The sequence below is a fragment of the Malaclemys terrapin genome, chromosome 8, assembly GCF_027887155.1.
Source record: "Malaclemys terrapin pileata isolate rMalTer1 chromosome 8, rMalTer1.hap1, whole genome shotgun sequence".
Lineage (NCBI taxonomy): Eukaryota > Metazoa > Chordata > Testudines > Emydidae > Malaclemys > Malaclemys terrapin.
The window spans coordinates 104,425,034-104,478,921 of NC_071512.1; the positions used below are offsets into that span (position 1 = coordinate 104,425,034).

General features: G+C 46.5%; 1 protein-coding gene and 1 pseudogene across 1 annotated transcript; both read right to left on the reverse strand.

Annotated features, from left to right (window-relative positions):
• Positions 1 to 3,379: 3,379 nt before the first annotated feature.
• LOC128841675 (cytochrome P450 4B1-like) lies at positions 3,380 to 22,284 on the reverse strand (annotated as a pseudogene).
• Positions 22,285 to 22,382: 98 nt separating this feature from the next.
• LOC128841672 (cytochrome P450 4B1-like) lies at positions 22,383 to 50,808 on the reverse strand. The gene is made up of 12 exons (XM_054036933.1): positions 50,425 to 50,808; positions 47,761 to 47,899; positions 45,102 to 45,146; positions 42,015 to 42,142; positions 39,858 to 39,979; positions 38,099 to 38,250; positions 36,282 to 36,388; positions 35,212 to 35,402; positions 32,554 to 32,687; positions 28,039 to 28,103; positions 24,047 to 24,129; positions 22,383 to 23,367 (listed from the first exon to the last, which is right to left on the reverse strand). The coding sequence occupies exons 1-12, from the start codon at positions 50,629 to 50,631 to the stop codon at positions 23,199 to 23,201; spliced, it is 1,542 nt and encodes a 513-aa protein (XP_053892908.1). The 5' UTR covers positions 50,632 to 50,808; the 3' UTR covers positions 22,383 to 23,198.
• Between the last annotated feature and the right edge of the window lie 3,080 nt (positions 50,809 to 53,888).

Consider the following 53,888-nt stretch of genomic DNA (forward strand, 5'->3'; position numbering starts at 1 on the left):
TTAAGAGAAAAAAAACTTTTGAAGTGATAATCAAGCTAGCCCAGTACAGACAGTTTGATAAGAAGTGTGAGAGTACTTACAAGGGGAGATAGAGTCAATGTTTGTAACAGATTGACAGAGCCAGACGAGTACCCAGAAGTCACCTCCTACAAGACAGGCCCAACAAAGAAAATAACAGAACACCACTAGCTGTCACCTTCAGCCCCCAACTAAAACCTCTCCAGCGCATCAGAGATCTACAACCTATCCTGAAAGATGATCCTTTACTCTCACAGATCTTGGGAGACAGACCTGTCCTCGCTTACAGACAACCCCCCAACCTAAAGCAAATACTCACCAGCAACCACACATCACTGAACAAAACCACTAACCCAGGAACCTATCCTTGTAACAAACCCCGATGCCAACTCTGTCCACATATCTATTCAAGTGACATCATCATAGGACCTAATCACATCAGCCATACCATCAGGGGCTCGTTCACCTGCACATCTACCAATGTGATATATGCCATCATGTGCCAGCAATGCCCCTCTGCCATGTACATTGGCCAAACCGGACAGTCTCTACGCAAAAGAATTAATGGACACAAATCTGACATCAGGAATCAAAATACTCAAAAAACAGTGGGAGAACACTTTAACCTGTCTGGTCATTCAGTGACAGACCTGCGGGTGGCTATATTACAACAGAAAAACTTCAAAAACAGACTCCAAAGAGAGACTGCAGAGCTAGAATTGATATGCAAACTAGACACAATCAACTCCGGTTTGAATAAGGACTGGGAATGGCTGAGCCATTACAAACATTGACTCTATCTCCCCTTGTAAGTACTCTCACACTTCTTATCACACTGTCTGTACTGGGCTAGCTTGATTATCACTTCAAAAGTTTTTTTTCTCTTAATTAATTGGCCTCTCAGAGTTGGTAAGACAACTCCCACCTGTTTATGCTCTCTGTATGTGTGTATATATATCTCCTCAATATATGTTCCATTCTATATGCATCCGAAGAAGTGGGCTGTAGTCCACGAAAGCTTATGCTCTAATAAATTTGTTAGTCTCTAAGGTGCCACAAGTACTCCTGTTCTTCTTTTTGCGGATACAGACTAACACGGCTGTTACTCTGAAACCTTAACAAATGATAAGACCTCTACTAGGTAACTTCATTGCCAGACACCCTCTGTTCTGACAAACCAGTTTTCATGGTTGAGATCTAGACTATTGTTTAATATGTTTGTATTTGACTAGAGGACCATCCCAAGTTAATGACCCTCTATTGTCAGCCCTGTCAGAATTTCAGTTCAACCTGGAGCTAAAGAGGGAACAGAGAAGACAGCACTCAAAGCCCCCACATTCAAAATGGAGTTTGCTGCTTGCTAAAGATATGCACAGAGAGTCCATAATCTCATAGTGAATCCACAAATCGTACAGATTTCCCAAACAGTCATACCCTGATAATCAGCAGAGTCCCTTGTTGGGGTTGGCAGTGTTGTCTAGTGGCTAGGACACTACATTGTGAGACTTGGGTTCTACTCCCAGTTCTGCTACTGACTGACACTGCATGACCTTTGGCAAGTCATTTCCCCTCTGTTTCTCGCCCCATCCTTTGTCCGTCTTGTCTATTTAGAGTCATCGGGACAGGGACTCTCTCACCATGTGTTTCTATGGTTCCTGGCACAATGGGGCTCCAATCTCTGTTTGGTTCTCCAGGCATTAGTGGGATGAGGACATTGCATAAGGCCACAGCAAGAGACACAATCGGCCACGGGATGAGAGGCGTGGATCTGAGAGCGTGAATCCAGTTACATTTATATTTAGAAGCCTAATCTGCTAATAAGATGGAATGAAGATATTTTTTAATGCTCACTATTTAATTTATTCATCATTGATACAGCTGTGAAATCTCAAGATAATTTAGATACAAACCAGTTGATAAAAGGGGTTACACTTGAATTTAATCCTTACAAACATTGATTACATTGCTTGCTGGGTCGATGGGATGCCTGATCTGGCACACACAATTTTACTGTACGGTGAAGAGTCAAAAGTTGTGCCGCTTTGACTATGCCACTACAGGTAAAGTGGGACAACTCCCCTCCCTTGTGTGGATGCAGCTCTATGGGTATAAATGTGCTCTGTACCAGTATAGCTATTTCTGTATGGGACGGGAAGAACTATATGGGTATAAGGCACCTTAATAATGTCAATGCAGCCATCTTCAGGCTTTTACTGGTATAACACCAGCAGTGAAAAGCACACCCCTCCCCGACATGGATATACCTGTAGAACTGTTCAGTGTAGACCAGGATTTGCACTCTCCTTCATTGAGTTAGCTGAAGGGCTGGATCAGGCTGTCCCATGGCAACAGATCAGCCTTTGCAGTGTTCTGAATGGAAGGCAGGGGAAGATTAAAGAGAGGCAACTTTTGTGCAACGAAGCTGCCATTGATTTACATCCTATCTAGAATCATGTGAAGTGTCCAGTGCCCAAGCAGCCCACCTGGGTCCCGATCCCTGATTGGGGCTTCTAGGCACTCATGTAAATAAACAATAATGATCATTACCGCTATGTAGGGCTTCTTCCTATTAAACGTAGCATCGCCCTGGGGCGCAGTGTGGAGGCACACTACTCCAGCAGGAATTGCAGAGCACTCCCGTCCCTTGGTGGACTTACTGCAGTACCCTTTCTGGGGTACACCAGTACAACTCCCTACCTACTCATCTCGCTCCCTCAGAGGAAGTGGTCCCTGCACAGGGGCTGGAAATCTGGCAGGCCCGTGTGCAGAGCGTAAAAGAGGAAAGAAAATCTCCTTATGCTCCATCCCTCCTTCACCCCTTGTGTCAAAATCTAGCCTCACTGCAAATCTCTGAGAGCTGGGATGCTGTCCTCTCTCTCTTCTGTACAACGCTGAGCCCTTGCTAAACTATTATGATCAGTAAAAATACACAGCTGCATCTCTATGGCCCTTCCACCCCCAATAATTTTTTAGTTAATCACAAAGAGGAGTTAGCAGGGATACATCTGTAGAGATAAAACACAGCCTTTCTTTTGACTAGAACCGACTGGGAAAATTTCAACAGAAATTGTTGCTTTGGACAGAATTTTGGTTTGAAAAAAAAATCTATCAATGTTTTTTGATACGGAACAGTTTTAGATTTGTTTATTTCAGAATGACTTTTCGTTTAGCCTTTTATTTAAAAGTCAAAATCAGAGCAAAAATTTTGATAATCTCGGAAGAATTTTTAAAATTTTACCAAAATTATTTTTTTATATTCATTTAGTGGGAAATTCTGTTTCCATTGCAATTCTGAATGAAAACATTTTGAAATCACAGAATTTCCCGTGAAAGGGGAATTTCAATTCCCACCCAGCTCTAGTTATTCAATCAAATTTAGATTAAACTCTGTCATGTATCACATCCTAGTCCCAGTGATTTAAGTGTCACTGGAGTTTCTTCAAGTGCAGGTGAATCCCGTTCTTGGAGCGCAGGATGGCCTGAGGTATTTTGATGGGGGGCTTGGCTGGATCGGGGAGAGTTCAAAGCGCAGCAGAGTCAGCGCGAGAGCCACCTTCATCTCGTTCATGGCAAACTGCTGCCCGATGCAGTTCCTGAGCAGAGAGAAGCGACAAATATTAACGGGATTCACTTCTATTGAGTGGTTAGTAGAAAGGGCTGGAAAATGGAAATTCCTTCCCACAACAAAATTTTGCATTTTTGTAATTTTTTTCATTTCAAATAAGCCTCGAGATGTGAAAGCCTGGGGAGCTGACGAGCCCCCAGTTCCCTGAGTAGACTGTGGCGCAGAGAAGCGGCTAGCACCTGCTCTTTTTTCACCAAGTAGAAAAGCGATGGCAGCAGAGCTGTAAACGTAATTGTCATCTGATGTTAAACATCTTCCCCCGCTAATGCCTGCAGCCAGAGAACATACCTGTTTTACTTAATTATGTCGGGCACGAAAAATACCAAGTGCTGCACTTTGCTCTCTTCAGTCACAGTATAAATTTGTTAGTCTCTAAGGTGCCACAAGGACTCCTCATTGTTTTTCTTAGTATAAAGACCAGGTCCGAAGCTAGTTTAAAGTGGCAAAGAGCCATCAACTTTTCTATGTGGATTGAGATTGGCTAAGCATCAGCTTTCTACCTGTATTTGTTTCGGATAAACTGAGCAGTGAAGCTGGTTGGGATTTTCCCACTGGACTGATTTTCCAACAGAAAACGCAGTCTTAGCAAAAATGAAATTTTCCTCAAGAACATTTCCAATTTTTGTTGGAAAATGTTGAGGAAAATCTCAATGAAAACTCCTGTAAGCCAGGCAGGCAGCGTGGGGAGACTGGGGAGCATTCATTGAGATGTTCCAAAGGAAAATTTCAGGTTGGAAGAAATTGCCTCTTCTGTTAGAATTATTCCAACGGAAAATTCCTCACCAGCTCTACTGGATAGTTCATCAGAAACAAACATAGGCAGAGGGCAGGTGTGAATCAGCATAGATTCAGTGTAGTTGAGGAAACTATGCCATCTACACTGGCTGGGAATCTGGACCCTGTGGTGGAACAGGAGAGAGCAATGAGCAGCACCTAACGGTGTATCTCTTGGCTGATTTCTAATAAAACAAAAGGTTTGTTCTTTTGTTGCAGGCTCTAGTCAGGGAAGAAGGATTCTAGACACAGGTGACAATTACATGTACAGTTCTGCTGTGAATACAGCAGGAAAGCTGCCACCTCCTCTCTCCATAGTGAAGAATATGTACAGGGTAGTTCTTCACAAGTCACGAGTTTGGCCAGGACTAGAGTCAGGTAACACCACAATCTTAAGCCCTCTAGTCGATTTCAGCTCCTGCGGGGGGGGGGGGGGGGGAGGGAAAGCCTCTGATTGGCTGCTTTCCCCACTGTCTCACTTCTTGGGGGAAGAGCAGCCAATCCGAGCAGCTGCAGGAAGAACTTTTAGAAAAACATTTAATCTTGATTGTAACATTGTTAATGATGGAGAATCCACCAGGATCCTTGGTAAATTGTTCCAATGGCCACTTACTCTCACCATTAAAAATGTACGCCTTATTTCCAGTCTGGATATGTCTAGCTTCAACTTCCAGCCATTGGAGCATGTGATAATTTTCTTTGCTAGATTAAAGAGCCCATTATTAAATTTTGTTACCCATGGTAGGTATTTAAAAACTGTGATCAAATCACCCTTTAATTTTCTCTTTATTAAGCTAAATACATTGAGTTCCTTGAGTCTATCACTATAAGGCAGGTTTTCTAATCCTTTAAACATTCTTGTAGCTCTTCTCTGAACTCTCTCCAGTTTTCAAAAAACCTTCCTTCTTGAATGGTGGGCACTAGAACCGGACACAGTATTCCAATGGTGATTGCACCAGTGCCATAGAGAGAGGTCCAATAACTTCACTACACCTGCTCGAGATTCCCTGGTTTATGCATCCCTTTTATGGCCCCAGCATCACACTGGGAGCTCATGTTCAGCTGATTATCCACCCGGCCCCCTAAATCTTTTTCAGTCACAGCTTCCCAGCATGGAGTCCACCACTCTGTAAGTATGGCCTACATTCTCTGTTCCCAGATGCAGATATTTACATTTAGCCCTATTAAAACTATATTATTTCCTTGCACTCAGATTAATAAGTGAACTAGATCAATCTGAATCAAGTAGGAGCATTGTATTGCAATATTTTCTTACCTGTTTGGTCCCTAGTAGTAATATCTGAGCAACCTGCAATCATTTATGGAATTTATCCTCACAATATGTGTATTTGACAGACTGGGACCAGAGGAGACTGGCTTGCCCACGGTCCTACAGCACATCAGTGGGTAAGCCAGGCATAGATCCAAGTCTCCAGACTTACAGCCCAGTGCCCCTGTCCATTAGACCACCCCATGTCCTAATAACTAATATTATTGTGCAATAGAGCCTACAAAGTGCTAGACACTTGGCAAGATAGACAACAAAGGACAGTCCCTTCCCCCAAAGAGCTGACAAACAAAGAAGCAGACAGAGGCCAGGGCAGGAAAATAACAAAATAATTTTCTATACCAATCAACAAGGTTCCCTACAGGCAGCACAGCAAAAAGTGGGACGTAACAGTGGAGAGAAGCAGGGGCCTTGCCCATGAGTTCATGGTCAAACCACGTATAGGGGACCACACTGAAGATGCTATGGAGGTATTGTTCTGACATGCTGTGGATTTAAACAGACATAAGCCTGCGCTTGCTCCAGGTCCAAGAGTTTCCAGAGTTAGGGGATGTTTGGATTTGGAGTTTTGCTTCAGTCCCAATGTTCCTTTTTAAGCACACACTGTTGAATACCTTGAGAGCACGTGTAAAACAAGAGCACTCTGATATGGCACATGGCAAAGACAAAAGGTGAAATTCTATTTCCTTTGAAGTCAATGGCAAAACTCCCACTGACTTCACGGGAACCGGAATGTCACCCCAAGGTGGGAGTGATTCATCAGTGTCCAGGGAAGAGGATTTTATTTAACTAAAGCGACGTATAGAATTAAATATACTCCACCTGGGTCCAGCTGCAAAAGGCAGAAAAGCATAGGAATGGCATCCCGCTGAGTTCTCTGGTGAGAATCTCAAAGGGTCGAAGACCTGCAAAGAATAGGAAAGACACGTAGTTCTGAAACTATTGCTTAGTTTGGCAACCGAGCTTAGCTAGTAAGGGCCAGATTCCCCTCTCAGTTACCCTTGCACAAGCCCACTAAAGACAAGTAAACGGCCTTATCTTAATGCCATAGGGCAATGTGTACCAATGGTTTGGGAGGGGAAAAGGGACATAATTTGCATCACAGTCTCTCTCCATAGCTAACACCTTGTATTAGTATCTGGCTCCCAGCTTACAGCAGAGAAATGGGCCCCTACAGAAGATTCTTGAGAGATCTACAAACTTCCCAAAATGAAGATGGGTGCGTGTGGCCCAAACAAATATGGGAGGAGTCAGGGCAATGAAAGGTATTGCGTCAGCTTTAGGATTTGGCCCAATTCATGGGTGAACTTGGTTCTCTCTCCACCCTTAATGAAAAATTCACATAGAAACAAAATTTAGTTTTGTCTGGACCTCCCATTATCCAAAGGTCTTCACATATCCCCTACAATCTACAGTTAAGTGGAGTCCTCATACAGCATGAACACTGTATTATCTACATACATCTAGTGAAAAATGCTCATCTACCCAAGAAAAGGGGCTGCTTCCTGTGCACATAGGAACTTCTCGTTGATCCGACAAGTGCACAAGGAATAGCTATCCCATCTCCAAAAATATCTTATCAGTCTCAAGTAAAAGAAGTACCTCTGGATCATGCCAGACTGTGGGGTTTCTGTGAAGACCATAAATATTCAGTGAAACCAGGGAGCCTGTTAAGAATGTGAGAAATAAAGCATCATAAGAGAGGGAAAACATGCCCTAGACTATGGTGTTCTGTCCATCTATACTTGTGGAATCCTGTAAAACTAGATTAGTAACAAATCTCCTTTTGAAGTCCTGTTTTTATCAGCCACCCATGTGTTTATTGAGTATCAGAGTTCCAACAGGGAACCACTTCATACTTACTAACTAATAAAACAAAAATTGGCCAAAAGTGTCAAAGAATTTCTACAGAAGGTGAAAAAAGTCACTTTAGCTAAGCATCAGGAGAAGGGGACATGTTGAGGCTGGATGGGGGGGAAGTCCCAAAAGATGTGAGAGATGAAAGAGTTCTGGTGGATGTGCTCCATGTCCTTATCAATGCAAGGTTTTTCCTTGTGTTTTTTTCCTCCTGCTCTTTGTCTTATCTGCTTTTAAATGAGTCCAGTGTTGGGGCCTCCACCTTTTACCTCTGAAGATTGTGGAACAACTTATACACCACACCACTAGGAATTTACTCTTGGTATTTATTTGTATAGCTCCTGTGTTGAGGAACCCCAACCATGGCCCAGGACCCCATTGTGCTAGGTGCTGTACAAACACAGAACAAAGAGACAGTTCCTGCCCCAATGAACTTACAATCTAAGCATATGACAAGAGACAACATATGGAATCAGACAGATTGATGGGAGGGGGTCACAGAAGCGTGACAGGCAGCTGTCTCAGACCATCAGCAGCCTAGGTGTGATTTTTTTCTAGGGTTTATGGCAAAGGGAGAGTTTTAATGATGGTTCCTCCCAAGTGTGAGGGGCAGCATGGGAGAAAGCATGAAGATGCTTGTTGGAAAATTTAACAAGTGGGCAATGGAGGCTGATATCATGGGCCGGCTGGAGATGGGAGTTGACCTTTTGATACTGAACGAGGGATGATAGGTAGGGGTGAGGAATGCGATAGGTCATGAAGGGCCTACCAAGTGAAGACAAGTAGCTTATGTTTGATCCAATAGAGGAGAGGGAGCCAGTGGAGGGACAGAAAGAGGGATGACAAGGTCAAAGTGACCTTGGTCAAAGGTTGGGAAAATAACCTTTGCAGCAGCATTTTGAATGCATACCAGTGAGGCAAGATTGCATTGTTCATGGCCAGAGAAAAGGATGTTGTCATGACATGCGAGATAATGAGAGCATGGGCTACAGTTTTAGCTGTGTGGCTGGGTAGGAAAGTCCAGATTTTAGAGCCATTATGCAGAAACTGTCTGCAAGACTTAGATATAGACCTGTCTCTAGGTTCTCACATCCAGGCTGAGTCAAAGATGAAGCCCAAGTTACAGGCCTCAGTGATGGGTAACAGGGTGGTCAAGAAAGGAGGTAGCAAAGATGGTTTTGGAGGGAAGAGTAAGAGCTTTGTTTTGTCTATGTTGAGCTTGAGCTGATGGCTAGACATCCACAAGGAGATGTCAGAGACAGGCTGAGAATTTTGTTTGGACAGAAGGAGACGGATCTGGAGTGGAGAGGCAGATCTGGGAATCGTCCACACGGAGATGGTAGTTGAATTTGCATTTGTGGATGTTCTTGAAATTTAGCCTAAATCAAATATCACACTATTACTCCTAATAATAGTCCCTGTGTCTCCCTAAATAATTCCCCTTCCTCCTTTCATTCTCTGTCTATAACATGCTTTTGGAATCAGAGGCAATATACAAGTGAGAGACATGAGCATCACTGCCATTGATGTACAGGCACACACCAGCCTAATTAGCATTTAAAGAGGAGATAGACTAAGCAGACCTTTTGGTAAGGTATGTCCATCAGCAAATGTTACCGGTGCACCGAGTTCTCGTGCTACGGCAGGTACCGGAGGGTAAAGACGAAGAGTTTCTTTGATACACATGGTGGTGTAGGTCATCTTCCCCAAGTCATCCCTGAAAGGAACCAGAGGCAGAGATTGGGGACAACTGATAATGGCCAAAAAGATATTGTTCATATTTTCTACAGAGATTCACCCACAGGCAGAGCTGTGACCTGGAAAATAGAAAACTGAAAGGTGAACGTTATAACCAGTAAATCAAGCAGATTGCAAGCAGATGGGAGTTCTCACTGGGACAGCCAAGGAGGAGGGAGAGCAGTGGGGAGGCACTGCTTATGCAAGCCAAGTAGAGGAGGGAGAGTTCTCGCTCTGGTTTTATAAGAGAAGGGGGAGCTGCCCAGCTCCCTTTGTTTAAAAGGAGCTGAAAAGGGAAGAGTGATTAGAATGGACCCACTTAGGCAAGCTTCTCTACCTCTCCACCTATAATATATAGAGTTATTAGGGCTTAAGGCAAGAAGGACCATTAGATCATCTAGTCTGACCTCCTATATATCACAGACCATTACATTTCACCCAGATCCCTCTGAAATGAGCCCAGTTGTGCCCAATAGTTTTTTTGACTAAAGCATATCTTCCAAAAACGCATCCAACCTTGATACGAAGACATCAAGAGATAGAGACTCCACCACTTCCTCTCATTCTTTGTTCCAATGGTCAATCACCCTCACTTTTAAAAATGTGTCCATTTTCTAATTGCAGTATGTCTGGCTTCAGCTTCTAGCCACTGGCTCTTGTTATGTCTTTCCCCACTAGATTAAAGAGCTCTTTAGTATTTTCTCCCCACGAGAGACACTGTAATCAAGTCACCTTTCAATCTTCTTTTTGATAAACTAAACAGATTGGGGGGGAGGGGATCCATTTAAGTTATGCAACTTCCACTACGTGAATAACGTAGCTGAAGTCGTATTTAGATCGAGTCACCACGGTGAGTCGACTGCTGCCACTCCCCCGTCGACTACTCACATCCAACCCAGGGGCTAAAAATGGGAATTCATCAAGAATCATCAACCTTGATGGTCCTCCATTCAAGTGGGTTCACCCCAGAAGAAAAGGCTTCCTGAAGTCCAGGAGAACTAGCTTTCCCAGTTGGGAACTGGGGGGTAGGGAGAGAGACAACTGGGGTTAATAAACTGATTTCTTGATAGAGGTTTAAAAGTTATTTGGAAGGTCACTTGAAAGGAAAATAAGTTCTCACCATTGAACAGTATCTCTGTCTCCCAGAATCTCCTTGATCTCTTCCCTGCATCGCTGCTGGTGCTCTGGGTGCAGGGCCAGGCAGTACAAGAGTCAGGAGATCCCACTGGCCGTGGTATCGTGACCCGCAAACATAAACGTGCTCACCTCGGCACGTAGGTCTTCATCGGATAATCCAGCTCCGTTTTCATCCTAACAACACATGGCTTCTATCAGGTTTCATGGGCTTTCCCAGGGAAGAGACATGAGGTTTCCTGCTGCTCAGAGCGTAAGCGACAAATGTGTTAGAAAGAAAACCCTGGAGCATTACATCTGGCCTGCGGGACCGTCCTTCCTAGCCCGGCCCCCAAGCTCCTGACTTGGGAGGCACACCCCCAGCCCCTCCCCTGCTGTCGCCCCTCCTCCACAGCCTCAGCTCGCTCGCTCCGCCACCAGCGCAATGCTCTGGGCGGTGGGGCTGTGAGCTCCTGGGGCAGCGCAGCTGCAGAGCTGGCCTGACCTGGTCTCTGAGCTATGTGGTGGTGGTGGCAGCGTGGCCCAGATCCAGCACCACCAGCCACCGGTGCTCCAGGCCGCACGGTAAGGGGGCAGGGAGCAGGGGGGTTGGACAGAGGAGAGGGGAGTTCAGGCTGGGAGTCAGGGGATGGAGGGGTGGATGATGGTCGGAGGGAAAACAGGGGGTTGAATGGGGGCAGGAGTCCTGGGGGGCAATCAGGAAGAAGGGGAGATTGGATTGGGTGGTGGGGGCAGTTAGGGGCTGGGGTCCGGGAGCAGTCAGGGGACAGGGAGAAGGGGTGGTTGGATGGGGCAGGGCTCCTGGGGGGGGCCATCAGGAATGAGAGGAGGGGTTGGATGGGGCGGCGGGGATCCGGGGGCAGTCAGGGGACAGGGAACGGGGTATGTGGATGAGGCAGGGGTCTCAGAGGGGCCGTCAGGGAACTGGGGGGGTTGGATGGGCCAGGAGTCCTGAGGGGGGCAGATAGGAGGTGGGGGCCGGGTCACGACCCCCTCCCATAACCGGCCCTCCATACTATTTACGAAACCCAATGCGGCCCACAGGCCAAAAAGTTTGCCCACCCCTGGCTTAAATGGTATGCACAGTCCTACATAATTACATTGCCACCCAATCATTGCTGAGTTAAAGTGATCATTTCTATAAAACGATCACTCTTTCGATCTACAGGAGTCTGCTTATGTCTTGCCAGTAACTTTATTTTAGGTAACTGGGACTAAGTGTGGTTTATAACCCAAACTGCACATGAACAAGGCTTTAACTATGCACACAGGGCTCTGTATACTGCAAAGTTCTGCAGCCACAGAGTTGGGGCAGAATCCATCCTTTGTGTCAAAACTATGCTTCTGAACATTGATGAATCTGGCCAAACAATTTTAACCTTTTCTCTGAACGAAAAATATATTTTTCGGAAGCTGCTGTCCACAATGCCCAGGCCTCTCTCAGCGCTGCTACTTGAAATGCTCGTGTACTTGGCTCTGATCAGTTCTTGCAACACTCACTTTAGCACTCAGAAGGATGTCCAGAAAGTCCAGGTGGCACCTCCTCTGGATCTTTTCAAGCTGTCTCTCATCTTTAAGGAACTCCTTTCTTCCTCTGATTACTTTATCTGCATCAGGGAAACATTAAAGTAATTATATCCTATTTGGAGCGATATGTGCACTGTGATTCTCCAGAACCCCAATGGATCCCAAAATACCCGGGAACCAGAATTCTTTGATTCTTATAATTTCTGAAATGAGATGGATCACTCTGCGTGGCTTCTGGGGGACGTAAAGAATCTGGGCCACAGCAGAGCTGCCTGAACTACCTACACCGACGGGCGCTTCTCCCGTTGGTGTAGGTACTCCACCTCCCTGAAAGGCGGTAGCTATATTGATGGGAGAAGACCTCCTATTGACTTAGGGCTGTCTACACCACAAGTTATTTCAATATAACTATCTAGCTCAGGGGTGTGGATTTTCCACATCACTGAGTGCCGTACTTATACTGATAAGTCTGTAGTGTAGACTAGGGCTTATCTTGGAGCCTGGCACAAATCCTTAATGAGAGGTGAGAAGAGGATAGTGGGAAATACCCGTATGGTGATGTGCTAATCTGCAGGCCTTGCGGAATCGACGCCCTTGAGAACTGAGCCAGTAAACGAGATGGTTGTGATGCAGGGGCGTCTGGATTCTCAGATGCACCATCAAGCTGAGGTCCACGACCGTTTGGATATATAAGTTGTCACTGCAGAAAGAGAATCAAGGGAGAGATGGATAACGACTGGGCAGCGAGTTTGAGGGTATTGGGGGAGAGATTGCAAAGATTTCAGAACGGTTGATTTTAATGGTAAGTGTGTGGTTAGGGGAAGACCAAGCTCAGCCAGCACGAGAGCAATGTGAACAGGCGGTAATGCAGTAGACTGCCTCAGAGAATGGACTTTTCCTTCCAAAGCATCAGGCCGGCCTGCACAAGGCTAAGCAGTGTTCCCGGGGAATAACTTGAGTGTTTGTAGTTGAGTGCTTTGAGCTTGCAGCACTTCTGCCTGGCCCTGCACCCCCAGTGTAAGTGTCTGATAAGCCATGTGCCCTGTTCTATAAGGTGCCAAGTGCCCTCAGATCTCCTTTATTGCAATAGGAGTGGCAGGTGCTCGATGCCTTCCCAGTCACTGGTCACATGAAAACCTAGGGCTGATCTTTATCACATTGAATTCCATAGCAACCCCTCCCCCCACTAACTTCAGAGCAAAATCAGACCAGGGTGCTGGAACAATTTGTATAGTGGGGGTGCTGAGAGCCATTGAACCAAACTGTAAACCCTGCATATAATGGAAAGCACTTCAAGCCAGCAGGTACAGGAGCACCTCCAGCACCCCCAGGTTCCAGCACCTCTGGATTAGACTCACTATGATTTTACCTACTCTTAGATCTGAATAGCTCTATAATACGATTGACTGTAAAGGAAACAGCTTTCTTGGTTTGCCTTGAAACAATGCCCTTGGTCTCAGTTAAACAACAACAATCTCACTTTTGTTACCATCCCCACCAAACAACACCTCATTCTCATAAAGATCAGCTGGTGGCATCAATACCTGAGTAGCTTCTGCATTTAAAAGACACCAGCACGTCTAGATCCTGAGGCAGGCTGTAAGAGGTGGTGAAGTGGGTCCCAGCACCTCTGATCCCAATATTCCCCTGTGTTAGTGACATGAAGATCAAGAGGCTAATGTATCCACTACTTCTATCACATCTGTGTAGTTCCCAGATCGGACACAATTGCACTTCACTGAATTTAAAGTCACTTAAGGCCAACAAGAACTTTTCTTCAGGATTTGACATCACCCGGTACTGACCTGTCCGTCTGGCAGTTGCTCTGGTAACTGAAGGTGGATTTCATGATGCTGTCGAGAGTCATCAAGCTGACATGTTCAAAGAGCTCCACTGAGTCATCCTGTGTGATCAGCTGTTCCCATTTATCCTACTGGAAAAGAGTAATGAGAAGGGAGAACTTTTCTTGGGAGTACAGAATCCTGGTTACAGCCATTCACTTGGGTCTGGGCCACCTCCTGCATCTGGGGATGTTGGGCCTGTGGGCAGGTGGCTGTGATCTTTAACGGTCCAGCCAGTTTCACTGACAGTCTTGAGATTAAACCCTGGGTTGCATGGGAGGATGAGAGATGGCAGGAGCACCTTTAACAGGGCTCAATGTCTGCCAAGTCATCACAGGTCACTCTGTGGAGCTTTGCAGTGGGTTAGCATGGGCTCGCTTCTGCTCACGGTCCTACACTGCTGCAGCGCTGGGAGCCGACCCAGCATGCACCGGGAAGAACACTCTAAATGTTTTTAAATCATTCTAATCTACTAGGTAAAGGCTCTTAAATCAGGAAGGAGCACTTGGAGGTTTGAACTCATTACAGTGCCAACAGCCGTTCCTACCAGCATCACGCGGACAGAATCTGCCATCATGGTCACGTAAGATTTCAAAATATCATAGTGAAACCCTGGCGTCAGCAGCCTCCGACGCTGGAACCACTTTGGCCCATGTAACATCAACAATCCTTGCCCTATGGAGGAGCACAATGCAAAAGAGCTGGTTAGATCACTTCCTACTAAGCAATGGATCATTTCAGGTGGCATGATTACAATCCAGCTATAACATGGATGAATATCTGCTCAGTTCTATCCAGTGTATTCATCAGAAGGATGAGAGTTTTTCTTTAGAACATAAGAACATCCATACCTGGTCAGACCACTGGTCCATCTAGCCCAGTGGTTCTGAACAGGGCTACGCAGAGGTCTCATCAACTCATTTAGATATTTGCCTAGTTTTACAACAGGCTACATAAAAAGCACTAGTGAAGTTCATACAAACTAAAATTTCAGACAATGACTTGTTTATACTGCTTTATATATAATACACTGAAATGTAAGTACAATATTTATATTCCAATTGATTTATTTTATAATTATATGGTAAAAATGTGAAAGTCAGCAATTTTTCAGTAAGTGCTGTGACACTTGTATTTTTATGTCTGATTTTGTAAGCAAGTAGTTTTGAAGTAAGGTGAAACTTGGGGATACGGAAGACAAATCACACTCCTGAATGGGTTACAGTAGTCTGGTAAGGCTGAGAGCCACTAATCTAGCCCAGTATCCTACCTTCCAACAGTGGTCAATGCCAGGTGCTTCAGAGGCTATGAACAGAACAGGGCAATTATCCAATGACAATGATGTCTACTTCCGCCTTCTGGCAGTCAGAGGTGAGGGACACCCAGAGTATGGAGTTGCATCCCTAACCATCTTTGTTATTAGCCATTGATGGACCTATCCTCCATCAATTTATCTATTTCTTTTTTGAACCCAGTTAGACTTTTAGCCTTCACAACTTATCCTGGCAATGAGTTCCACAGGTTAACACTGTGTTGTGCGAAGAAGTACTTCTTTTGCTGAGTGACATCAGTAAAAACCTTGATTTCACTTAGAGTTTTTTGGAAAACCAATTTTTTCCCCCTGTGAGAAATTTCGAATGAAAAATCTTTGTTTGAAAATTTTTAATCAACAATTTTCAGTTTTCCCGTGGGAGCCAAACCAAAATTCATTTTGAATCAACCTTTCTGAAATTAAATGTAAGCTTTCAGTTTATTTAGACTTAAAATGTCATTTTGTTTCAACTAAAACAACCAAAACAAAATGATATTTCAAGGCTAAACAGAACATGTTTCACTGAGAAATTTCCTGCTGAAAGCTGAAAACTTGTGCCAGAACTGATATTTTTCCCCACAAATTTCAGTTTCAACAAGGCCATATTTTTTTGAGGAGAAAACTTTATTTACAAAAAAGTTTAACCTGTTCTAATTTCAATCCAGACAAGGAAATTCAAGGTTAAGGCTCAAAAATAATCTGATACTTGTTTACATTTGTCACGTATTACCACATAATATCATGTTTAAAATACTGTAACTAATGTGCTCTGAATTAAACCTCTGAAATATCTAGTTACAATAATGACATGAGTAAAGGGAGGGATCTTAAGGCCCATTTCTCCATCTGAACTCTGATTTCTCCACTTTCCTGCATTTCATTCACACCTTTCCAGTTACTGTCACAGTCGTTTTTGTGAGTTAGCTATTAAATACTATCGCTCTGTATCTACGTGGCAAAACAAATGGTGCGGATTCCCTCATGACTATCACCAGCAATACTGTTACATGAGGTAAATGAGAATGAAATATGATAGTACAAACCAATCCAGGGAACCAGGAAACTGTATGTCACAAGAGACTTAGGGTCTGTAGAATTCAATAGAGAAGAGAAATATATTATTAGGGTAAAATGATACAGAAGGTGAATAAGGTGCTACTCACGGTGACTAAGGCATCAAAATCTGGTCCTATATTAGTCAAATAATTATTAGAATTTCTTCTAAGCTTTAATCATGCTCTCGTTAGTAGTAAAATCTGTATTGGGAAGGACAATCTCCATAAAGGAAAACTCTTACATTTTATATCAAGGTTCCAGTCAAAGATTCTAAAGGGTTAATAAATGTCTGACAGACATTGTAAGCATGTAACAGAGAGGAGTAATATGTGTTGTTATAGGGGGTTATAGCCGCATCAGAAAAAGGCACAATAGATGGCTATAAGCAACCTACTGACCTCTTGGACTCCTCTATAGCAATTAACATGCCATTTTCCAATACATCAATTCTTTCTAATCATTGACTATTTATAAATGGAGCTGTAGTAAAAAGAGGTGACCACAATTCTCTCTATTTAGAGCATGCTCTTCTCCCTCATTCATCCATCTATCCAGATTCATTCCCATCACCATAGTATCAGAGCACTGGGGAAAGACCAAATTGGGTTGGTTATGCTTAAAGCCCCTTCCAATCAATCCATCCCCTCCCAGTCTGCATTTTCCACCTTGTGCCTGCTCAGACATGCTCTTTCCTTTAGGAATATTGACTCATTAGCCCCCGATTCTCAAAACTTGAGTGTTGCCCCTGAGTCAGGTTCCGTCTGCACTGATAAAAACATAACTCGAGTGTGGTGGTGCTTTTAGCTGAATAAGCTTGGCCCATTGAGGAAGAGGCTACAGCTCTAGTGACCACAACCTGTCATTTTCCAGGCATGTGCAATGAGCCAACCTCTCTGGAGTGTGGGCAATGCAGATTGAAATGGACATGAAGGGCTGCATTTTCACACTGGTCTAAATAGATCTACCTTTTTCCACCCACAAAGTTGCAGGCGTAAATAATTGCAGGCCCTGTATATGAGGAGCCAGAACCTGCTTAGCTGGTGTAAATCGCGTTCAGTGCTTGGGCTTCAGCACTTGTTAATTGCTCTTCGATGGAGAGTGATCATTTTCTGTGTGAGGATTGAAAACAGTTGATCAAAATGCTCACAAAGTACTCTGATTTCATTCTGTGCCAGTTTCCATCTTAAAACAATGGCATTTTCTTTGAATAGGTGCTTTTCACTTCACCCTTAAGTAAATATCCATTTCTGAGAGCTCTGCTTTACAGATAATAGCATTGAGTGGCATTTGCAGTATGGAATGATATTATGATCACTCAGATATAAGAGGTGTTATATTTTTGGACCCAGCAGAGAAGGAGATAGACACAGAGGGGGCTGCTAGAAACACAGCTTTGTGCTGTGCTTTCTTTATTGTTCTAGCTGAAAAACTGAAACTAACAAGAAAGTGAGGCGTAGCACTGGGAAGGAGAGAGTGCTCAAACATTTAGAGGCGCAGGACATCACAAGATGCAGTGTCTTTACCTCCTCCGCTGTAGACCGCCTTAGCATATTCAGGGTGGTTGATCCACAAGAATACTAAGAAACCGCCAAGCCAGACGGGGTGACAGTGTGGGTATTGTTCTGCCCAGGATACTGTATTGTCTAGTTCATCCTCCTGTTGAAGCTGTGTTGTAAATTAAAGGTAGATGTAGTTCAAGACAATAGTTAATAGGCCAAGTATGCGTATGTGTCTGCATTTTAGTAATGCTATTGATTAGGCTTGTTACAGTCAGGGGACTGGATTTGTCAGATGAGACAATAGCTAGCAGGCCTAGGCAGGAATGCATGTTAAGTGTTGCTTAAAGAATCCTTCCTTCGACCGGTCCCCTCGCTTCCAAAAGGAGAACTCTGAATGCTACTCTTAAATCGGTTCCTAGGGAACAATGAGCGGGGGGGGGGGGAGGGGGTTGGATGGGGTGGGAGTTCTGAGGGGGGCAGTCGGGGGCTAGAAGTGGGAGGGGTCGGATAGAGGGTGGGGGCCAAGGCTGTTTGGGGAGGCATAGCTTTCCCTATCCGGCCCTCCATTCAGTTTTGCAACCCCGATGTGGCCCTCAGGCCAAAAAGTTTGCTCACCACTGGTCTAGTAGTTGAGGTTGGTCTATGATCAGTTTACACAGACACACACATAGTACAGTCCCAATTGCTACCTTACTGGTTTTACTAGGGTTACCATATTTTGTGCCTCCAAATGGAGGACACTCCACGGGGCCCCGCCCCCCGCCCCGCCCATGCCCCCGCCCCAACTCCGCCCCCTCCCCAAAGTCTCCGCCCCCTCCCCTGCTTCCCGCGAACATTTGATTCGCGGGAAGCCTGAAGCAGGTAACGGGGAGTGTGGGGGGAGGAGGCGCGGCCCAGGCTGGCCCCCGGCGGCTCCAGCCTGGGTCGGCTCGGGCCCTAGGGTGCCAGCCCCGGCCCGCCCAGCACTGCCGGCCCCCGGCGGCCCAGCGCAGCCCCCAGCTATCCCGGACCGGCCCGCGGCCCGGCGCACCCCCCCGCTACCCCGGCCCGGCCCGCGGCCCCGCGGCCCGGCGCACCCTCCCGCTACCCCGGACCGGCCCGCGGCCCGGCGGTCCGGCGCCCCCCCCCCCACCTACCCCGGACCGGCCCGCGGCCCGGCGCACCCCCCCCGCTACCCCGGACCGGCCCGGCGGTCCGGCGCCCCCCCCCCACCTACCCCGGACCGGCCCGCCCCCCCCCCGCTACCCCGGACCGGCCCGCGGCCCGGCGCACCCCCCCCCGCTACCCCGGACCGGCCCGCAGCCCGGCGCACCCCCCCCTCCACTACCCCGGACCGGCCCGCGGCCCGGCGCACCCTCCCGCTACCCCGGACCGGCCCGCGGCCCCAGCCCGGCGCACCCCCCCGCTACCCCGGACCGGCTCCCGGCCCGGCACCGTGCCCCCGGCTCCCCGCACGGCACCATGCCCCCGGCCCCGCGACCCCGGCCCGGCCCCGCACCGGCCCCGGCCAAAGAGGCCCCGCCGAGCCCTCCCTCCCTCCTGATTTTCCCGGACATGCCCGGCTTTTGGGGATTTCCCCCCGGACGGGGATTTGAACCCCCAAAAGCCGGACATGTCCGGGAAAATCCGGACATATGGTAACCCTAGTTTTACACCCACACTCACCCACCCACCCACACAAAAGTACAGTCCCAAGACACACACACACACGCACGCGCTACAGTCCCAGTTGTTACTTTACCATTTGAAGGTGGCCATACAGCCAGTGGGTGGGAGGTCCTGGGAAACTTTTGAAGATTTTGAGCAGTTTCTGCTTCCTCCAGTACAGCTGGATTGCTTTCAGAACCACACAGGCGAGACACACCACGGCCATCAGCTGAAACATCTGGGAGACAGCTCCATTCAGCCATACCCCAGAAGGGTTCATTACTGTCTCCAGTACAGATTTCATGCGGCTGCCCTCATTCGCAGGCACTGTATAAAAACCCCCAACCCTGTCAGCTTCTGCTGCACTCTGTACTTCCTGTATGCACAGAGTCAAGCTTAAGCTTGTCTCTGTCACCAACAGAAGCTGGTCCAATAAAAGAGATTACCTCACCTGCCTTGTCTCTATAGTAAATCCTATGAACTGCATCCTCCACTGCAGCTACGCTGATTCACAAATGCAGCAGATTTACCAAATGGTAGAACCCAGGGAAGTGGCCCAGGGAATTGAAGCAGTTTTGTCAGAGAAGTTAAGGAGAGGCAGCCGGAGGCTGCTATCTGTAGGGTCCCTGGGCTGGGACCCAGAGTAGTGGGTGCGTCCGTTTCCCCCCCACTCGCCACTAGGGAAGTGGCTGGACTATAGAGCTGGGAGATTCTTCCCCCTTCCCCCAGAAGGGGGAAAACGTGGATGGTGGTATGGACAGAGGGCCGAGTCATGAAGAGGACTCTGTGGTTCCTGGAATCAGGCATTTCTGCAGACAGAGAAGGCGGCGGGAGAGGCCTCACCAGAAGAGAGCTGAGAGAGCTAATCCCCGAGACAGCCAGCAGGAAGTGCTGCTCTGGTGAGTGAATCCCGTCATGGTGCCCCAGAGCTGCTGAGAGCTCCAAATGAAAGAAGCTTTATAGGGGAGGGAGCTGTCTGCTGGCATTTCTTGGTGAGCCAAGGGAAATGACAGGATGGGCCAGGCCTCATTTGTGTTTCCCATATGTGGCAGTTTGGGAAACTGTGGTCAAAATTCAGTTACATTTTAAATCTGGGGGTAATAAAACACTGTTATCCCTGTGGGTAAGAAAAGAGGAGGAGAACTGCACCAACTATGCCTGCAAATATGTGCCACCCTAACCATCACTGCAGTCTGGCAAGGTTGGGTACTGGAGCCCCGACAATATGAGAGAAGGAGGAGGGGCTGCTACATTAGGTGGCAATGCTATCTCTGGTAGCAAGAACTGTGCCCAGTGCTATGTCACTGACCTGTCTCTGAAGAGTGGAGGAGAGGGAGCTTTCATGAAGAAGACATGGCTTTGCAGACAGTGGCAGACACAGAGGTGTTATTGAGGCAGGTCAGCTGAGGAACTCTAATGAGGGTCCCTGCTACCCAACAATGAGAGGAGTAATCATTGCAGCTGGGCGAAGTGGTATAGCTCCCGGAGCTGATCGGGCAGCGCTTTCCACTGGGGCTGGAGATAGACCTGCCTGAATTCCGCTTAGCCGTGACAACAAACGGTGAGTAACGTTTTCTTTGTTTTGTACAATGGACTCAGTGCTTGTGAGGAGAAGTGTTGTCTGTTGGGGCACCTCAGGGAGTATGTAGGTGTCCTAGGTTTCTGGGCAGGGGCATGAGTCAGTGTTGTTTGCTACATTTTCAGAAGGAACCTTAGACATTTGAACCAGCCCTTTGTACTGCCTGTAACCTCTGGTACAAGGGTCACACTGATTTTTGTTGCTGGTTTTCAGGAGTTATTGCAAGATGGGTTAGGTCCTTCTTAATTTACATTCCTGAGTCCTTTCCCTGTTCTCATCCCCTTGTTTTAGCTTACCTTGTTCCTATCCAGGGATTAAACTGTATTTTTTATGTGGACTGAGATTCAATGTGTGACGGATTAGATCACAGAAACCCGCTTGGGAGCTGCCACCTGAAGTGCAAAGACTACTTCTACCCCTGCCTTTCCCTGCCAACTCAGGACTCCAGCACCCTGTCTTGCTGAGCCAGACACTCCCATCTGCTCCAACACAGACCCAGGGTCTGAATTACTTGCCCCAATGCTGCAGGTTTACCTGAAAGCAGCTAACAGAAGTGTTCCTGTCTTTAGCACTCAGATGCCCAACTCCCAATGGGGTCTAAACCCAAATAAATCTGTTTTACCCTGTACAAAGCTTATGCAGGATAAACTCAAAAATTCTTCATCCTCTATAACACTGATAGAGAGATATGCACAGCTGTCTGCTCCCCCAGGTATTAATACATACTCTAAGTTAATTAATAAGTAAAAAGTGATTTCATTAAATACAGAAAGCAAGTCACCAAGCAAAATAAAATAAAATGCGCAAATCTATGTCTAATCAAACTAAATACAGATAATCTCACCCTCAGAGATGCTTCAGTAAGTTTTTTCCTCAGACTGGACACCTTCCAGGCCTTCTTTCCCCTGGAACAGCTCTTGTTCTAGCTCAGGGGGTAGCTAGAGAATTCTTCATGATGACTCCTCTCCTGCTTTCTTCTCCTCCACCCCTTTATATATCTTTTGCATAAGGCGGAAATCCTTTGTCCCTCTGGGTTTTGACCCCCCCTCACTGAAAAAGCACCAGATTAAAAGATAAATTCCAGTTGAGGTGACATGATCACATGTCACTGCAAGACTTCATTGTCCACTTGCCAGCAGACACCTATACAGGAAAACTTACAGGTAAAACAGAGCCATCTGCAGTCAGTTGTCCTGGTTGATGGGAGCCATCAAGATTCCAAACCACCATTAATGGCCCCCACTTTGCATAATTACACTAGGTCCTCAGAGTTACATTTCATATTTCTCGTTTCAGGTACAAGGGTGATACATTTATACAAATAGGTTGACCACACTAAGTAGATTATAAGCTTTGTAATGATACCTTACAAGAGACCTTTTGCATGAAGCCAGCTATGCCCATTTTACACTCCAGAATATGTCACCGAGTAGTTGAAGATTATGAATGTGTTTATTGAAATGCTCTCAACAAAACCTGGACAAGTAATTGAGTATTCAAAAAACATCACAACTCTTTATTAAGGGATTCAACTACAGAAGGGATTGCCAGATCCATTCCTGAGAAAACTGCACCCGATTTAGTAAATATGGATCTCCACGAGCAACTTTTATAACGCACAAACCCTGTTCTCTCTTGCAAATCCAGGGCAACGCCGCTGAGATCAATGGAATTATGCAGTGATTTACATCTGGGTAAGTGAGATCAAAATCGGGCTTTGACCATTGATTAAATCAGATTGCATTTAACAAGACAATTTTGCTCCCAACACTTTTTCCATCTTGGCCCAAAGATAAATGGGAAGCTCACTTCCTAGTGTGGAGAGGAAAATGCTTCCCCCTCCTACTCTGGCAGATATAATATTAAGATCCTTGTTGCTTTGTAAGGTGGGTCGGAAGGCATAGATAAAGGGGATTGGAAAGCCAAAAGAGAGAGGAGTTTCTCTATACAGAATATAATGATGCCCTCACTCTACTGGATTTTAAAACCAGTGATTTCCTGTTGTAGTTTCCTTTGTGTTCCTGTATATGGCCTATCTGTAAACATCATTGACCAAATTCTCAGCTGGTTTATATTGGCATAGCTCCAAGTCAATGAAGCTATGTCACTTTATAGTGGCTGAGGATCAGGCCCCATAAGAATGTCTCCGCCCAGCCTCACCCTTCATTCTCCCCCACACACTAGTACGGTAACTTACTGTTCCTCAGATTTAAGATGAGCAAATCTGCTAAGAAAGTCTTGTGACTTGCAAGCTTTGCTGAAAAAAAATAGCAATGATCGTTTCAGCATGAAATATCAAAGGTATTAGGAAAGTTTCTTTAAATGCAAGTGTATTCCAGTCCTGGAGCGCAGGATAAGCTCAGTTACTTCATTGGGAGGTGTAGTCAGGTCAGGAGAGAGTTCGAAGTGGAGGAGGGTTAGGGCAAGAGCCATTTTCAACTCAACCATGGAAAACTGCTGCCCGATGCAGTTCCTGAGAAGGGAAGGAAAAACACTCAGTCTGTACGGGAGATTTATGGGCTAAGTCATTAATGGTCTGACTCAAACCCACCGGAGTGTAAAGAGAGGTACCTGCTCTAGTGGACAGGGAGTGAAAGGGACTCTGGGTTCCATTACTGACTCTGCCACTGAGTCACGTCCCTGTCCTGTACCTCAGTTTCCCCTCCAAGTCTTTGACTATTTTGATTGTAAGCTCTTCCAGGCAGGGTCTACTGCGGGGGCCCCCACCTTGACTGACACATCGAGGACTGACTCGGGGACCTCCAGCGCTAAAAGCATGAGCTGATACATCTTGAGATAAATACCTGGGCTCTCTAAGTGGGATTGTAACAGATGAGTAGCCTCTACGGATTGGGCACAGAGGGGAACGTCTATCACACTCTCATCAGTGGTTACCCTGTCTCTTCCTATGTGTATATACAGGTCCTAGCACAGTGGGGCCCCATAATATTGGTTAGTGCCTCTAGGTACTACTGTAATAAAAATACTGTATTTATAGTCAATGGACTTGGGATCAAGCCCTAAAGGACAATCTATGATAATCATCACTTCTGAGAACAATTAGAGGTACACGAGGTAATTTTTTCTCCTCTCATTGTAGTTTCTGATTTTCTGGTTCTAGGTTTCACACAATTAATTAATTAATACGTCACCGTGGTCCAGCAGCAAAGGGCATAAAGGCGAAGGGATGCTGATCAGACAAGTTGTCTTGTGAAAATCTCAGGGGGTCAAACACCTGGAAGAAAAGATCACTTGTACTCTAAAGACATTTAGTGACAAAGCTACTGCTGGGTTTGGCAACTGTGTTCACACAGCAAGGTCCATTTCTTCCCTCAGCTAGTTAGATGATCCCCCATCTCCTCTGTGACTGAGGGTACAATTGGGCCCCATTCTGCACTGACTGGCATCCAGGGGTAGGCACCACCATGTTGCATGACGGACACTTGACAAAATTACCGGACTGAGTGACAGACATTGATGGGGGGTGGGGGTTATGTCATTCAGTCATCATTCAACCTGCAAAATAATGCACAACTGTCCACACTGAAAAAAAAGCCCAGTAACCTAGCTAGCTAGTTAATAATAATAATAAATTCAACTCACTTTTAATGTTTTTGAATGTACCTCACCACGGCAGTCAATATTTTTTTTTGTGGGATGGGGCACTGAAATAAATATTTATCCTAAAACCATATATCCAGTGCATTGTTGTTACTACTTATTTATTGTTCTTGTTTAAATAATATGTCTGTTGGGAGGATGAGTGTGTGTGCGCCCAGGGGTACACCATTTACACCACGTCTGGGACCTCTCCCCTGTTTGTGTCCCTTACATGGTATATCCCCCATCGTGTCACTGGATGTGGGAAGCGGAGACGGGGGGGGTCTCTCAGTAGAGCAGGGTTTCCCTTCCCCTCATGGTGACTAGGGCACCCCCCTTCTGGGCAGGGGTTATCCCAGGGTGGGTGGGCATCTCCTCCGCCTCCTGACCAGGGCATCCCCTCCCAGGGGCAGGCTTTGGCTATGGGCAGGGGTCTGTTAAGAGCAGGGGCCAGGGTGGAACAAATTCTTGGAGGGGAGGCTTGCCTCCGGCAGCTCCCCGTCATCCCATATCCCTGCTGTTGCTGGGGAGCTAGGCTGAGGGGGCTGAGTAGGGGCATTGCCAGCAGATCGAGGGACGTGATTGTTCCCCTCTATTCGACATTGGTGAGGCCTCATCTGGAGGACTGTGTCCAATTTTGGGCCCCACACTACAAGAAGGATGTGGAAAAATTGGAAAGAGTCCAGCGGACGGCAACAAAAATGATTAGGGGACGGGAGCACATGACTTATGAGTAGAGGCTTTGGGAATTAGGATTATTTAGTCTGCAGAAGAGAAGAATGAGGTGGGCTTTGATAGCTGCTTTCAACTACCTGAAAGGGGGTTCCAAAGAGGATGGATCGAGACTGTTCTCAGTGGTACCAGATGACAGAACAAGGAGTAATGGTCTCAAGTTGCAGTGGGGGAGGTTTAAGTTGGATATTAGGAAAAACTTTTTCACTAGGAGGGTGGTTACCTAGGGAGGTGGTAGAATCTCCTTCCTTAGAGGTTTTTAAGGTCAGGCTTGACAAAGCCCTGGCTGGGATGATTTAGTTGGGGATTGGTCCTGCTTTGAGCAGGGGTTAGACTAGATGACCTCAGCTAGGCTGAGGGGCGCCGTGCAGTGGGGGGGTGGCACTGAAGGGCTGGAGTGAGGCTGAGGGAGGCTGTGCAGTGGGGGGCGGCACTGAGGGGCTGGAGCTAGGCTGAGGGAGGCTGTGCAGTGGGGGGGTGGCACTGAAGGGCTGGAGCTAGGCTGAGGGCGGCTGTGCAGTGGGGGGGGCGGCACTGAGGGGCTGGAGTGAGGCTGAGGGAGGCTGTGCAGTGGGGGGGGCGGCACTGAGGGGCTGGAGCTAGGCTGAGGGAGGCTGTGCAGTGGGGGGGTGGCACTGAAGGGCTGGAGTGAGGCTGAGGGAGGCTGTGCAGTGGGGGGGCGGCACTGAAGGGCTGGAGTGAGGCTGAGGGAGGCTGTGCAGTGGGGGGGTGGCACTGAAGGGCTGGAGCTAGGCTGAGGGAGGCTGTGCAGTGGGGGGGTGGCACTGAAGGGCTGGAGTGAGGCTGAGGGAGGCTGTGCAGTGGGGGGGTGGCACTGAGGGGCTGGAGCTAGGCTGAGGGAGGCTGTGCAGTGGGGGGGGTGGCACTGAAGGGCTGGAGTGAGGCTGAGGGAGGCTGTGCAGTGGGGGGGTGGCACTGAGGGGCTGGAGCTAGGCTGAGGGAGGCTGTGCAGTGGGGGGGCGGCACTGAGGGGCTGGAGCTAGGCTGAGGGAGGCTGTGCAGTGGGGGGGGCGGCACTGAGGGGCTGGAGCTAGGCTGAGGGAGGCTGTGCAGTGGGGGGGTGGCACTGAAGGGCTGGAGTGAGGCTGAGGGAGGCTGTGCAGTGGGGGGGGTGGCACTGAAGGGCTGGAGTGAGGCTGAGGGAGGCTGTGCAGTGGGGGGGGCGGCACTGAAGGGCTGGAGTGAGGCTGAGGGAGGCTGTGCAGTGGGGGGGTGGCACTGAAGGGCTGGAGCTACGCTGAGGGAGGCTGTGCAGTGGGGGGGGCGGCACTGAAGGGCTGGAGCTAGGCTGAGGGAGGCCGTGCAGTGGGGGGGTGGCACTGAAGGGCTGGAGTGAGGCTGAGGGGGCTGTGCAGTGGGGGGGTGGCACTGAGGGGCTGGAGTGAGGCTGAGGGAGGCTGTGCAGTGGGGGGGTGGCACTGAAGGGCTGGAGCTAGGCTGAGGGAGGCTGTGCAGTGGGGGGGCGGCACTGAGGGGCTGGAGTGAGGCTGAGGGAGGCTGTGCAGTGGGGGGGTGGCACTGAAGGGCTGGAGTGAGGCTGAGGGAGGCTGTGCAGTGGGGGGGCGGCACTGAAGGGCTGGAGTGAGGCTGAGGGAGGCTGTGCAGTGGGGGGGTGGCACTGAAGGGGCTGGAGCTAGGCTGAGGGAGGCTGTGCAGTGGGGGGGGCGGCACTGAAGGGCTGGAGCTAGGCTGAGGGAGGCTGTGCAGTGGGGGGGGCGGCACTGAAGGGCTGGAGTGAGGCTGAGGGAGGCTGTGCAGTGGGGGGGGCGGCACTGAGGGGCTGGAGTGAGGCTGAGGGAGGCTGTGCAGTGGGGGGGGCGGCACTGAAGGGCTGGAGTGAGGCTGAGGGAGGCTGTGCAGTGGGGGGGTGGCACTGAAGGGCTGGAGCTAGGCTGAGGGGGCTGTGCAGTGGGGGGGGCGGCACTGAAGGGCTGGAGCTAGGCTGAGGGAGGCTGTGCAGTGGGGGGGCGGCACTGAAGGGCTGGAGCTGTGGGGGTCGGGAATGGGCTGGGAGCTGGGTCAGTGCTGGGGCTGGGGGGAAACAAAGCTCCACTCCGGAGGCAGCATGCTGCAGTGCAGCCGAGACAGACAGTCCCCAGCACAGAGGGACACTGGGGATGCGGGGAAGCCATTTGTGGGGGACGCTGCCTCCAGAGAAGGGGGTGTGTGCCTCATGGCAAAAATGTTGAGATCTGTGCTCATGGACTTCAAAAATTTTACCATGGACATAGTGCCAACCTATGCCTGTATCTTATATAATCAGTCAAATGTGCAATGTGCAAAAACTACCTGACTGGGATATCATTTACTGCCTGAGGTACAAAGCCATACGGTGGAGAATGAGGCCTTAGGTTTCTAAGGAGAACCTTCATTGACTAACCTAATTGGGATGATGGGATTTAAAAGGTTCAGAGCAATTACACCTTTCTAAATGAATAGAAGTCAGGATCCCATCTTCATTATCAGTGCAGATAAAAGGCAAGAGATTCTGATCTCAGTTGCATTGGTGTCAATCCTGAATAGCTCCATTGAGGTCCATAAATGTATTCTGGATTTACACTGGTCTGACCGAGAGAAAAAACTAGTCCTAAGCCTACATCCAAAACAAACAATCCAATAAAAAAATCCGCATATATAGAGCCCAGACTGTACTTTTAAGGCCTGGCCCAAGATGCTGGTGGTATATAGTCGCACTGCCCCAACGGAGGGTGGGGAGGGATGGTGTAGCAAGTTCCTTCCATTGTGCTCAGGCAAAAAGAAACTAAACATCACAAGAAGCAAAGGAACGTACCTCTGGATCTTTCCAGACTGCGGGGTTTCTGTGAAGCGCGTAAATGTGCAGAGACACTAAGCTACCTGGTAAGAATGAGAGAAAAGATCTCATGAGAAGAAAATCACCTGCTACAATATTTTCTTTCCATTTATATTTTTGTATTCCTGCCCCACCACACGATTACTGACGCTCGGAAGTTAGCCATTATTGATTGACTGGTTCTTTGTAATCCTGTCATATGGCATCTGGGCACAGTAAAGCAGCCTTTTAATGACAAATGTCATACCCAGTTATAGAATCACAGAAATGTAGGGCTGGATGGGACCTCAAGAGGTCATCTAGTTTATCCCCACATGCTGAGGCAGGATTAAGTATACCTAAGCCACCCCTGACAGGTGTTTGTCCAATCAGGTCTTAAAATCCTCCAAAGATGGGGATTCCACAACCTCCCTTCGAAGCCTATTCCAGTGCTTAACTATCCTTTTAGTTAGAAAGTTTTTTCTCAAGACTAAACATGCCCAATTTCTTTTAACTTTTCCTCAGAGGTCGGTTTTCTAAACCATTTATCATTCATGTTGATCTGTTCTGGACTCTCTCCAATATGTCCACAATTTTCTTAAAGTGTGGTGCCCAATACTCCAGCTGAAGCCTCACCAGTGTTGAGTACAGTAGAAAAATGATCTTCCTTGTCTTATTTATGACACTCCTGTTAATACATCCCAGAATAGTATTAGCTTCTGCACAATGGCATCACATTGTTGGCTTATATTCAATTTGTGATTCACTGTGAGCTCAGATCCTTGTCAGCAGTACCACAGCCTAGCGCAGCATTTCTCAAATAAGAACATAAGAACGGCTGTACCGGGTCAGACCAAAGGTCCATCTAGCCCAGTATCCTGTCTACCGACAGTGGCCAATGCCAGGTGCCCCAGAAGGAGTGAATCTAACAGGCAATGATCAAGTGATCTCTCTCCTGCTGTCCATCACCACCCTCTGACAAACAGAGGCTAGGGACACCATTCCTTACCCATATGCAGTCAGTGTGGACGCATATGGCCACCAGAGACTTTTCTTGTGGGCACAGCCTCCTGGGCAGTGATTGAGGGGGAAGGGGTGGCAAAGCAGCAGCAGTTGTTGGGCCCAGCCTCCCTCTGGAGACACAAAAGCTGGAGGGACAAATAGCCAGTGAGATCCCCAGCTTCCCAGGGTTGGTGGGGTCAGTCTCCAGCCATCAGGCTTCAGACTTAAGGCTCCATTCCCCGGCCGTACAGTAGCGGGCTCTGGCCCCAAGGTCACCCCACCACCACCCCCCGGCCCTCGCTGTCTCCCCCAGTGCTCCTGGCCCCTGCAGCCTCCATACCTACCTCCCCACCCAGGGCTTAATTTGCTTGCCAGGACTGAGTAAGTCTGCTGTGAAAAGTGATATTTGTATGTCTGTTAATACAGGTCTGTCACGTCTTAGGTGCATTTAACATGTGTGATTTCAGCTTTATGCGGCTGGCAAAAACAAAAACAAAAAAACAACAAAAAAAAGAGAAAAATAACAATTTAAATACTGTTTCTGTAGTGCGGGCAATTCCGCCCGCCATTACACTCAATGTAATTTTGACTATATGCGATTTTTGCTTTAGGCGCTGATTGCAGAACGTAACCCCAGAGTAAGATGAGATGGACCTGTATCACGTTTCACAGAAGACTTAGTAACTAGGATGTCTTAAAAAAATAGCAACCAAAAAAGCAAAAGACATAACAAGAAAAAAAATAAGAACGTGCAAAGCACCTTATTTGTGTTTCTATCCTGTTTAGATTCAGTAAAGAATAGAGACAACTGAACAATATTTTTATTTTTGAGTCTGTAAAAAAAATCCTACATAAATAAAATACATCTGTGCATATTTATTTGTTTTTTCTAAAGTTAATTAAGTATTTTCAGAAAAAATTGTCAGAGCGGCCACCAAAAAAATTATGAGAATCCCTGGCCTAGCGAGTTATTCCCCAATTTGTAGTTGATTTTTCTTTCCGAAGGGCACTACTTGTCTGCATTGAATTTCATCTCGTTGATTTCAGACCAATTCATCAAAATCCTTTTAAATTCTACTCCTGTCCTCCAAGTGCTTGCAACCCCTCCCGCCTTGGTGTCAGCTGAAAATTTTATGTGTACTCTCCCCTCCAGTATCCAAGCCATTAATGAATCATTGAATAGTAGCATACATCCCGTAGTACCCCATGACATACGTCCTCCCAGTTGGACAGTGAGCCATTAAGAACTACTCTTTGAGAACTGTCTTAATCAGTTGTGCACCCATAATGTAATAGTTTCATCTAGACGACACTTGTTTGTAAAATATCAGAGGGGTAGCCGTGTTAGTCTGGATCTGTAAAAACCGACGAAGAGTCCTGTGGCACCTTATAGACTTACAGACGTATTGGAGCATAAGCTTTCGTGGGTGAATACCACATGCGTCTGACGAAGTGGGTATTCACCCACGAAAGCTTATGCTCCAATACGTCTGTTAGTCTATAAGATGCCACAGGACTCTTTGTCGCTTTTTACTTGTTTGTAAGAATGTCAAGATATATCAAATCTACTGCATCCACCGTATCCACTAGGCCAATAACCTTGTCAAAGAAAGAATTTAAGTTGGTTTGGCATCATTGTTTAATTATTTGTTCCAGTATCTTTCCAAGTATTGAAACTAGTCTGGTCTGTTGTTCACCATTTTAAAGACAGGTGCTATGCTTAGCCTTCTCCAGTCTTCTGGGACCTCACCCATCCTCCATGAGTTCTCAAATATAATTGCTAATGGTTCCAAGATTGCATCAACTCTTTAAGTCCCTAGAGTGAATTTCGTCATGCCCTGCCAATTTAAATACATCTAACTTATCTAAATATTCTTCAACCTGTTCTTTCCCTATTCTGGCTTGTGTTTCTTCCCCCTTGTTGTTCATATCAATTGTGTCCATAGACTTAATATTGAACTTGATTACTGAACAGAACTGGTTGAAAATTTTCCAACACAACACCTTTCCATCAGATCGAATGGGTTTGATGGCATCAAAACATGCCATGGGAACATGTCAATTCCATCAAAACTTTTGATGTCCTGCCAGCCTGGAGTCCCCAGGCCGCTGCCAACTGGGGCTGCCTACTGCCTCAGGTAGCCATCTGCCTGAGCATTCAGGCAGCTCGTGAAAGCATCTGCTTTGGGAAGTTGAATCGGCAACCCTGTGTATTTTGGGTAAATAGATTGGAGAGTAAAACCAATGAATACCCTAGGTCCTGGGTGTCATGTATATGCGATGTACATTCAGGGGTGGGGTGTGTATTTGGAAAATCAATTAATGAACAAGTCGCAGTACTTTAGATCTTACTCAGCAGATTAATGTAGGGTGCTAATTCCTGCCCACAGGGAGGTCAGCTGAAGACCTCTTCATCTCTCTTTGAGTACAAAAATCTTGTCAGCTGGCAAAGCAAACTCATCCACCTCCTGTGAGTGGACCAGAGCATTCCCCACATCCTCTGGAACTAATGTCCTTCCCAGTCCCTGACTTCTCTTTTTCCCCAGTCACTTTATGATCAAAGTGCCATTGTTCCTTGCAGTAGATCGCTGTGGTCAGAGGGATATGTGAAATATGGCTGAGACACCTGGCTGGTGATTAATTAATGACTGTGACGGATATGGATGCAAGGAAAATCTTCCTGGATTTTTGGTTCAGCTGACGCTATTAGACCGTCTCTGTTTTGTGTGATGGCAGAATATTTATCCTAGTCCATTTTGGTTATTGGTGCCTATTTTGGGAACCTTCTCCTGCTGATAGTGGAGTTGGGTATGAATGAAAATCCCAGGTCCAAACTCCCTGACTTTGAGGGTACAACTACGCTGCAGATGGGAGTGTGATTTGTGGCCTGTGTACACATACCCGTGCCAGCTTTAATCTAGCTAGCTCACTAAAAATAGCAGCGAGGACATGGCCGTGTGATCTTCAGCATAGGCTGCACAAGCCCACCTGATGCCAGGGGTACGTACGCACTTATACAGCCTGCACTGCAGCATCCTCACTGCTAATGTTAGCACGCTAGCTAGGTTACAGCTAGCCCAGGGATGTCTACATGAGGTGCAAATCACACCACTGGCTGCACTGTAGAGGTACACTGAGTCAGCAGCACGGAAGTGGCTGGAATCAAAACCTTTACCCTGATCTAAATTTCATGGCTTGCTCTTCTCTGTATAAAGGGTCAAATCAGAACTTGTATCAGACACCTCCCTTGTCCACTGCAAACGTTGCAGGGTTCAGAAACTAAACCAAGATTCAGATTCTTATTTCACTGCTTACCTTCCTAACTAGAGTAAACCAAAACTCTGGAGTCAAAACCCCTGGAGCTTTAGAAGTGAGTTCTTAATCCTCATCCAAATGCCATCACTTGGGTCCATAATTAGCTGATACACAGACATACAATACCCATTAGCTACTATATATAAAGTTGCACCACTTAAACATATGAAGAACACAGGAAAAGGGATAGAATCAGACCTTCTGGCAAAGTCCTCCCATCGAAAAATGTGACTGGTTGGTTGAGTTGTCGATACACTTGAGGGACCGGAGGGTAAAGGCGGAGGCTCTCTTTAATGCACATGGTGGTGTAAGGCATGTTACTAAGGTCATTCCTGAAAAGAAACCAAAGATATGTCTGAACATGGGAACCTCCTCCCCAATGCAGAAATACAAGGATGCCTGCACAATCTGTTGTTTCTCTAAGTGAATCTTTTAGATTGCAAACCCTCAAGGGAATCTACAGTCTGAAAGAAGTTCCCTCTTCTCCTCTTCAAATGGAAGAATTCGGACTAAAACTGGGAAACGCTGTTCTGTTTTTCCATACCCAAAGAGCAGTGAGGCCTAAATTCTGCTCTCACCAGCAGTGTGTTCAACTGGAGTAATGCGGTGGGGTTACTCCATCTGTAACTGAGAGCAGAATCTGTTCCACCTACAAAATACCTGATATCCAAAACCAGGATCAGTTACTTATCTGATATCCTGGTTACAGCAGCTCAATATTCTTTCATTACAATATTTTTTAATGAAAAATGGCTTTTTGATCAAAATGAAAGTTTTTGAGGAAAATTTTTTATGGGTTGACCAAAATGAAAAATGTCGATGAAAATCTATTTTTTTGTTGTTGAAATGTTCTGGTTTTTCAAAAGCAGAAACTAAAATCTGAAAAAATGTTCAATACAACTTTTCAGGTTTTTCTTGGGTTTTCGCTTGTGAAAACACAACTCTTTTTCTGACATTTCTTTAAGATTTGTTTTTGTTTTGTCTTCAAAAATCAAAACAAAATATGGGAAATTTTGAAAGTAATGTTCTTAAATTTCCATGAAAAATAATTGGCATTTTTCAATCAGCTCCCGTTCTCTTGTATCAGGAACTCTTTTTGGGACACCCACAATGTCTTCATTTTTTCATTTCATCCATCTCAGACATTTGGGTTTAATAACTTACAAACGGTTTGTCCAAGACTTATTGCTAGATCTGGTACTATTTGTTCTGTTTTTACCAGAAGCCCCAGTCCAGTGGAACAAGCGTTCAATGTAATGAATGCTGTTTGCAGTGAAAGGAAAAGTTAAAAAGCGCAGGTGCAATCAAAGCTGTTCTTTTGCTCAAAGTGCATGTTTAACAATATCCTTCAAGGTTACACAATAAAGTCATTCAGGGCACTAAGTTACTGGGAGGGAAAGTCCTCCACTCTGAGACATATGTCCATGTGGCTGTGGAGTCAGAAGTTAGAAGTAGGTGAGATTAGTACACATATTAAAAAAAATATGTAATTTGGATGAGTATTTCACAATTCCAAAAAACGTCACCACAAAAGAGTCCAACTTTTATGTATATTTTTAAAATATGGTCACCTTGTCCCTCTAACATGATTGGACATCTTAGATGTTTTTTGATCAAATGCATCCTTTGTAGAGCTGGTGGGAAAATTTCTGATGAAGCCGAGTTTGATTGGAAAATGCCAGTTCATCAAACCTACAATTTTTCACAAATGTGATTTGAGTTCAAAGAACATTTGCTGAATCTCAGGAAGTTATGTTGGAAAACTACCGGGTCCCTGCCAGGTGGGTCTGCCCTTGGAGACTGCCCTGGGGCTAGGGAACTCATGCTTTTGTAGTCTGCAGCTCTGGGGCAGCCCCACCATACCAGGACTTCTAGGCTCTCTGTTATGCAGCTAGGAGCCTGGAAGCCTTGGGAGACCCAGATAGAGCTCTCAGATTCTTAGCTTGGATGTCCTGGGAAAGCCCTTCCATGCAGACTGCCACAGGGCCAGGGATCCCAGGGACTCCAGACTCCCAGCAGCCCAGGAAGCAGATGACCCAGGAGACTGGAAGCTCTGGGGTCCCCGACTTTATGTCATTGTTTCCAAAACAATGGTTTGGGGGATTTCCAGTTCACAAGAAATTTTGAATAATTTGGTTTTGTTCTGATTCGGAACACAGTCAAATTTCAAAGTGCCAAAATTTCTCAAACTGGAAATCCCAAATTTCTGCCAGCTGTAATCTTTAGACTGTGACAGATCTGTGCTTCCCTATTTATTTTCATTAATGACTTGGGCACTAACTCTGCCATAGACTGCTTTCATCTCATTGATAATTCGTGGCACTTATTTAGTACATTTCATTTGTAATTGTTTGTCAGTTATAAAACCTATGGCAGTTAATGCCCAAATCAACAATTATCATGAGTAGGGGGTGACAGGCCTATCACCAAACCTTAAGGTGCCATTCATCATTAAACATCTCAGGTGTCTGTGACAAGATAGAACAGGCATGTTAAGCCCGATGCCCAGTTAATGTATATCAGCAGGAATGCTCTGTAGCAGTAAGTGACTTCAGTGGGGTTGATTGAGGGTCTGGCAAGTTAATTCTTAGAGCCAAATTCTGTTCTCAGTAGCAACAGTGTAAGTCTGGAGTAACTCCACTGAAGTCTGAAGAGTTACTCTAGATTTATATTCTCAGACTCTGCACATGCCTAAAATTTAACTTGAGATGTTCACAAAATTTCAAACTCCCATCCCGAGTCTTAATGTGTAATGATTAAAAGCAGAGTCTGGAACATTCTTAATTCTCAGCATTAGCTGTTCCAACATGGATCTTCAAGAGGATACAGTGTGCAATAAAGAAGGTGAAGTCTCACCACTGAATGGTCTCTCTGTCTCCCAGAATCTCCTTGATCTCTTCCCTGCATCTCTGCTGGTGCTCTGGGTGCAGGGCCATGCAGTACAAGAGCCAGGAGATCCCAGTTGCTGTGGTATCGTGACCCGCAAACATAAACGTGTCCACCTCAGCACGTAGATCTTCATCAGGTAATCCTTCTCCATTTTCATCCTAATTTTGGAATGGACAAGTTTGCAATTAAACCTCATGCTTCAGGGTTTAAGACAATCTCTAGCTATTAGAGATGAGGATAAGACCTAATGTGGTGGGCAGATTATCCCACATCTGCTACTGCAGGGTTCGTACAACTTCTCTCTAGGAGCTGGCCACTGTCAGAGACCGGACTAGATGGGCCTCATGTCTGATCCAGTGGCAATTCCTGTATTCTTTTGTTCATGTTCTGAATTTCCACAAGAACCCCCCACAAAAAAATATATATACCATTTGAGGAGTTGCATATTAAGAATTAATTCAATCCAACCACTTAGACACCCTGTGGCCACATTGCTGTATAATGAATTCACATAGATGGAATCTGAGAAAGAGGAAGAACCAATTTTGCTGTGACATCAGGTAGTGCAGGTCTGACACAGACAAACACAGTACTTTTAGCTAGAGCTGGGTGAATAATGGATTATTCAGTTCTCATGTAATTCTGAAAAAAGCTTTTTAAAAATGATTTCAGGTTGAACCAAAACCAATTTTTTTTTCAAAATGTTTGGCGAATTGAAAACTTAAATTGAATGAAACATTTTGTTTCAACAAACTTGAAATATTTCATTTAGATTTCAACCATTTTAAAATATTTCAATTGACTTTATTAAAAAACCAAGCACATCCAACCAAATTCATCGCCCACTTATAGCATGGTTGAATTTGACCTATTGCATCCAGACATTCCAAGCACACACAGCAGCCAAAAAGACTAGAAAAGGGAATATCTGGTGAGGAAACGGCAGTCAGCAATGCTCAGGTATCTGCCAATGATTCTTAATGAAATGTGCCCATGCTATAGTTACAGTTAGTTCATGTGTGTTCTTCAAGACTCACCTTGGCACACAGAAGAATATCCAGAAAGTCCAAGTGCCTCTTCTTCTGGATCTTTTCAAGCTCTCGCTCATCCTTGAGCCACTCCTTCCTCTCCTTGATCACCTTCTCTAGGGAAAGAATGATCAACATATGATTTAGTTACAATATCACTGTGATTCACTAGTAATTCAATCACCTGGGAAGGCAAATGGTGGAAGACCCATCTCTAGATACATTTAAAAAAGGACCAGTCAAATCACTAGAAAAAAAGAATACTTTGCACCTTTCAACAGAGAATCTCAACGTTCTTTACATTCAGTATTCTCAGAACTCTTCTGTGAAGTATGTACGTTAAGTGGTATTTCCCCCTTTTCCTGGGTAAGGAAATTTAGGGCACAGAAGTATTAAGTGATTTTGTTTCAAGGTCACATGAGAAATCTGTAGCAAATGCAAGAATATATCTCAGATCTCCTGGCTCCAAGTCCTGTTATAATCACAAAACCATCTCATGGAATAGCTCCATAGATTCTCCTACCTTTTTGTTCCAGGACCACTTAGTAAGAGAAGGATTATCTCATGGGTCATATTCCCATCCCATTGCAACATTCCAATCCCACCACAGCTTGGTTCTTAGCAGATTTCATTCTGCAGATTGCCAGGCAGGTCTCTGTGGACTGACTGTACCCCACAAGCGCAGTTTGAGAACCATTGGATTAAATGACATAGCACTCTAGATTCCACTGTATGATTCAGTTAATGGACCAGAATGTGGGGTTCTCCTGGTTAGTGGAGATTTCCTAAAGCATAAATTTCAGGACCCAGGTAATCTGAGGAACATTCAAGGTCTCTTACCACTGGTAGGGTTACCATATTTGACAAATGAAAAAGGGGACCCTCCATGGGGCCATGGCCCCGCCCATTTCCCCACCCCAGCCCCGCCCTAACTCCGCCCCTCCTCCCTCCCACTCCCAGCCACGCGAAAAGGGCTGCCCGAGTGTTACCGGCTTCACGGTTTGCCGGGCAGCCCCCAGACCCTGCGCCCCTGGCCAGCGCTTCCCCAGCGCAGCTGGAGCCCGGGAGGGGAAGCGCCCAGCCGGGGGCGCAGGGTCTGGAGGCTGCCCGGCAAACCGTGAAGCCAGTAGCGCTTGGGCTTCGGGCAGCCCCCTTGCCTCCGGACCCTGCGCCCCCAGCAGGGCACTTCCCCTCCCGGGCTCCGGCGGCGCAGGGTCCGGAGGTATGGGGGCTGCCCAAAGCCCGTAGCGCTCGTCTCTTAAACAGAGCCAAAGAGTCAGGGGAGGAGCAGAGCTGCCGCGGCCGGAGGCTCTGCTCCTCCCCTGACTCTTCGGCTCTGTTTACGAGCCAGGCTGCCCGAGCACTACCGGCTTCGGGCAGCCCCCATGCCTCCAGACCCTGCGCCGCCGGAGCCCGGGAGGGGAAGTGCCCGGACGGCGGCTGGGGTCCGGAGGCAAGGGGGCTGCCTGAAGCCCATAGCGCTCGGGCAGCTCAGCTTTTAAACAGAGTCGAAGAGTCGGGGAGGAGCAGAGCCGCCGCGGGAGGGGAAGTGCCCAGACAGCATTTTCCCGGACATATTCGGCTTTTTGGCAATTCCCCCCGGACGGGGGTTTGATTGCCGAAAAGCCGGACATGTCCGGGAAAAACCAGACGTATGGTAACCCTACTTACCACCACATACCCCCACTTTTTAAATCTAATATCTTCCAGTGTGTCTCCCCTGTCTGCCCAGAAGGCCATCCCTCTTAAGAGACCCAGTATCTTGAGCATGGTTAATATCTCAATTGTACAGACGAAAGTCTTGAGTCAAGAGAGGAAAGAAATACTTGTATGGTGATGGACTATTCTGCAGGCATTCCGGAAGCGACGCCCATGGGGACTGAACCAGTAGATGAGATCATTGTGGTACAGAAACGTCCTCGTTCTATCTTGTACCATGGATGTGAGCTGTCGTATAGCTTTGAGAAATGTATTCTCGCTAAAGGGAAGACAAAAAAGGGCAGTTTAATGTGTGTTAATTAGGGCTGTCGAGCAATTAAAAAAATAATTGTGATTAATTGCACTGTTAAACAATAATAGAATACTATTTATATAAATATTTTTGGATGTTTTCCACTTTTTCAAATATATTGATTTCAATTACAACACAGAATACAAAGTGTCACTATGGTAGCTGGCATTGCAAGATATTTATGTGCCAGATGTGCTAAAGATTCATATGTTGCTTCATGCTTCAACCACCATTCCAGAGGACATGCGTCCATGCTGATGATGGGTTGTGCTCGATAACGATCCAAAGCAGAGCAGACCGATGCATGTTCATTTTCATCATCTGAGTCATATGCCACCAGCAAAAGGTTGATTTTCTTTTTTGGTGGTTTGGGGTCTATAGTTTCCGCATTGGACTGTTGCTCTTTTAAGACTTCTGAAAGCATGCTCCACACTCTATCCAAATCAGATTTTGTAAGGCACTTCAGATTCTTAAATCCTTGGTCAAGTCTTTAGAAATCTCACATTGGTACCTTTTTTGGTTTTGTCAAATCTGCAGTGAAAGTGTTCTTAAAATGAACAACATGTGTTGGGTCATCATCTGAGCCTGCTATAACATGAAATATATGGCAGAATGCGGGTAAAACACAGAACAGGAGACATATATTTCTCCCCCAAGGAGTTCAGTCACAAATTTAATTAACCAATTATTTTTAACGAGCGTCATCAGCATGGAAGCATGTCCTCAGCATGGAAGCATGTCCTCTGGAATGGTGGCCAAAGCATGAAGGGGCATACGAATATTTAGCAGATCTGGCATGTAAATATCTGGCAAAGTCAGCTACAAAAGTGCCATGCAAACACCTGTTCTCACTTTCAGGTGACATTGTAAATAAGAAGCAGGCAGCATTATCCCCCGTAAATGTAAACAAACTTGTTTCTCTTAGTGATTGGCTGAACAAGAAGTAGGACTGAGTGGACTTGTAGGCTCTAAAGTTTTACATTGTTTTGTTTTTGAGTGCAGTTATGTAACAAAAAAAATCTACATTTGTAAGTTGCATTTTTACAATAAAGAGATTGCACTACGGTACTTGGATGAGGTGAATTGAAAAATACTATTTCTTTTGCTTATGATTTTTATGGTGCCAATATTTGTAATAAAAATAATATAAAGTGAGCACTGTACACTTTGTATTCTCTGTTGTAATTGAAATAAATATATTTGAAAATGTAGACAAATATCCTAAATATTTAATACATTTCAATTGGTATTCTATTGTTTAACAGTGTGATTAAAACTGCAATTAATTGCAATTAATTTTTTTCAGTTAATCACGTGAGCTAACTGTTATTAATCGACAGCCCTAGTGTTAATTAAAGAGGGACATTTATGCTACCTCAGTGCAACTTCATACTTTCTCACCCCCCGTGACCATGGCAATTTGTGGATATTCCTTGCTTTATTGAAAATCCCAGCCTAAATTGCTTTCCCTAAGTCACCCAAGAAGTCTCTGGTACAGCCAGAAATTAAACTCAGAGCTCCTGACTTTGAGTCCAGTGCCTTAAAGGCAAAACCACTGTTCTTCTCATACAGACCTGTTCTGGCAGTTGCTTTGATAACTAAAGGTACATTTCAGCATGCTATCTAAAGCCATCAAGCCAACATCGTCAAAGATATCCAGCGACTTGTCCTTTGTTGTCCACTTTTCCCATTTTTCCTAATGTAAAAAAGAGGGGTCAGCATTCACAAAACAAATGGAATTTCTCAGATGACCAAAATCTCAGCCATCGTCCTTTAAATAATTTCTTTGTCTGTAGGATCTGAGATTCATTTGCAATCTATACAACATTTGGGGTATGGTGTAGAAGTGAAGAAACAGAGGATTTGTGGTTGAATTAGAGCATATCTTTTGGAAAGACATCAAGTCTTGATTTAAAGATTACAAACAAGGATGAATTAAACAAGTCCTTACTAATCTGTTTCAATAGTTGATTATGACTCACTCTTTTATGTATGCAGTATAGTTGTAGCCATGTCAGTCCGAGGATATTAATGAGACAATGTAGATGAGGTTGGGTATTTAAGAAATTACCATAAAAGATTGAGAGAAGGTGGGTGAGGTCATATCTTTGATTGGACCAACTTGTGTTGGTGAGAGAGCTTGTCAGTCCAGCCAAAGATATTCCTTCACCCACCTAGTTTGGGATATTTACACTCAACTTGTGCAGCGACAAAGTTAAGCGAATTTCATGCCATATGTTATTCATAATACTTTATTCTTGTTTAGAGAGGCCATGTCTACACTAACATTATGTCTGCAAAACTTTTGCCACTCAGGGTGTGAAAAAACACCCCCTTGAGCGGTATCAGCTTTTCCAGCATACGCACTTGTGTGCACAGCGCTATATCAGTGGGAGACGCTCTCCCGATGACACAGCTATGGCCGCTCGTTGAGCTGGTTATATTATGTTGACAGAACAGCTCTATCCTATTGGCATGACATGGCTACCCCGGCGATCTTACAGCGGCACAGCTGAATCGGTACAACTGTAAGTGTAGTGTGGGGAAATAGAGCAGGGCCTTCTTTTTAATAGCCAGAGCTGTGAATCTGAAGGCCCCAAAATAAACCCTCCAACAGAGATCTGTTATGCTAACTACCCTTACACAAAGCAGTACAGCCCAGGGCCCAGGCCAGGGCCTGAACTAGACTAGACTGCACAATTCCCTGCCAAACTCAGTCAAGAGTCATGACCAGAGGAGTGGGGGGGGGGGGGGGGGCAAGGAGGGAAAGAATAAAAAAAGCCCCGGCAGCAGCACTAATGAAATATGTTCATGACTAATGAAATATAATAACCACTTGTGTGAAGCAATAGGTAACTTTAGCTAAATGCAATTTCTTAACTCATGTAGCTTCTCCTTTGGGTGATCTGTGACCCACTCCGTGATTCCAGCTAGCTGCAAAAATAGCCAATCATAGATCCTCTTTAGGCGTCCCTTGGGAACCCCCCCCCCAATCTTTAACCAAAAGACCCCGGAAAATAACATGTGTCTTGAGAAATGTACCCAAACTGGTGCCAAGTACCACCCCTGGGGAAAACCACCAAGCGCCCCTCTACCCAAATAAACATCCAATTCTTGGAAAAATGAGGAAGGTACCTAGGGGGGGAGAGGGGGGGAAACTGACCCCGACCCTAATTTCTTAACTCGTGGTTTGGGGAGGGACTGACCCCAACCCTAATTTCTTAACTCATGACGTGTTGTTTGTACTTTGCTTGCGGTTTAATGAAATAAAATAAAATTCCACTGATGCCAATGGGCTTACTACTGATTTATACTAGGGTAGAGGAGAAGAGAATCTGGGCCTTTGTTACACACAGGCTATAGAACGGGCTGAAGAATTATTCTAATTCGAATCACAATTTAGTTTCAAGCAGTAATGTTAACAGGAGCCCCCCGGTGCGCCTCTTGATGTCACTGACTCAGGGGTAAGAAGACAGGGTTAGGAATATACTCTACTAGGCCACTGCTAGATGGAGTCTACGGCCATCCCTGAGACTGGCCCACATTGGTACCCAGATGTGATTTATTTCTAGGATGGAAATGGTGAGGACCATCTCACGCCAGCTTGTCTCACTGTATCGAATGAGCATAAAGTGGAGCTTGACAGGCCTTATGTTTCAGTGTGGGAAGGGGAAGGTTCAGAATGACGACAGTAGCAGAGGGTTACCTACCAACATCACTGGGTTACCTACCAACATCACTTTGGTGGAATCCGCCATCAGCGACACATAAGATTTCAAAATATCATTATGAAATGCAGGAGTCAGCAGTCTACGGTGCTGGAACCACTTTGGTCCATGTAAAACGATTAATCCTTTCCCTGAGGAGGGAAACACAGAGTTTTAAGCCTTCTGGATTGTGGCAGAGGGTCTGGACTTCTGTCCATAACTTACAGCTCATGACAAAAGAAATCAGACTGCTTAGATGGGCTTAACAAAAGGCCTCATCGAAACAAGATAAACCCAGACGATCTGGGCTGTGAAAGGTGGAATCTGAGGACTTGTCTACACTATAGGTTACATCAGCGTAACTTACGTCGTACAGGGGTGTGAATAAACCACCACCTGTGCGATGTAAGTTACACTGAACTAAGCACCAGTGTGGACAGCACTATGTTGCCGAGGTGGTTTTATTATACTGATGGGAGAGCTCTCTCCCATTCCCATAGAGTGTCTTCACCAGACACACTATAGCTGCATCCGTGCAGATGAGCAGTTGTAGCACTTCTAATGTCGACTAGCCCGGAGAGACGGTGTTATGCCCTTGAAAGACAGCTGTTAATCGAAAAAGGGTCTTTGTATTCATAATGGTTTATCTTAGAGGAAATGCAACCCCCTTCTGTGTGTGTACAGAACTGAAGAAAAGTGGTTTGGAAAGCAGGGGTAGCTGTCCTAAATAAAGTGGCCACAAATACATTTAGGCCAGGTCTACACTTAAAAAACTGCATCTTCACAGCTGCATCAGTGCAGCTGCGCTGCTGTAGCATTTTAGTGAAGATGCTCTATGCCGATGGGAGAGAGCTCTCCTGTTGGCGTAGTTAATCCATGAGAGGTGTTAGGTGGAAGCAGCTTTGTCTACATCAGTGCTTAGGTTGGTATAACGATGTTGCTCAGGGACGTGGATTTTTTACTCCCTGGAGCGATGTAGTTATAATGAAGTAATTCCCTAGTGTAGAGCTGGCCTTAGGCTGGAAGTTGGAAAGTGGTTTATAACCATCAGAGAAGTGATGTTCTGTAACAGCGTCCCCATAGGAGTTGTGGGGACAAACCACCTAACCAGTTTGAAGATGTAGCTTGATACATTTAAGAACTAGGATTATACAAGGGGGTTGCCTGCAGTGTCTGGGGACTGTACGTGATGACTCAAGCAGTCCTTACCAGTCCTATGTCCTATCTCCCTACTATCTTTTAGGGTTCTAGCTCAACAAGAACAGGGATTTTAATTGTGTCAATCACCCTTGTGCAGCCGTCTCTACTGTTTTGGTCTGTTGTTGTGCATATATCCAGTTTTATTGAGTTCACCTAGATATACAGTGCCTCTCACAAAGCATCTAAACGCTAAGCAACAAAATTATATGTGTGGTGACAGGGGGGTGTATACGCTCTACAAAGCCACATCCTATCCTGTGCCACCTTTGTGCTCCCATTTCTCATGGAGGAGAGGGCAGGATTCCCTGGAGATCTTTGGCACGGCTGTAATGCACAGAGCATATGTCAGGGAGATGGTGTGCAAAGATGGCTGAAGGCTCCCTTTTGCTTTGGCCTGAAGCTGGGGCCCTTGTACAGAGTTTTCTTTCGCTGACTGCTTTAACTTGTGCTGGCCTTTAACAGCCACAGGGAGGCAGGATTAGAGCTCCTGATTCCCAGCCTGGTGGTCATTGATGTACATCAGGACTTCTCAGCCAATGAGATGCAAACTAGAGTTGGCCATAGTGGGGTGGTGGAAGCAAAACCTCATCTTTCCTATGGGATCCCTGGGAGGTTAGGAAGGGGCAGCTTTAGGGTGACCAGACAGCAAGTGTGAAAAATCGGGACAGGGGGTGGGGGGTAATAGGCACCTATATAAGAAAAAGCCCCAAATATCGGGACTGTCCCTATAAAATCGGGACATCTGGTCACCCTAGGCAGCTTACTCCCTCACCTTGTCTTCCTGATGCTCTCATCCCATCCCTTCTCTGGCCCCCACCAGGTCCTGAAGCAGCTGTTTCCTTCTCTCCCCACCCACACAGACTCAGCTGCAGGGGACGGGACAGATGAATCTTCAGTACTGGGTCTTTGAACAGGTGGAGTGAGTTTCACCCCATAAGATCTCTTCCTTTTGTATTAATTTAGATGCAATAAATGGGCCCAAGAGCCAAATGTGTTAACATAACCCAGTCACGGTCCAACATTTAACAGTTTCAAACAAGGTTCAGGGTTTGGTGCAGATACCTCAGGCTGCAAACGCACCATTACAAACCCTTTTAACCCCTTACTAATGATACTGGAAAAGATGAAAAACAGTTAAATGTGGCACCCAGAACTGGACACAATACTCCAGTTGAGGCCTAATCGGAGTGGAGTAGAGCAGAAGAATGACTTCTCATGTCTTGCTTACAACACTCCTGCTAATACATCCCAGAATGATGTTCGCTTTTTTTGCAACAGCATTACACTGTTGACTCATATTTAGCTTGTGATCCACTATGACCCCCAGATCCCTTTCCACAGTACTCCTTCCTAGACAGTCATTTCCCATTCTGTATGTGTGCAACTGATTGTTCCTTCCTAAGTGGAGTACTTTGCATTTGTCCTTATTACATTTCATCCAATTTATGATTTGTTCTTGACAAATCCATGCTGACTGTTATTTATCAGCTTATTATCTTCTAAGTGTTTTCAAATTGGATTGCTTAATTATTTGCTCCATTATCTTTCCAGGTACAGAAGTTAAGTTGTACCCAGCCCTTCATTATTTTGTCTACCAATTAAGCCTTCTTTCTGACACAACGATTTTGGTCCTTTGATTTCTAGTCCCCCACTTCTCTTGTTTACCGGACATGATCTGAACACAGCCCTTGAGTTATATCCAGAGGCCTTTTTGTGTGGACTAGTTCAGTCTCTATCTCCCTTTTGCACCTTTTCCCATCAATGTTTATGGTTCTAGGTGGTTGTGACACTTTATACATTTCTGACTCAGTTTTCACAGTTGGGCTCGCAAGTCGGGTAAATTTGTACACCCAGTTATCCCAACAGTCCCTGATTATGTAATGTAATGTGAGAGCCAAAAAGCATACGTACCAGTCCAAGGGACAAAGAAATGATAGAAGTCATCAGCCTTTGGATCTGAAAAATGCACCAGAGATGTGTGTTTTAATGGAGACAACTCTGCCTTCTAACGCAAGCTATGTCAGTTAAATCAAGGGGTCATGCAGGGTGGTAAGTTCTCGCCCTCCCCTGACATCCTATACTTCAGTAGGAAAAAGCAAAGCATTTACATGGAACCCATTAAGGGCTAGATTGTGACTTTTAAGCTCTGGTGGGTGGTGGTAGTGCAGATCTGCCCTGCCCCAACTGGAGGTTGTGCCATAGACAGATACAGTGGTCAGGATTCTCACTGCTGCTCCAATAGCCTACATATGCTGATAACAGCCTGCACAGAGCTGGGAGAGTTTTATCTCCATGAAGGGACTCCACTGGGCATTATCCTTGTCCCTCTCCTGCAACCCCCAGTTCATGGGGTGTGCCCTGGGGCAGGGCTGTAGCTGGCACCAGCACACCCATTCTGGCTTGCACCACCAGCCATACGAAGCCCTGGGGATGACTGCAGAATTTACACCAGAGGCAATCTTGGTCGCTGGAGCAGCCCATAATCAGGAGGGCAGAAATGTCAGTTCCAGCCCACTTTGCCTCCCTTGTTCCTGGGCACGTGGCCCAGAATCTCAGCCAGTTTCTCCCAGCGCTGCTGGCTGGGCTGGGGAGGAGGCGAGCAATCTGACAAGACAGGCGGGGGGATGGGAGCAGAAACAAGCCCTACATTTAGATCGATGTATAGGGAAAGGTCATTGGACATGAGGTCGGATTGGGACAGAGGTGCTTTCCCTAATCTTGGAGTGAAGTCCACGTAAGATAGGGAGGGATGGCAGGTGATTTTATCTCAGAGCTCAGACAGCAGGGCACACCTGGCCACCACTCTTGAGAGGACTTTCTTCTGCCTCTTGCCTTCCTTCAGAAGCAAAGTCCATCAGCTGAAGGGGGGTGGAAGGCACGGGGTTAACAGTCACTGAGTCAGGTGTGATCGGGCAGTGTGTGCGCAGGTCCAATAAACCTGCGGCTGCCAACACACAAACAGCGCAAGTGTTCACCCCTGAGACCTTCAGCACCAACACCACTTGAATTAAAGAAGCACCTCCTTTGGCTGTGATGAAGGAGAGTCATATCCTCACAGCAGCCAGTCACTAGAGGCTGATATGTTCACACGAATTAAGTCAATGTGCCACGCAAGCTTCCACCACGCTGTGCCTCAGAGCCATTGGCTACAGGGACAACCTCCAGAGGAGAAAAGGGTAATCCAAGCCCCATGCTTAGTCAATCCAGGGCTGAACTGAGACGACCGTATCCAGCTGGGGCCCCTTTGTTGTCAGAAAGCTCTTCAGAAACCAGGCGGGAATTCGGAGAAGAGCAACAGAAATGATGTATGGGGGTCATTAAGGAAGCTCAAAACAGCTGGATACATGTGTCTTAGCTAAGCAACAACCAGCAGGGGCCGAATGGTTTCAAAATATGTAAACAGTATAAACCACAATGCAGCAGAGGATGCCAGATGAGGGAGGAGAGGAGTGGTGGGGAAGGGGGTGTAGGAACAAATAGGATAAAATGAGTAAAGTGAAAATGTAGGCCCAGATACTCAAAGATATTTAGGCATCTAACTGCCAGTGAAAATCAATGTGAGTTAGGCACTTAAATACCCTGGTGGATCTGGGCCTTAGGCTGTATTTCAAACAAATGTTTCCTGACAGTTCAAGCTTTGAGCCTGTGAAATACACAATAAGAAAGAGATACCATGGTGATGAGGGCCATGTAAGCAGATAGAAATAATCTGGCATTGGCAAGGGGATGGAGTAGATTATTATGAGGGTTTTTTCCTTCTTTACCATCAATGGTATTGGTCTATCTTGTTTAGGGTTTCTATAGCACCTCAGCACTTCTCAGGTATAGTCAGATTCAGCAAAGTTGCCAGGAAGTGCTATCTGCGTTTGTGCACTGTAGACCCCTACACACTAGCTATTGGGCTGTCACCACCAATCCAGTTCATGTAAACCACTAAACTTCAGAGGTGGAATCCTGGCCCCATGACTTCGGCGGGTCCATGATTTCACCCTTTACTGCGGTTTAGATCTAGCTGCTAACCTGTAGGTGAAAGGTTCTGTTTCCCACCATGACCAATCTCCTAAGCCTGCCGTTTTTTCTAACACCACTCTGCTCCTTAGCGCATGGTAAAACAGATTCTAGGAAGTGGTATTAGGCTCATCCACCGAGCATACTGCTCAGAGCTAGTTCATTGCTTTTAGGTAAGTGAAGCAGCAGGACCTGCTTTTCATGTGTAACCCACTGGGCAGCTAGTGTTGATGGTGCCATTCTGGGTCTGAGGCACAGAGGATACAAGTACAGACACTGCTAAGGAGTCAGACTCTTCAGCTTATGCTGTAGCGGCTCATTCATTTAGCCCTGGAATTTCTCAGTTCAGTCTCTGGTATGTCAGCCAAGGTGGTGGCCGTCACACAGGCAATTTGCTGACAGACGTTTTGTGTTCTTAGAAGACTATGCAAATAATTGCACAGGGTCATTTTAGCTCCCTGCTTCAGGTGCCAAAATGTTGTGGGCTGGCCCTGACTTTCGTGGCGGGAACACTTAGCAACTGTAATCCTAAGAACTCAGAAATAAAGTTGCATGTTCTCACCTCCTCTGCTATATATGGCCTTGGCGTATTCGGGGTGGTAGATATTCAGGAATCCTAAGAAACCTCCAAACCATACAGAGTGAGCACATGGGTATTTCTCTGCCCAAGATATGATCTTGTTGAGTTCTTGATCTTGAAGCTGTAATGATTTTTTACAAAATAAAAATATTGTTTATGGAGAAAATAAAGGCACAGTAAGGGATGGTCTCGTGGTTAAGTATTGATAAAGGTTTATATTATGGTAGCACCTAAATATATCAGGATTGGGGCCGCATTGTGCGGGGAGCTGTACAAACACAGAAGAAAGGCAATCCCTGCCCTGAAGAGCTTAGGCACTGGACTAAGACGCAGCAGACTTAGGTTAATTCACAGCTCTGTTATTGACTCCCTGTGTGACCTTGGACAAATCAGTTAACCCCCCTGGGCCAGTTTGTGATAGTCTGAGTAGCACCTTCCCCATCCCACCAATTGTTCCCATTGATTTCAGTGGCTGTACTTGTGATAAAGTTATTAGTCTATTTAGGAAAGATCATTCCAGTCTGGGCCTCTGTATCTCAAATGGGGATAATATGATTTTCTTTCTCCTACTGTTTGCCTATCTCATCTACTTCGATTGTAAACTCTTTGCAGTGCCTGGCACAATGGGACTCTGAACTAAAGAGAGGTCTATGGGTGCGGCTATAAGAGAAACAATAAATACAAGTATTAATTAACATGATTCATATCGAGGGTTGCCAACTTTAAACTCGCACAAAACCAAACACCCTTGCTCTGCCCCAACCCCTCCTCTGAGACCCCGCCCCTTCTCCAAGGCCCCACCCCCTGCTCACTCCATCCCCCCTCCTGTTGCTCGCTCTCCCCCACCCTCACTTGCTTGCTTATTTTCACCAGAGGGCTCAGAGGGTTGGGGTGCGGAAGGAGTTGAGGGCTCTGGCTGGGGGTGCAGGCTCTGGGGTAGAGCCGGGGATGAGGGGTTTCGGTTAAGGAGGGGGCTTTGGGCTGGGGGGTGGAGCTGAGGGGCTTGGAATATGGGAGGGGGCTCTGGGCTTAGGCAGGGGGCTGTGGTGTGGGAGGGGGTATGGGCTCTGGGCTCGGGGTGTGGGTTCCATATTGGGGCCAGAAATATGGGGTTCAGGGTGTGGGAAGGAGCTCTGGGCTGGGGCAGGGGGTTGGGGTGCAGGGAATGAGGGCTCCAGCTGGGGGTGCAGGCTCTGGTGTGCGGCCGGGGATGAGGGATTTGGGGTGCAGGAGAGTGATCTGGGCTGGGGCTGAGGGATTCGGAGGGTTGGAGGGAGATCAGGGCTGGGGTAGGGGGTTGGGGCATAGGAGCAGCGGAGGGGGGCACACTCTGGGTGGCACTTACCTCACACAGCTCCCAGAAGCAGCTTTGTGTCCCCCCTCCAGCTCCTACGCAGAGGCGTGGCCAGATCTGGTGTGCGCTGCCTCGTCTGCAGGCCCCGCCCCTGAAGCTCACATTGGCTGCGGTTTCCGGCCAATAGGAACTGCAGAGCCAGCTCTAGGGGAGCCAGAATGTGGAGGCCCCTGGTTCCCCCTATGCATAGGAGCCGGAGGGGGGTACATGCCACTGCTTCCGGGAGCCGCACGGAGCCATGTCAGGCAGAGAACCTGCCTTAGCCCTGCTGCGCCACTGACCAGACTTTTAACGGCCCGATCAGTGATGCTGACTGGAGCCGCCAAGGTCCCCTTTCGATCAAGTGTTCCGGTCAAAATCTGGACACCTGGCAACCCTAGTTACATCTGCAGAGTCTAAGGCAGCCTCCTGGTGCTTAGGATGGCAAATACAAGTGTTACCAAGTCCGCCAAAAGTATTGATGATTCAACAAATGAATACAGCCCTCAAGGAGAAAACGCTTACAGGGCAAAGAGAAAAACATTCAAAAGAAGTGGCTCTTTTCTCAAACCATGTAAATATATTTAGGAGGTAAATATCTTGGGTACATTTATTTAGCAAGAGACTCTCCCTTCTCCTCTCTGATGGACTTGGCATAGAAAAAAAGGGAAGTGGGTTCTCAAAGATAAGCAGCCTCCATTGAAAGGAATAGTCGATCCGGCATCAAGGGAGGCAGGGACTGTCTAGTAAATGTCACACACACACACTACAAAATATTCAAAGCATTAAATGTAGCGAGATCAGTATGAACAGTAAAATAGAGAGGGATATGAATTCCAAAACCTGGGAGGAATTTTAGCTTCCCTCTGATGTAAGACCCCCCCACCCCCGAAAGCCACTGGTAGCTGCTGATCTGTCTCTGCGATTTGGCGCTGATCCTTGTTACAGCAGAGCCTTGCAATATTTTGGCCCAAGTTTTCAAAAGTGGCCTCAGTTTTGGGGGTACCTCTATTTTTGGGTGCCCAAGGGAGATACCTTGAGCCTGGTTGAATTGGGTGGAGGGTGCTCAGCACCTCTGAAGAAATCAAGCCCTAGATATTTAACATTGAGCACTGAAAAATGCAAGCTTTCCCCCTCCCCCAATGATGACAGTGGCCTTTACCATTCACACACAAAAACACGGACATCTCCCCATTTCTCTGCAAGTACGGGACAGCAGGGAAGTGTGCTGAGATTACCAAGACTTCATTCGTTTGTGACACACGCTCCGACACGCTCCCTAATACATTATCAAGTAGTATCATAGACCGTACCTCATGGGCATGGCCATAGAGCCAGTGCCTTGGCGGGCCTGGGAAACAATCTAGGGCTTTGAGCAGTTGCTGTCTCCTCCGACACAGCTGGATCACCTTCAGAAGTACATAAGTCAGGCAAAACACAGCAGCCAGGTAAAAAATCCGATAGATGTCCACATGCAGCCAGTCCCAGGAGGGCCCCATGCTGTCCAGCACTGATATCATGGGGCCGTCAGCCTTTGTCTCTCTTGCATATACACTGAATTCACACTCTACACACACAGACCTATCCCTGTGTGCAGTGGGAGCTGGAGTGAAAAGCCTGAGCTGGACTGCCTCTAAGATATCCGGTTACAGAGCCAAACTGCCCAGATGGAAACTGTAAATGAAGTGCCACCTATCAGTGATCACACAGGCTTGAGGTGGACTTTGCAACATGGTCTGAAGATCAGTACACTCACCCTGTTAAACCAGCAGGGGAAGTGAATTCCAGATATAGAGAGAAACCTTTGTATGTATTTATATACACACACATATAAACAGCCCCTCTCCGCAAGTAAACGAGTAAACAGATGGACTTTGCAGGTTGGCCTGCAGATCAGTAATTCTTTTTACATATATATAGAGAGAGACCTTTGTATGTATTTATAGACACACATACGTACAGACATGTATATATTTGGTGTCACTATCTCACCTACCGGTCACAGATGCTGAAGAGAATCCATGCAGGTGGCCAAATGCCGTGAGGCCAATGAAACAGTGAGGCCCAGTCTAAAAGTGGGGTCACTCGTGAGAGTCCACTCTGAGAAAAGTGAAGGCGCAGGGCCAATCACTTGAACAGGTGCCCACAGAGAGACCGAGGTCAAAGTTATAGCTAGTCTTGACCCATGAGAGAGTGTTTTAGTATTTTACAGGGGTCCTCCTGGTCTGCTGGTGACATATCCAGATGCAGTTGGAGCATGTATCAGCATTTGCCCATTACAGCTAATGGTGTGGCTGTTCTGTCTTTCTCTTTTTATCCAGCCCATTGCAATTTTGTAGGCTTCCCATCTAAATAATGTCCAATAGCTAAACACAATCACGTTCATGTCTATCTGCTCAGGGACAGGAATCTGATGTGCCTCCATGATCATTGTTTTCTCTGGAGGTTTCCCTTGCTCCCCCCCCTTCCCCCTCTGGCTAGTCTTGGTTTCCATTTCATGGGCCTGAAGGAGCTGACACACATTTGACCCCAAGGCTGATGTGTGAACATAAAGAGATAGAGCCAGGACTGTGCAACATTCAGGCTGTATTTGTTCTTCCACATTCAGGGTAATAATAAACACATCACCCCGTGTTTCAGAGCCTGGATCAGGCGACTTGGGTTTTTGTTGCGGGGCTAAAAATTGCAGTATAAACATTCGGTGTCAGGCTGGCGCTTGGGCTCTGAAACCCGCCCCCTTCCCGGGATCTCAAAACCCAGGCTCCAGCCTGAGTCCAAACAGCCGCACGACAATTTTATAACCCAGCAGCCACAGCTTGAGTCAGCTGACCAAGACCAGCCTCAGCCATGCCACGGGGCTTTTATTGCAGTGTAGACATACCTAGAGTTTACTGGCTCTTCTAGTAGAATAGTTTCCAAAACATAATCACAGTTCAGCACCCCATGTTGGGAAGCTATTTACGGTAACACTGTGTTTCTACATCACCTACTACAATAGGGCCCAAGCTCAGCTGGGGCCTGTAGGTGCTACTGTAGTACCAATAATAACCTTCCAGACAGTAGAGGGGGTGAGGACATCACATAAGGATACAGCAGGAGTGTCAATTTCTCATGAGATCCATTGAGCAGATCTGAGAACCTGAATCCTGCTCAACTTGTATTTGGAAACCTAAAGTACTAGCAGAATTACATTAGAATTTGTTTAATACTCGCTTTTTAATGCGTGCATCAGTGACATGCCTGTGAAATCTCCAGGTAACTGAGATAGAAACAAGTTGATGATATTTGAATTGAATCTGGACAAACAGGGCAGATCTCTGGTGTTGATGAAATTGCTCACTGAGCATTTGAGATCCTGGTTCTGCACCCACATGTCTGCCTGACAGTGAGTGACTTGGGGCTTGTGTACACTAGAAAGTTGTACCGCTTTGACTATGCCGGCATAGTTGGAGTGATACAGCCCCTCCCCCCCCAATTTCGGATACAGTTATATCACTATAAAGATGCTCTAGACCAGGGATTGGCAACCTTTGGCACATGGCTCACCAGGGTAAGCCCCCTGGCGGGCCGGGCTGGTTTGTTTACCTGCCATGTCCGCAGGTTCAGTGATCGTGGCTCCCACTGGCCGCGGTTCGCTGCTCCAGGCCAATGGGGGCTGCGGGAAGCGGCGCGGGCCGAGGGATGTGCTGGCCACTGCGTCCCGCAGCCTCCGTTGGCCTGGAGCGGCGAACCGCGGTCAGTGGGAGCCGCGATCGGCCGGACCTGCGGACGCGGCAGGTAAACAAACCGGCCCGGCCTGACCCACCAGGGGGCTTAGCCTGGCAAGCCGAGTGCCAAAGGTTGCCGATCCCTCCTCTAGACTATCGTAGCAGGAAAGCCTTATCACTACAAAGATGATAAATAAAAATTAATAGATGTATCCCCAGGCCCACCGCCCATTTCCATAGGAAAGGGATAGAAAATAAAACAACAAAATATCCCTTTCCTAATGGTTGATCTAATGGTGTTAGCTTTTTGGACTGCCACTGCACACTGAGCAGATGTTTTCAGAGAACTACCCACGATGACTCCAAGGTCTTTCTTGAGGTTCACAGCTAATTTAGACCCCATCATTTTGTATGCATGGGATTATGTTTTCCAATGTGCATTACTCTGCATTTATCAACATTCAATTTCATCTGCCATTTTCTTGCCTGGTTTAGAGAGGACTCAATGGCTATTATCCAGGATGGGCCGGGATGCAAAACCACACTCTGAAGTGTCCCTAACCTCCATTTGCCAGAAGCTGGGAACGGGTGACAGAGAATGGATCACTTGATTATCTATTCTGTTCATCCCTGTGAGGCACCTGGCATTGGCCACTGTCGGAAGACGGGATGCTGGGCTAGATGGACTGTTGGTCTGACCCAGTGTGGCCATTCTTATGATATCCCTTTGTAAATCTTTGTAGTCAGCATTGGATTTAACTAACTTGAGTAATTTAGCATTGTCCGCAGACTTTGCCATGGTCTATTAGTGTATCTAAAAATACCTAACAGTTGCTATAAATAAATGGTATATAAAAAGAGATATATCATCTGCTTTATAAGATTTGCATTAGTGACTAGGGATTTCTTCCTAAGATAAGCACTCTTACTACTAGGGTTTGTTTTGTAAGCACAAGTGGAGGGAATTATTCCATGGATGGGAGTGTGGGCAATTAAAATAAATAAATAAAACACAACTTTATACATTGAGTAATGTTGCTTGAATATTGTAGTTGTTACTTCTATCAGCA

Coding starts and splice junctions, on each gene's coding strand:
- LOC128841672 (XM_054036933.1), bottom strand. CDS start 50,631: ATGATATCAGTGCTGGACAGCATGGGGCCCTCCTGGGACTGGCTGCAT. Junction 47,900..50,424: donor TCTATGGCCATGCCCATGAG/GTACGGTCTATG, acceptor AAATCATTACAG/CTTCAAGATCAAGAACTCAA. Junction 28,104..32,553: donor TGGGAGGACTTTGCCAGAAG/GTCTGATTCTAT, acceptor CATTCTTACCAG/GTAGCTTAGTGTCTCTGCAC.